Source organism: Papio anubis, chromosome 10 (assembly GCF_008728515.1).
Source record: "Papio anubis isolate 15944 chromosome 10, Panubis1.0, whole genome shotgun sequence".
Lineage (NCBI taxonomy): Eukaryota > Metazoa > Chordata > Mammalia > Primates > Cercopithecidae > Papio > Papio anubis.
Genome location: NC_044985.1, coordinates 87,738,492 through 87,810,580, shown reverse-complemented (window position 1 = coordinate 87,810,580; position 72,089 = coordinate 87,738,492). Strand labels below are relative to the sequence as shown.

Genomic DNA, 72,089 nt, shown 5'->3' with positions numbered 1-72,089 from the left:
ACAAATTAGATTACCCACGATATGGGCTGAATCCTGTCCCCCTCAAAATTCCTATGTTGAAATTACAAGTCCCAGTACCTCAGAATGTGACTGTATTTGGAGATAAGGCCTTTAAAGAGATAAAGAAGGTAAAATGTGATCATATGGATGGGATCTAATCCAATATGACTGGTGTCCTTATAAGAAAAAATTAGTATGCACACACACACACACACACACACACAGAGACCATGTGAAGAACACAGAGAGAAGATGACCATGTACAGCCAAGAAGAGAGGCCTAGAACAAATCTTTCCCTCCTGACCCTCAGAAAATCCAACCTGACAACACGTTGATCTTCAACTTCTAGGCTCCAGCATTGTGAGAACTTTCTGTTGTTTAAGCCACCCAGTCTGTAATACTTTGTTGTGGCAGCCTAACAAATTAATACACCCACTCCCAAAGTTCCCAAGATAAAGACTTACTCAAAGAGAAAGAAAAAGCTGAATTTCTCCGCCAGACCAAGAAAACCAAAGCAATTCACTGTGTCAGCATCCTGAAGCTGCAACTTGTGTATATCAACCTAAGGCGAAGTCATGGCCACTTTCTTTACCCATCCATCAATAGATGCCATCAGATGCATCTTTTGGGACAGCAAAATAATTAGCACATTTATTTGTCAGCCATATGGGGGAACTGACGTATGGTTGGACCACTGACTCTTCTACCAACTATTAGGACAAAGCTTCGTTTATAAGCAAGAACTTGGCATTTTAGAACTCAATATGTCATCTCATCTTGCACAATGATACTGTATTAAGGTCTACTTACTGGGTAAAGAGGTACGGAAAGTCACTAATAAACTCAACTGATTGTAAAAGAATAAGAACTCAAATTACAACATGAGGTAAGACAAGATCCCTGAATCACAGAGGTCAGTTCCTTACCTGACCACTAGGTATTACTATGCCAACAAAAGTTATTGATAGATCCTTACTGGAGACAGCTGGGTCTCTTTGAAGCCGTAGCCTGACCTAACCCAACCACTTTAATTTGCAGGATCTGCCCACTAAGGTTTAGCCTATTCAGTTTGTTGTTGGTCACTGCCCTATAGGAACAGGGGAAGTTTAAAAAGTAGTGGAGAGCAAAGCAAAGAAAGAGCCCCAAACAATCATATTTATTATTTTTCTCTCCATAGGAATAAATACTATCCAGATATCCCCTGTTTCCGTTGCAATTACTAAAAGGTAGTGGAATCTTTTGTGAAATTTGTGCTTGGGAACCCACTGCCTTAGAATAAAAGCATCGAGTAGGCTTGGGAGTAAATCTAAAAAATAAACTTAAGAAGGAAAATCAGGCTGGGTGCAGTGGCTCATGCCCATAATTCCAAAACTTTGGGAGGCTGAGGCGGCCGGATCACCTGAGGTCAGGAGTTGGAGACCAACCTGGTCAACATGGTGAAACCCCGTCTCTACTAAAAATGCAAAACTTAGCCAGGCGTGGTGACGGGCACCTGTGTCCCAGCTACTCGGGAGGCTGAGGCAGGAGAACTGCTTGAACCCAAGAGGCGGAAGTTTCAGTGGCCAGGATCGTGCCACTGCACTCCAGCCTGGGTGACAGAGCAAGACTCAGTCTCAAAAAAAAAAAAAAAAAAATCAAAACCAAAATTGCTGAAGTTCTAGAGATCTCAGACTCAACAATAAAAAGTCCTGGGTAATAAAAGCCCTGTTAATGGAGTCATTTGTTTTATATTGTCTCATTTTAGTTTCAAGTTCCAAAGATGTTCATTTTTACTTAACTCACTGAGGAACTGTGTTCCTAACCATTATGGATACAAAGGAGTTTTTCCTTCAAATATATAAACTGAGAAGTTTTCCTGCATCCTTACATGTGATTTTTATTAGACCCAGTGCCCAGGAATTCTTCCAGTGAAATCCAACTTGATTTCAAAATAGAAAAACTGGATTCCCTTCACAGACTCTTGCTTGGCTACAAACTGTTGAAGCAACTGTGCTTCCTTCAGAAAGGCCGGGTGTCCAGTGCAGAGATGAAGAGCTGGCTGCAGAGACAGGCCTTTCAGGTTTGAATCAGGCTTTGCAGTCTCTCGAGCTGCAGGTTCGTGGGCAAGTGAGGGAACCGCTCGGGGTTCAACGTTCTCATCTGTAAAATGAAGATCATGACAGTACCTATCTCCTGTTAGTCTGTTGTGAGAACTGTGTTAAATAAGTTAACATAGTAAAGCATTTCAACTAATGTGCTAACATAAACCTAGTATGACATAAAACCTAATGTTTTATTTTCTCAATAAGTACTAGCTGCTGCTGCTGCTGCTGCTGCTGTTGTTGTAATAGAAAAATAACACCTAACTTCTCGCCTCTTATCCAGCAAAGATGCCTCAGCTCTGTTGTCTACGCCATTCAGACAAACAATGGACTTGTAATCAAAGTGTGAATCAAAGGGTGGCCTGTGTGGTTAGCTGGTAAACAGCTTGAGCTGTCTGTCAGGGTCCCCGAGCTGGGGCTGTGGTGGTAGTGAGGTTTTGTGGCACAAGTTTTCTCAGTGGGTTTTGCTCTGAAGATGCAGAGGTTGTTTACCTTTAAAAAAAAAAAAAAATCTTTTTCTTGCTCTCCTTGTAAGATTTAGTAAAAACTTGAAACTATTTGTGACTTTGTGTGCTCCAAAAGCTAAATATAGAAAGAAGACAACTAATATGAAATGTGAGGACGGAGAAGAGGTGTGATGAAGCTTAATGCAGAACGTGCCATTATTTTCAGGTTTGAGGTCAAAAAAGTTTGCTTACATTACCTCCTAGTGAGATAAACTCCCCTAAACCTTTCCTTCCTATCAAACTCCATCCATAACGATGGTGGGAGAGAAGGAAACCGAGTAATTACTTTCCCTCAAATCGTTTCCAAATTGCTGTGTTGGACATATTTATTTAGAGTTTCAGTGGCAGTGTTTTTCCTAAATGCCCTCAGAATTTAATGCAATAATATCAGCCTTTCAAAGGCATAAATTACTCAAGCCAGATTTTGGAAGTTTCATTTACTGCCTCATCAGTGCATAAAATAGCGAGAACCGTATGCACCTGGAAACTCCCCCATCTGGTCCAAGGGAGTCAAGGGTAGAATGACATGGGAAAGTTTCCTTCAATAGAGAATAGTACCCTCCAATTGCCCAGAATTTTACCCAAAAATTGTTAAAGAAACCGTGAAGGGATTCCAAAATATCCAGGCAAATGTCCTGTGTGTACACGGGTCCTGTGAAAACAGCCGCAAGCACAGGTGTCAGATGCTGCACTCTGATTGGTCAGACGCAGAACGCCCAAAGTTAGAGGCCAGCAGTGATTGGTGAGTGAGGAGAGCCGAATGTTGGCCAGAGGTAGTGAGGTGAAAGAGGAAATAGTGAAAGGGAGCAGAGAAAGGACAAGAGGGACAAAAATAAAGGAGAAGAGAGAGAAAGGAAGGAGAAGGAGTAGGAGAAGAAGGAAGGACTGTGAGAAGAAATGCAGTCTTACTAGGGAGAGATTTAACGAGGGGGAATAGGTTTATTGAGAACACCCAGGCTTGTTTTCTTAGCGGCTTCTATAAGGCGACATTTCTGAAACTGAGAAGTGATCTCCCCAAGTTGCAAACACTGTCATAGTCCCTGAATGATTTTAGTTTCTTTGCTTTTTGGTGTTAATTATTTGTTTTTGCTATTTTCCAGTGCCACTTGGACTATGATTATCTTAATAATTGTATTTTTAATAAATGTGTCCTTATATTTATATTTTATTTTAAATAAATTTTAAAACTTTCATATCAGTAATTGAATGGAAAGCCAATATTATTTGCCATGAATAAAAGGTGATGACAACAATAAATTAGAAACAAACAATACCTTAAATTCCAGATCCTAATAACAGACAGAGAAGAGACAGATATATATCTATATATAGATATATAACCTAGTGTGTTAGGGAGGCATTAAATGAGTATTGGTCTTTAATATAATCAAAAGAAAAAAAGAGAATCTACATGAGAAAAAAATATTTTCACTTGGTAAGTGAATGTTATTTAATGCCCTATCCAAGTAACACCTGAAGTCATTTTTCCTTAGGCCTCCAAAAACAGGTGTTATCCATTTCACATTTTAGAAACTGTTGGGTTTGTGAGCATTTTATTTCATAGAAAACACCATGCTCTTAATAAATTAAGCCATTTTTTTCATAGACTAGTCACCAGTGTTACTGGAATTTAGTTAATCTGAGCACCCCCTCCAAGAGGATAATCCCCTCTGGGCATACTAAGGCTTTATTCGGGGAGGACCAGAACCAGAGCCAGGAAAGGAGTCAACCCAGAAAAATGCTGTCAAAGAGTCACTGGGTCCCTGGATGAGGTCCTCACCACTGCATCTGCCCCTGGGACACACGTGGCTTCTGGGCACTTGCGAGTGGCCAGTTCAAACTGAGATGCACAATGTAAAATATGCATCAGATTTTTGAAAACAGTACAAAACTTTTAAATCTCTTATTAATAATTTATGCTATTTTATATTAAAACAATTTTTAGATATATTGCATTAAATAAAATATTAAAATTAAATTCACATTTTTTTTTACCTTTTAAATTATTTTATTTTGAACCAATTTTCAACTTAAAGAAAAAATGCAAAATTGTATAAGTTCCCATATAGTCTTCACCTAGCTTCCCCTTAAGTTAATATCTTACATAACCACAGTACAATGACCAAAACCAGTAAATTAACATTGATACATTAGTATAAACTACAAAGTGTACTCAAATTTCAACAATTTTTCCACTGATGTCCTTTTTTCCCCAGGATCCAACCCAAGATACCACGTTGTATGTAGTTGTCATGTCCCCTTAGTTTTTTCCGATCTATGATGGTTCCTCGGTCTTTCCTTGCATTCATGACCTTGACACTTTTGAAGAGCACTGATCTGTTATCTTGTAACATGTCCCTCAGTTTAGGTTTGTGTAGTGTTTTCTCATGATTCTCATTTCTCATGAATGAGTGTGTGTGTTTTTGGCAATAGAAATCACAGACAGAAGTGCCCTTCTCAGTGCATTCTAGCAAAGGGCTCATGATGTCAATGTGTCTTGTTACTAGTGATTTTTACTTTTATTTAATGTGGCTACTACAAAACTTTTAATTACATGTGTGCCTCACATTGTAATTCAATTGGACAGTGTTGGTTGACACCATACACAGGTAAAATAATAAGTATGTGACTTAAAAGAACATATTCATAACAAAATATATGGGTTTAATCATCAATATTTTCCAGACCCTTTTCATGTATTTCAAAACCTTTTAATACTAATGACACCAAATGTTTACTGAGAACTTACTCTATGTCAGACTCTTGTCTAAACACTTTGCATGTGCTGAGTCATTTAATCCTCACACAACCTGATAAAGTAGATGGTCCTATCATCCCTGCTTTGCAGCGGGGGAACCTGAGATGGTAAAGAGGGTTTAAGTGGTGTAAGGCCCTCACACAGCTTGCTAAATGGCAGATCTAGAATTTAAACACAGGAGGACAATTCCAGAGCCCAGGCTTACAACCACTACATTTTTAAAAGGTACAGCATCAGTTAATTCAGGGGACCCCAACTCCAGGTACCAGTCTGAGACCTATTAGGAACCGGGCACACAGCAGGAGGTGAGCAGCCTTGCGCTCTGCCTGCTGTCAGATCAGCGACAGCATTAGATTCTCATAAGAGAAGCAACCCTATTGGGAACTGCACATGCAAGGAATCTAGGTTGTGCGCTCCTTGTGAGAATCCAGTGCTTGATGATCTGAGGCAGAACAGTTTCTTCCTAAAACTGTCCCTCCCCCAACCCCTTACATTCGTGGAAAATTTGTCTTCCATGAAAACTGGTCCCTGGTGCCAAAAAGGTTGGGGACTGCTGAGTTAATTCAAATTCCACAGCTCAAGCTTCGTAACTCAAATTCCGCAACTCAAGCTTTGTAATTCGAATTCCACCACTCAAGCTTTGTCAACTGTAAACTCTCTGTTTCAACTTTTCTCTCTTTTCCTGCATTACACTGTGTGGGAGAACTGATGTTTATTAAGTAAGCTTCTATACACTGTACTAAGAATTTAACATACATCATCTCATTTAATCCTCATAGCAGTTCCATTTTACAGATAAGAAATCTAAGGCTTAACAAGTAGCAAGTGGCAGAGGCTGAAATCCATTTATTTGACTCCCTAGTTTTCCATTATATGCACGTGTTCTCCAATTGTCCCAACTTCATAAGTGTTTTTAATGTTTACTAATTTTGAAAAATCAGTGCTCTGCTCTGGGGATTCCATTAATCAGCAACACTTCAGCCCATTATAGAAAAACATTATCAATTTTCCTAAAAAAAATTGATAATGACCCTGATGTGCCTTTTCAGACACCAAAGGAAGAAAACTATATCACCTTAGTACAAATTACAAAATTGGTTAGGTTCCAGGTATGGGAAGCCCGGTCATTTATGTAAGGGATATAAGATAACACTTAATTACTCAGAATATCTGATAGAGAAAACAGAGCATTTGACCTCCTTGAAGTTAGCCAACTTAATTCCTTTCACACGTACTACAAATGCTTAGTATCCATAGCCTGGAAAAACTGCCTGTGGTTGAACGCAGAACCAGTTCTGTTAATCGATACTCACTCCAGTCGATGAACGACAGAATCTTCTTCAATAAAAGAGTAGAACTGGGCACCACTTCCTGGAATTGTGCCACCTAAATGGAGACAGGCAGAAGTGTGCCCCGGATGGAATATTCCAATGACTCCGGAGACCATGCACAGAAATGCAGATGTTTATTTGTTCACTTGGGTTGCCAAAATTGTTTTTAAAAAGTAATGGGATGATTACAATTTATTGAAATATGGAGAAATGTTCCATGAAACTAAACATCTTTGAATAAGGTAGGAGTGAGATATCTCATATTATTATGGATTACAAAGAAAAGAAACCAATTATTTCTCAGGGTTTCCTGCTCTGAAATCCCCATTCCTTCGCCTCAGAACTTTCTACAGTTCCCAAATACGCCAGCAGAGGGTGCTGCTGAATCATACTTCATTCCCCAAACCCACAGCTGTACAAATGCTTTTGCCGCTTCTCTGAAAAAATAAAAATAAATCATGAACTGGCCCCATAGGCATGCGTGCAATGCACTGTAAGGGACAAGGTTTTTTTAAATTCTTTTTTTTAACAGTTTTTTGCACAGGCTCAGAGCAAACGTAGTAAATTACTGTATTGCCAACAGTAGCAAGTAAGTCTCAGCAAGAAGAGATGGACAAATTGTCTGATGTGATGATGTCTGCCCCATGAATTGTTCTCTTGAGACAATTTTGTGTTTGCATTGAAGGAGGTGCCTGTCTGGAAAGCTGCATTTTTATTTTTTAGCGTGCATGTGTGTGTGTAGCTTTGCTTTAGAAGGAAGGAAGTGAGAGAGTTTCCATGCAGAGATTTGAAAAGGAAACCGATGTCCTTGGAGGATTGCGATATCCTGGAGAGGGCAAGAAAGTCAGCTGGAATTGATATACATCATCTCATCTTGGTCCCATTCCCACTTCCTCTAACTGTAAACACACATCACAGTCATCCTACAAAGCCTACTGAACTAGCAATAGATCCATGCCCCGGGAGCAAGATGAGTAACTTTTAAATAAAATATCCATTCCCCTTTACAGGAAAGAAACAAAATGAGGTGGCAATGGCTGTTGACAGCAAAGCATGACCCCAGCACCTGAAGAGAATGGACAGACAAGATGCAGGTATGTTCCAATTCACAGTGAACTTGGGTTCTGAACGTTTGTTGGCAGGCCCATGTTTGGAATCGAGAGAATTATGAAGGCTGGGTACAGTCCTAGGACAGCCAAGCACATTCAGTCCATTGGCTGGACTATAACCCTGGCAGGGAAGCAGCCTGCTCTGAGCACCACCCTCATTCACTCTCAAAGGAGTGCTTGAAAGTGGAGATTAGCCCCATTTCACCCATGAAGACTGGGATCTAGTCAGCTTGTGGGATGTTGGTGCAAAAGTAGTTGCAGTTTTTGCAATTACTTTTGATGGCAATAATAACTTGCTCAAAGTCCAACAGCCAGCAAATGGTGGCACTCAGTCAATTGATTTCAAAACTTGTGCCCTGTCACTTCACTCACTTAAACTCACTGAGGGCTTTCAGTGTATCAGGCACTGCTCCAAGTGTGTCACATGCATCATTTCATTACACCCACAATAGGAGTAACAGACAGGTACTCTTACCCCCATTTTACAGATGAGGAAGCAGAAGCACAGAGAGGTTTAGAAAGTTGTCCGTGCTAGGAAGGGATGACGCATGGTTTAAAAACCAGGTCATGTGGCTCCAAAACTGTTGCTCTGAACCAAACCAACACCCAGGGGATCCTCCCAGACCCTCCACAGGTGCTCACGCATTTACAGAGTTACAAATCTTCAGCCCAGAGGCCATAACTGCCAAAGGGGAAAGAACAAAGGGGTGCCCTCCCTGTACTGGACATGAGATTGGGTAACACTTTCTTAGAGCCTACGATTTGCCAGGTTCCATGTTTAGTGCTTTATATATATGACATCATTTGGTTCTCACAGTAGTCCTGGGAGAAAGGAATAGTTGGCCTCATGTTTAAGTAGAGAAACTTGTGCCAGAAGTTACTTAACCTACCCAAGGACATGCAGTTAATAAATAGCAGGGTGGGACTAAAATGTAACATCTGTTTAACTTGGAGGTATTTCCATGAAATATTATTAAAGGAGAAAAGCAAAATGCAAAAATGTGCATACAATATACATATATAAAGAAATACATTATTATCAGAAAGGTACAGAAGGATACATTTAAGGCTGTTAATCAGGGATATGGGAGAAGGTGGGGTAAGGATGTAAAAAGTACATACATCACACATTTAACATCTGTGAAAATATGCATGTGTGTAAGTATATGTACATATAAAAAGTTACGAAATTTATGCAAAAGTTATAATAAATAGAAATAAATTAATTTTGACTAATTAATAGACATTTGATGAAATTCAATAGCCATTTCTAATAAAAGTGCTTAGTATACTTTATTGTTATGGGTGTGTTGTTCTAATCCTGGATGATTAACAGAAATCAAAACTAAGCATTGTATTTAACATTAAAACTCTGGGCATGTTCACCTTAAAATCAGGAACAAGGCTAGGAATCCAACTATCATTCTCTGTAATTCAACATTACTGTAGAAGTTCTGGTTCATACAATACAAGAAAAGGAAGTATGAGGTGAAAACTTTAGAAAGGAAGACACAAAATTACCCATGCAAATAATAATGTTATTAAAAACACATCTATACACACACTTACATATATCAACACAGCGCTACTTTCATACAACATAGGACCAACCATGGGTGTGTCAGTTAGGGTTCCCTGGAGAAACAAAACCAATAGGATATATGTAGATATACAAAAGGAGATTTATAATAGGAATGGGCTCACACAATTATGAAGGCTGCAAAATCTCAGTATGCCATCTGCAAGCTGGAAAACCAGGAGAGCTGGTGATATATTTCCAGTTCAAACCTGGAGGCCTGAGGGCCAGGGGAACCAGTGGTATAAGTCCCAGTCTAAGTACACAAAGGCCGAAGAACCAGGAGCACTGATGTCTAAGGGCAGAAGAACATAGATGCCCCAGCTCAGAGAGAGCAAATTTGCCTTTCCTTGTTCTCCTCCTGCCCTCAATGAATTGAATGACACCTATCTGCACTGGTGAGGGTGACCTTTCCTATTCAGTCTACCAATCCAAATGCTAATCTCTTCTAGAAACATCCTACAGAGACACCTAGAAATAATGGTTTACCAACTATGTGGCCATCCCTTAACCCAGTCAAGTAGACACGTAAAATTAACCAGTACACTTGGATATCATTTTTAAACTGGCAAAAATTATTGGTACCGTTTTACCTTCCTTACTATCTACAACCTACTAGTTTCTACCTCCCCAAGTTTAGTGCTATTACATTCCCCCAAACACTGAAATTACCATATTCCTCTTTTTTCTATCCATAATCAAAGCTATTTTCCCTCTAGGTAAAGAAAAAATGGCCCGCCCAAACTTTTGCACAAGAAAGTGTGAATAGCCATTAAGATCTTCTTACTTTCCTAAATGTTACTGTATATTTGGTTTTTTATTAATAATAAATTTTATTTTTAGAGCAGTTTTAGGTTCACAGTAATATTGAGTGAAAAGTACAGACAGTGGCCAAATACCCCTGTCCCCACACATATACAACCTACCCTACTATCAAGATTCCCCACCAAAGTGGTACATTTGTTACAATCAATGCACCTTTATTTGACACATCATTATCACTCAGAGTTCATGGTTCCCATTAGGGTTCACTTGGTGTACATTCTAAGGGTTGGGACAAGTGTATAATGACATATCTCTACCACTGCAGTTTTATACAGAATAGTTTAACCGCCCTAAAAATTATCTATGCTCTCCCTATTCATCTCTCCCTCCTCCAACCCCTGGAGACTACTCATCTTTTCACTGTCTCTATAAGTTTACCTTTTCCAGGATGTCATGTAGTTGGAAGCACACAGTAGGTAGACTTTTCATATTGTCTTCTTCCATTTAGTCATATGCATTAACTTTTCCACCCTGTCTTTTCATAGCTTGATAGTTCATTTGTTGTTAGCACTGAATAATATTCTACTGTCTGTTTCCCAACAAGAGCAAAAAAATAAAAACATTTCATTGTCTGGATGTACTATAGTTTATTTATCCATTCACGTAAAGAAAATCTGGTTGCTTCCGAGTTTTGGCAATTATGAAGTAAGCTGCTATAAACATTCATGTGCATGTTTTTGTGTGAACGTAAGTTTTCAATTCATTTGGTAAATACTAAGGAGCATGATTGCTGGATCATATGGTGAAAATGTGTGTAGTTTTGTAAGAAACCTCCAAAATGTCTTCCAAAGTGGCTGTACGCATTTTGCATTCCTACCATCAATGAATGAGAATTCCTGGTGTTCTACATTCTCACAGCATTTGATGTTAGCAATGTTTTGGATTTTGGCCATTCTAATAGGGATGTCATGGTACCTCACTGTTGTTTTAATTTGCTGCTTCCTAACAACAGATAATGTTAAATATCTTTTCACATGCTTACTTACCATCCATGTACGGTCTTTTGTGAGATACTGTTCAAGTATTTCATACAATTTTAATTGGGTTGTTTATTTTCTCATTGTCAAATTTTAAGAGCTCTTTTGGATAACAGTCCTTTATCAGATGTGTCTTTTGTCAATATTTCTCCCAGTCTATGGCTTGTCTTCTCATGCTCGTAACATTTTTTTTTCCACAGATAAGTTTTGAATTTTAATGAAGTTCAGCTTTTCAATTATTTCTTTCATAGATTGTGCCTTTGGTGTTGTATCTAAAAAGCCATAGTCACACCCAAGGTTGTCTAAATTTTCTCCAGTGTTATCTTCTAAAGGTTTTATAGTTTGTGTTTTGCATTTAGGTCTATTATCCATTTGAAGTTAATTTTTGTGATGGGGGAGACCTGTGTCTGGCTTCAGTTTTTGGTTTTTGGTTCTTGTTTTTTGCATGTGGATGTCCAGTCTTTCCAGCACTATTTATTGAGAAGACCATCTTTGATTTGTTAGATTATCTTTGCTCCTGTTAAAAGAAGAACTTTGACAAATTAAAGTTAACAGAGTTAATCGGGCAAAGGATGATTTGTGAACAAGAGAAAAAAAGAACACTTCAGACTCTATAAAACTTTTACCGGCTTGCCTGATGAATGTTTACCAGCTTTGATCATTATGAACAAGATAATCATGCAGTAAGTGAAGTCAACAGAGCATTGAAAATAAACACTTGTCCAAACTCATAGAATATATAACACCAAAAGTGAATTACCTTAATATAAACTATGAACTTTGGGAGTTAATGATATATCAATGTAGGTTCATCAATGGTAACAAATGTACCCCTCTGGTGGGGGATATGGATTGTGGGTGGGAGAGCGTATGCATAGGAACAAGGGGAATATGGAAACTCTCTGTACTTCCCACTCCATTTTTCTGTGAACATAAACTGCTCTAAAAAATACAGTTTATTAGGAATAATTTTTTTTTTTTAGACAGAGTCTCACACTGTCTCCCAGGCTGGAGTGCAGTGGCACAATCTCGGCTCACTGCAACCTCTGCCTCCCAGGTTCAAGCAATTCTCCTGCCTCAGCCTCCAGAGTAGCTGGGACTACTGGTGCCTGCCACCACACCCAGCTAATTTTTTGTATTTTTAGTAGAGATGGGGTTTCACCATGTTAGCCAGGATGGTCTCAATCTCCTGACCTCATGATCTCCCCACCTCAGCCTCCCAAAGTGCTGGGACTACAGGCGTGAGCCCCCACTCCCGGCCAGGAATAATATTTTAAAGTGGCACATAGAAGGAACAGTAAAAAAAATAATAATAATTTTTTAAATGAAGTTGTTTAAACTATGAGCATTGTTCTTTCTTGTCATGTTTTTGCTGGTTGAAGCACATTTTTCAGGCCTATGGGTCAGTACTGATTTATAGACTTTACTTGATAACTTGGAACATTTAAGAGCACACACACAGTGATGTAAAAATCACATGAGACTTGTGGGTAGGTCATCAAAATGTTTTGTAATCAGATAGCTGGAATGACTACACAAAGGTTACCAGGTCCAGCCTCAAAACTTGGGCAGATGTGCGTTGACATGGCCAGCATTCTATGGGGATGGAAACTCCAAGCTGGATCTGGGTAGACTGTTCCAAGGTTAATAACTGCTCCATTTTATGAATTCTTTATTGTTGCTCAACCAAATGCTCAGCAGCTATAACCCAATTCTTTCTATTTTGATCACTAAAAGTATTTATGGTTCATGCTCTTCACATTACGACCTCTCGATTTTTGAGGAATGATATTAGGGCTCCAAGTAAAGCAATCCAAATCATGCAAACTATTTTCTAGTTCTTCCTCTCCACAACATTTTTCTAGTTCGTAACAAATAAAAGAGTTAAGGACACAAGCTGAAAAGAAAAAGAGAAAAAGGAAGATAAGACTAGGAAGTAGTAAAGATATAGGTAAGGTGACTCTGCAGAGCCCTAAAGGTATAGTAAACACAGCTAACATAGCTTCTACTTGTACTTCCTAGACTCTTGAATTTCACAAAGTAAACTTTCAAAAATAAATAAATCCATCAGTAGACATCTTTGTTAGCTTTTCACTTTACCAAGTAATGGCATTAAAATAAGTAAATTTTTAAAAATAACAGAGATCTTAATATAAACTACCATGATAAATTTATAGAAAGAAGGAACATGTTTAATATCAAAAAGTAGGATGAATCTATTCTCAAAAGAATGATAGTTCTTTACATTGAATTAAAAGGGCACTACATCCACTTTCATCACTACATGAAAATGTTTTTCTCATTTTACTACAGATGAATGAAACACTGTCAAAGAAAAGCACTTCTCCTCCAGGGTCTGGCATTTAAATGCCCCTAGGCTACTCCATTACAAGCATGAAATGAAACAGAAAAGCCCAAGGTGTTACAAGCAGAAGATGGTTTCATAATGCTATGCAGGAAACATTCTGGCATGTGTAGCTCTACACAGTGAGCAGACTCTTCTTCATTTAAACTCCCATCAGAAAGTCAAACTACCAACCTTCGCCAAGCTTGAGTAGATACAACTGATTTTTGTATATTGATCTTGTATCCTGCAACCTTGCAAAACTCATCTGTTAGTGCTAACAGTTTTGTGTGTGGATTCTTTTTTTTTTTTTTAAAGACAGAGTCTTGCTCTTGTCTCCCAGGCTGGAGAGCAATGGAATGATCTTTGCTTCCTGCAACCTCAGCCTCCCGAGTAGCTGGGATTACAGGCATCTGCCACCACATCCAGCCAATTTTTGTATTTTTTTAGTAGAGACGGGTTTTCACCATGTCAGCCAGGCTGGCCTTGAACTCCTGACCTCATGATCCACCCCGTCTCAGCCCCCTAAGTGTGTGTGGATTCTTTTGGGTTCTCTGTATATACTATCATGTCCTCTGCAAATAGAAAGTTTTATTTCTTCCTTTCTAATCTGGATGCCTTTATTTCTTTTTCTTGCCCTGGCTAAAACCTTCAGTACAATGTTGATTAGAAATGGCAAAAAGACCTATCCTTGTATTGTTCCTATTCTTAGAGGAAAAGCTTTTATACTTTCACAATTATTAGCTATAAGTTTTTTATATATGACCTTCATCATATTGAGAAAGTTCCATTCTATTCCTAGTTTGTTGAGTGTTTTTTATAATGAAAAATGTTAAATTTTATCAAATTTTTTTTCTGCACCTATTGAGATGATCTTTTATTTTATTAATATGGTGCATTACATTGATTGACTTTTGTACATTGAACCAACCTTGCATTCCTGGGATAAATCTCATTTGGTCCTGTATAATCCTTCTTAATGTGTATAATCCTTCTTATATGTTGCTGGATTTAGTTTAGTATTTTATTGAAGATTTTTGCACCTATATTCACAGGGGATATTGACTTGTAGTTTTCTTTTCTTGTGATATTTTTGTCTGCTTTTGGTGTAAGGTAATACTGGCCTAATAGAATGAGTTAGAAAGTATTCTTTGGGGAGAAACCACAGCACAAAACAGTGAATAAACAACAGAAAGCTCTCAAAATGAGTCAGAAAAATCAAGAGAAGTTGTGTCTTGTTTAAAAAGTAACTGCATCAGGCATTTTGTAGGCTATATTGTAAACAAATGCATTTGCAGGCAATAAGAATTTTACTCAATTGTCAGATACAAGATATAAGCTAGACACGAGGAAATGACCATAGTAACACAGAAAATGACCAGTATGGCCCTAAAGCTAATTCCTAATGGGGAAGACTGAAGTTCAATTTAAAAACCTCACTGTAGATTATTCATTATTTGTTTAATATAATTATCCTTGGAGTAAAGCATAATTATAAAAATGTATAACATTTTTATTTCATAGTCACAGTTTAGTTGTTCTCAAAGAAACTTTGTGACAGAAATTGTGAACTGCTTCTCCATTATCTCCTCTCTTTTTCTTCTTTAGTAATAGGAAGACTTAGCTGAGCACGTAACTATTCAGTCAAAGACTACATTTCTCAGTCACCCTTGCAGATAGGTGTGAGTAGGTTCTGGCCAGTAGGAAGTGGGAAAACATGATGTGCAACTTTCAGGTCATGTCCTTAAAAGACAGGAATTTGCTCTTCCCTCTTCCCAGCCCCTGCTTGTGAGAATGTGGAAGTCATAGTGGAAGTTAGAGCAGCCATCTTAGATCACAAGATGGAAGCCACATGTTGAGCATGGCAGAGCAAAAAGGATCCAAACCCCCAACTTCACTGGTCTCCTTCAATCCTTTCACTCAAGTAGTCACTAAGTAAGAGAGAAATAAATTTCCATCTTGTTGACTGCCAATTTGGCCTTTGTTACAGCAGCAAAATTATTAATAGCATCATAACTAACACAACCTCTGTCTAAAATTGCAGGTTAAAAAAATAAAACCTGGAGATACTGTTGAAGTCTAATATTTTTTATATAACAGGCTGTAGCTTTCAACTATAGTCACAATTTTGTACTGTAAAACAAATGAGCAAAAACATTAGATAATTAATATCCTTTTTCTGTAATTTATTTTTCTCTTCTCAATCTTTCTTGAACATACTTTAGTCAAGTCTATTCTTCACAGCCATCCACCAAAATTACTCTTGTCAGGATCAACAGTGACCTCCAAATTATGAAATTCAATGATTAACTCTCAACCCAGTTTATATTTGACCTGTCAGCATGGACACATGTGTATTCTCTCCTCTTTGAAACACTTAATTTTGTTTGCAGAGCACCTTGCTTTCCTGGACTCCCTCCATCCTCACTAACTGTTCCTTTTCAGCCTCTTCCTCATCCCTGCTTCTGCACAGAGTGCTTCTCAGCTCCTAGAACTCTCTTTCCTATCTGCATTCACTTCCTTGGTGATCATATATAGTCTCATATCTTTAAATATCATACAGACTGTGCAACTCCGAAACTTTATGTTCCACCTACTACAGTGTAAACCCTCTGAGGACAGGGATCCTTGTCTGCTTCTTCCCAGAGATAGTTTGTATCTTCAGTGCCTAGAACTGGGCCTGCCACAGACAGGTGCAGCAAGTAAGCTAACTGTGGAATGAATGAATAAGTAACTAGAATCTGTTTTGCTTCCTAACTAATCTCTTTAAAGTGCTTAATATTTACTTTCCCCCCTTGAAAGTTTTACTAGAGGGCAAGGAAAACCCATATCCTTGCTTGGCATATTGAACATATGCAGCATAAATTTCAACTCTGAATTCCTGGGGGCACAGACAAGCTGTGTATCACTCTCACTGCTCTTGCCAGCTATGTAGAGAGGGTGATGATGATGTTCTGTGTTGGTTTGAAGAATTTATAGCACTGCAGAATATGGAAAGATATGCCAAAGTCAATAACAGGCTTAAAGAAAATGAGTGCTTATTAGTATTCAGTTCTTCACGTCTGTGAATTCTAATCCTCAATACAGATTCTTTTAGGATCATAAACAATCCTCAAAGACGAGCACTTTCAAAGGGCGTTTACAGGGTCTGCTTTGTTTCTGGGTGTAGTTTACCACCAATTATACTCAGTGAGATACTAGGGCACTCAGAAAAGAGCACATGTGTCTAATTAGAAGTATTATCAGTTAAATGCAGGCTCAGTTAGTCCCAGTACAACCTGTGCTTACCCAAAACTGAGCCCAGGGACTGCAACAAGCTCTTCCCTTTAAAAGCCATGCTAATAGCATGCACAAGTTTAATCTCTTGGATTCTGAGGGGTCTCTGAGTGAGCAACTTGGTGTAGGTGTCTCTCCGTCTATGTGTCAGTGTGCTTATTTGTGTATTTAAGTCTGTGCCCAAGAAAGTATGTCTGTGTCTATGTTCTGAAAATATTCTGCTCAGATCTCCTGGGTAAAAAGAAGAGCTATTAGCTGAAAATCTGTCTGTGAATAGATAAAGCAGAATGCTCAGGACAAAAAAAATATCTCCCTCTAAGAACCTAGATTCTCAGAAAAGGTATCCTCAAGCTTATACTTGACAGATCATTGCCAATGTTTCATTTTGGCAAAGCAGACCTACCTCCCATATCTTAGAGAAATGGAGAAGGTAAGAAGAGGTAGTGTTGTGTGCCATGGTGGTTTGCTGCACCTGTCAACCCATCACCTAGGTATTAAGCTCCACATGCATTAGCTATTTCTCCTGATACTCTCCCTCCCCTGCCCCACCAACAGACCCCAGTGTGTGTTGTTCCTCTCCATGTGTCCATGTGTTCTCATTGTTCAGCTCTCACTTGTAAGTGAGAACATGCAGTGTTTGGTTTTCTGTTCCTGTGTTAGTTTGCTGAGGATAATGGCTTCCAGCTCCATCCATGTCCCTGCAAAGGACATGATCTCATTCCTACTTAAAAAATTTAAATCCCTAGGATTTTAGAAGTGCAAAAAACCACTGGGGATAATCCACTGTGATCCTTTCATAGGGATGAGAAAATGGAGCACAGAGAGGGGAAGTAATTTGTCCCTAATCACACAGCCACCTGGTAACAGAAATGGAATTAGAAACTGGGTCTCAGGTTCGAGTCTATACACTAGACCACGTGATCCAAAAAGATCTATAGATGAAGATTCATGGTCTCCCAAAGTGCTTATTATGAAAACATGGAAATCAAGATCTCCCTTTCAACATCAAGAGATTTTGTGATGTTCAAGTGTAAACTTATTATATCCATGTATTAGGATTCTTTGGGGAAACAGAACCGAGAGAGAGGGAGTAAGAGAGACAGAGATTTATTATACAGAATTGGCTCATGCACTTATAGAGGCTGAAAAGTTCCCAGATCTGCAGTTGACAAACTGCAGACCCAGGAAAGTCAATGGTATAATTCTAATCTTAGAGTCCGAAGGCCTGAGAATCAGGAGAGCCAACGGTGTAATTTCTGTCTGAAGACCGGCAGGCTGAAGACACAGGAAGAGGTGATGTTTCCGTTTGAATCCAGAAGCAGGAAAACAGAAACAAAAACAAAAACCTATCCCCAATTCGAAGACAGTGAGCCTTTGAATTGAAAGAGTCCCCTTTGACTCATTGAAAGGGCAGTGTTTTTGTTCTATTCAGGCCTTTAACTGATGGGTTGAGGTCCACCCAAGTTTAGAGAGGGCCATCCGCTTTCTTCAGTCTACTGATTTAAATGTTAATCTCATCCAGAACCTCACAGACACACTTAGAATAATGTTTGACCAAATATCTGTGCACCTTATGGCCCAAAATGACACATAAAACTAACCATCACAAATTGTTATCATGAGATTCCTGGGTCTCGGTAACATCAGAGAAGCAGAGTTGCACACACAGCCTCCAACATAATCTTTGATAATCACTCTGCCCAGCCACTAGGGAAGATTGTGACCCTGGGGAAAAAGAGGTATCAAGATCTCCTTGCCGAGCCTGTTCTTTTGGAGTTGGGCAAGAAGGCAGATAAATTAGAGCTACATATGATAACCTCATTGATAGTAGTATTTGAAATGTAAATCCTGATATTTTAGAATGAAATGGAAAAAATAATAAAAAGGTAACAGATAGCTTAGCCATTTTTACTCTTAAACTATAATGAAGATTTTGAAAAGACAGAAAGGTTTATGAGAATGGCACTATCTCTTGAGGTTTCTCTAGAAAGCAGGGGTCCTCAAGTTTTGGTGACAAGCAGCCACTTTTCATTCCCCCAAAGCTTTATGCTCACAAATGTAGTAGAGCAAGGAGGGAAAAGACCACAATAAAAACAGTGTGGAGGGGGTTACTCTTCCTTATAATTGGAATTTTGGCAAATCACAGAGCTCTTCGTTGGTAGTTACAAAGATCTTGGAGCCCCACCGTGAAAAGATTAAAGACTATAGTTGGGGTTCATCGTCATTGACAGCTAACACCCTGTAAATGTTCAAAAGTAAAAATAACAGGAAGAAAAAATAAGAAGGAGCTCTATAAAAGTCACATAGAGTAATAAGATTACAGAAAATCAGAATGTCAGCACTTTCTAATGGGAAGTGAAAGACAGATAAGGAACTCACTATTTCAAGAAATTTTTAAAAAAAGAAAAAGAAAGAAATTAAGAGAGTCCGCATGAAAATGACGGCTCTATTCATTGACTTAAATAACATTTTCTCTGGACCTTTGAGGGGACAAAACATAATTAGTTTTACATAAAGCACGTTTTGCAATTTCATTGCCCTGGCTGCATATTTAGTACATTTTCAGGCCATCACCTGGATTACAGAGCCTAGAAAGTCCAATCAGAGGCAGGAAGGAGGTTTAGCTACTATTTGAGAATGTGATTCTATGGCTCATGCCAGCACCAATATCAGGGAGAATACCCCAAAATACCACAGGTGTAACATATCTGAGCAACAATACCCTGTTTTTTAAAAAAATTGAAGTCAGTTAATCACCATCATTCTTGGTAGATCAAATCTGGTTACATCCATCTAGGCTGGCAATCCTGTTCCTACTACCTGGAAACCTTCCTACAGCGTGCATATGACCCCCATCCTACCTGAGAATTTATCCCGTCACCTTCTGCCAGGTTAAAGAAAGGGGAACCAGGATCTGATTCTCAAGGTCACAAAAATGGCATCTTTTTTTTGACCCCCTTCAGAACTGGGACAAGGAGTAGAAAGATTGAAAGCAAAATATTTGGAATTGGGCTATAAATCAAATGAAAGAGACAAAAATTCTAAAATGTTCAATATCTGCTTACTGTCCAGGCCATCATCAAGAAACTGAATTATGATCAGCTCAGCAGGCTTCCTCTCTCAAGCTCCTTCCTCTGGAGTACCTTCTCTCCACCTCCATAACTGCACACGCCTCTAGGGACCACCAGGAACAAGCCATAGGCCCTAAGGAAAGGAGATAAAGGAAAGGGAGATCAGGAAGCTTGGCTGATGGTTTTCCAAGCCAGGTTATTACATGAAACTAGATATACTATAGATTTTAACCTCAGAGAATAAGATTTTTGTTTTGGGAGTTTGGGTGGTTATTTTTTTTCCAAGAAGAATTAAATGTTACAGAATTTGGAGGTATGATTATACAGATACTATATGACGAAAAAAATCTTTTGTGCCACAACTGCTTAAAATTCTTTAAATTGCTAAGCCCAAAGATACTGAAACCTCACAGCAACATTGAGTGACAGATACACTAATCTTCTTTCTATCCTTTTTATAAGAAAAGAAGGTGGGACTCACAGAAATAAAACAGAGTGGGTGACAGCAATTTAGAAGGCTGGCTGGGAGGTATGCCTGTCCTTCTGACTTCAGAATGTTTGTCTTTTTTTTTTTTTTTTTTTTTAACTTTAAGTTCTGGGATACACGTGCAGAAAGTTCTGGGACACATGTGCAGAATGTGCAGGTTTGTTACATAGATATACATGTGCCATGGTGGTTTGCTGCACCTATCAACCCATCATCTAGGTTTTAAGCCCCGCATGCATTAGGTGTTTGTCCTGTTGCTCTCCCTCCCCTTGTCCCCCTGACAGGTCCTGGTGTGTGATGTTCCCCTCCCTGTGTCCATGTGTTCTCATTGTTCAACTTCCACTTATGAGTGAGAACATGCAATGTTTGGTTTTCTGTTCCTGTGTTAGTTTGCTGACAATGATGGACTCCAGCTTCATCCATGTCCCTGCAAAGGACATGAACTCATTCTTTTTTTATGGCTGCATAGTATTCCGTGGTGTATATGTGCCACATTTCCTTTATCTAGCCTATCATTGAAGGGCATTTGGGTTGGTTCCAAGTCTTCACTATTGTAAATAGTGCTGCAATAAACATACGTGTGCGTATGTCAAAATGTTTGTTTTTTCCAGTGACCATAATACTTTCCTTCAGCATTCAGAAAGGGGAGAAGAGAGAGAGAAGAAAAGATAGAAAAACATAAAAAGCCTTTTTATTCTTTTTTCTGTTTTTTCTCTCTCTCTCTTTTTTTTTTTTTTTTTTTTTTTTCTGAATCACCTTGAAGCACCTGAGTACCTGAGTACCTGAGTTTTCTTTCCTGGCTCACTGTCATCAGACTTCCCCTAACCAACAAATTTTTTTCTTGGGTTTCCCCTGAATCCAAGTGTTCATTCCTTATTCTCTGCATCCCTCTTTTGATAGGTCCCATTTGTAAAGCCTAGGAAACTGGAACTGTAATGCCCCACTCCACCAGATCACATCATAATAGAATACCTAAAGAAGTCCTTGTGCCCAGAGTTCCTAGTACTCGGAAGGTCATAATGAGATTATTATCTTCTTTTATTATTATCAGTTTTTTAGAGACAGAGTCTCATTCTGTCACCCAGGCTGTAGTGCAGTGGCACAATTATAGCTCACTGTAGCCTCGAACTCCTGGGCTCAAGCAATCCACCTGCCTCAGCCTCCCAAGTAGCTGGGACTACAGGCACATGTCACTACAACCAGCTCATTTTTTGTTTTAAAATTCACCAAGTTCATCGGCCAGAACCAACAGGTCAAAGAAAAACCACTTGCCAAGTTGAAATTCTAAATTCTAATGAATTACCTTAAGAGGGATTCTTGAAACATGAAGGGGGGAAACAGAAGTGTTTCCCTTTCCTAGTTTTATCCCAGTTGGCAATGACGAGAAGGGTTCAATTGTACATAAAACTTGTTCTGATGTAGCACTTTATCTGCAATTGGTAACTCTGGCTGCACATTAGAATCACCTGGGAGTTTTTTAAAAATAAAGTCTATGTCCCAGCACTGGTGGTTCTAATTCAATTGGTCCTTGTTGGGACCCAAGCAGCAGTTTTTTGTGTTGTTGTTGCAGGTGTGTGTGTGTGTGTGTGTGTGTGTGTGTGGAGACAGGGTCTCACTCTGTCACCCAGACAAGAGTGCAGTGATGCAATTATAGCTCATTGCACCCTCGAACTCCCAGGCTCAAGCAATCCTCCTGACTCAGACTCCTGAGTAGCTGGGACTACAGGTGCACACCACTACACCCAGCTAATTTTTAACTTTTTTGTACAGACAGGTCTCACTTTCTTGCCCAGGCTAGTCTTGAACTCCTGGGCTCAAGCAGTCCTCTGCTTCAGACTCTCAAAGTGCTGGAATTACAGGTGTGAGCCCCCGTACCCACCCCTAAGCAAGGGTATTTTTAAGAAGATTCCCCAGGTAGTTGTAATGAACACTTCAGGTGGGGAACCACTGCTAACTTCATAAATAGGGCCTCCCTGTATCCATTTGTAACATTAGAATCCTGCGCTCATCTCCGAGGAAAGTGGCTCAGAGGTGTTTCCTGCTCTTGCATGTCATGTACATATTCTTCGTAGTTAACTTAGAATGGTCCAATGACTCATTTCACAAGTCAAAAAGCCCAAATTCCATTTTAGGTAGATCTGAACAATGACAATTGTCAGCCCCTTGCATTTGAAAAGTGCATTATATCTCACAGACCATTTTGCTGATGAAGTATCTCATTTGATCCTTACCACAGCCCTGCAACAAGCAAGTCAGATATTTTTCCCATTTTAAAGATGAAGAAATCAGTGCTTCAAGACGGGGAGTGATTTCCCAGGGTCACACAAACGGAAGTGGTAGAATTGGGTCTAGAACCCAGGTCTCCTATCTCAGTCTGGTCTTCTTGGCATCACCCAATGCTGGCCACCACTGAGTTTTCCTTCCAATCCTATTGGCCCAGTCCAATGCCCTGTCATGGTGTGCTTTCCACTCTGCTTCTCCACTGTAAGGTGCATGTGAATCGCCCAGGGATCTTGTTAAAATGCAGAAGCTGAGTCACTGGGGTTGAAGTGGGTCCCAAGATTCTACATTTCTAACCTGCTGTGAGTGACGCCGATGCCGCTGGTACACAAATCACGCTTGGAGTAGCAAAGGCATAAAAAAATCATGAAATATATTCTTCAAATGATACTGAAGAAAAAAATTAAACTGAGCTTCATCCATCTTCTGGATGCTCACGAGACAATCCACATGTATGGAAGCAAACCATCATCAGATCCTTGGCAGTTCTCCCTGGCTAGAATATGTGTTATTCTTTTGGCAGCCAGATCATCATTGTGCTTATGTCTGGAATAGGATCAACAGCTGGAGTTGCAGCAGCCACTGGCTATAATTTCTCTCTCTCTCTCTCTCACTGCTTTGCTTCTCTTTCTCTCAAGCCAGAAGGATAGGGTCTGTGGGGCCACTGGGCCATCTGGCCATGCAGCTGCCCTGAGCTTCTGAGTCTGAGAACACAATGGTGATTCACTTTGTGCAATCCAAGTCCTTAGATGACATCTCCAGTTCCTGGAAATAAACTGCCAGGGAATAGTTACATAGACAAAGGGTATTTGTCTTTGAAACCTGTTAAAATTTATCAGTGAGCCAGGCACGGTGGCTTATGCCTGTAATCCCAGTACTTTGGGAGGCGGAGGCGGGCAGATCACTTGAGGCCAGGAGTTCAAGACCAGCCTGGCCAATATGGCAAAACCCCGTCTCTACTAAAAATACAAAAATTAGCTACATGTGGTGGTGCACTCCTGTAATTCCAGCTACTGAGGAGGCTGAGGCATGAGAATCATTTGAACCCAGAAGGCAGAGGTTACAGTGAGCCTAGATCGTGCCACTGTACTCCAGACTGGGCAACAGAGCATAGACTTTGTCGCAGAAACAACAAAAAAAAATGTTAATGTATTACCATCAATAAAGATGATCTTTTTCAGTTTGTTTTTATTCTTAAAATAATCAAATTGCTGAATATGTTTGCAGTATACAGAACATCCTAGAGAGCACAAGGGACAGGGACCCCCAAAATGGGTTTAGCTCCACTCTCACCATGGACTAGACAATCTGAGGCAAAGCATTTCATCTTTCTGTCCTTTAGAAAATGAGATGGGCCAGGCGCGGTAGTTCATGCCTGTAATCCCAGCAGTTTGGGAGACCGAGGCAGGTGGATCACCTGAGGTCAAGAGTTTGAGACCAGCCTGGCCAGAATGGTGAAACCCCATCTCTACTAAAAATACAAAAATTAGCCGGGTGTGGTGGTGCATGCCTGTAATCCCAGCTACTCAGGAGGCTGAGGCAGGAGAATCACTTGAGCCCGGGAGGTGGAGGTTGCAGTGAGCTGAGATTGTGCCATTGTACTCCAGGCTGGGAGTCAAGAGAGAAACTCATCTCATATGAAAAAAAAAAAAAAGGTTGTGGGACTCTATGCTCTGACAATCTTTCCTAAAACCAATATCCAGAGTCAGTGGTTCTATCTTTACAAAGTAGAAGAAATTCTTGCGGAGAAACTTTATCTCTTTCTTCTAATACCCCTTCCCCCCAATCACGAATAGTCCACATTCCAACTGCTCCACAGGACATATGATCATTGCCCACTCTACCCTGGGGCCATTCAATCCCAGCCAGTCATTTATGAGAGCTGCCCACTTGTATGCCATCCAATCTTCAGGAGGCACCATTGAGAATGCACAGCTATGTCCTGACACACCAGAGACCCTCTCAGTCCCATATGAGTCAGATTCACCCTTCCTTCTATTCCCTTGACCCTCTCCCCCTTGCTGCCATTTTGATGAGCACATACGTTTATATCCATTACAGTTGCTGAGGGTTAATATTTTGAAATAGTTATTTGAAATAGTTTATTTCCTAGTATTACCTCTTTTCACTTCTCTGTCACCATCCCTCCCATGTTCTCATAACTTGCCTCTATTCTTCATTGGCTCAGGGGAAGAATGTGTCAAAGAAAATGGTTCAACTACCCCCACTAGTTTTTCAGCCATTTGTTTAATGAAAGTCTTCAGGATAAGGAAGGATTTCAAAGAAACCTGAACAGAGAATAATTTCCCTCGGGCCCTAAAGAGACTCCCCCTGAGGTCAGAGGGAGAGAGAGGTAAGTCAAGGAGCAGAGAGGACCTATATCTCGATCCCTAGGGTCACCACCTGGAAGACAGCAATTCAGAGAAAGAAGTGAATTGGCTATAGGGTGCACACAGATCAACAGGACCAGAGACACCTCACCCAAGATCTCCTGGCCCCAAGTAGAACACAGGAATAGCTGAGAGTCACCATTCCTGAAGAGTGACAAAGAGAGAATGTAAGTAGACAGGCATGAGAGGACCTGACCAGCACCCTACCCCAGTGTCTTGACATTGCACAAGATCCAGAGTGTGACACAATCCCGGGGAGACATGGGGAAACCCCAGAAAGAACTGAGGTTAAGATTTCTTTCCACTAACCTAGCAGAATGAAGCCTGCAGTCAGAAATTCAAACCTCAAGTTGAGTTACCAAAATGAAGAAAATTGTTAAATGCATAATTCCTCCCTAAGACTCATGTCTGCTCTACATCCATAGGTGTTGTATTGGCATCACTCTGCATGAGCAATTCCAGTTGGACTTTACTTCAAAATATGAGGGAATCCAGTGGTTGTTCATTAAGTATTCCTTGCAAGCTGAGTATCCATGAAGCACCTAGAGCAATGCATGGCATATAGCAGCCTCTTGAACACTGCTGGCTGGTTGGCTGGCTGGTTGGTTGCTGAATGACCAATATACTTGATGAAGCACTAAAACAACTCCCTTCCTTTATTTTACTGTGCTAGTTTGAATACAGAAAGATAGAAACTACTCAAATCAGTAAAATGTGAACTAAGAGTGAGCCCTTAATAATAACTTCTTCCAGATCTATCTCCTTGGATCACTCCAAATATATAGCCTGAAAACGTTCAATCCTCTTCACCAGAGAGTTTACGCTGGAAGGCAGACAGCTGCTATATGTGATTTTACAAGGACTGTGAAGGTGTGAACAGCCTTGAAGCCCTAGGACCACTGTGAAATCTAGGATGCTATGTTTTGAAGCAAGAAGTTTGTCTTGGCAACTGTGCTGTGATCGGGCATGCCTGGGTGTTAACTGAAATTGAAAAGAGCCTTTCAACAGCCCTAGGTCCTCAATTACTTTTTCATATTATAGTTCAGGTTGCTAAAAATATTCCTAAACCTCTGCCTTTTGATAATTCAGAAGGGAAGGTCTTACATGGAGAAATAGCTGAATAATAACCACCTCCTACTAGAAGTTCAGGATAAATCTAGAGAAGGCATTGGCCTCCATCAGAGAAGCAGCCATATTGGATCCTGTCTGTTGCTGCAAGGTCTCTCCCCTCCCTGCTAAGACACACTTCAAATAAAAGCTTCTACATCTCTTCTTGTGTGAAAGTGAGATAATTTCACATTTCAGATTGTTAGCAGTCACTGCTTAAAAGTACTAAGTCACTACCCACCAACAAATCCTGTTTTATCGCTTTCTCTTAAAAAATATTTTTAATGGGGCTTAAGATTTGGGATATAAAGCAAGAACACAGGAAAGAGATATGATTTCAGTACTCAATTACAAATGGCAGAATTTTGATACTGGAGCTTACTTCAGTGTCAATCCTCATGTCTTATGGGAATTCCTTCCTTTCTGATGTTTCAAATTCTATCTATATTTAGTGAACTGAATAGATAACTTTACTGGTTACTATATACATTAAACACAAAGCAAAAAGAATAAAGGAGCGGGAGATCAATTTTTACTATGCACTCCTAGTAGAATGCCAAGGGCTCTGCAGACATTAAGTGACTAATAAGAATCTCATGTTTCTATTTTTCAAAGACAGCAACTAGAAAAGGAGGAACTGTGAACCCAAGGTTTTCTAACAAGTTAGAAACATGCAGACATATTATGGGGCAAGGATAGAAATGCTGTCAGCCTACCCAACCTAGATACTCTTCCACAAGCTTAGTTAAGTCACTTGAAATTAAATTGTCTTGTCTCTGAAATACTCCCTTTTCCCAGAATGGTTAGAGAGTCACACAAGTCTTAGCTGCCTGTGTGAGACCTATCCCCAATTCTGAACTTGATGTGAAAAAAAAAAAAAAATCCTTCCATACCTTTTTGTCTTGCCCAATATGTTTATCCGACTATCCCTAGAATCACTTCTACCATAGAACCAGCCTACCTAGTTGTTCTTCTTCTTAGCCAGTTGGCAGTTCCTATGGTTTGAATGTGATCATGTGTTGGAAACTTAATATGCAGCAGTATTAGAGGTAGGACCTTTAAGACATGATTAGGTCATGAGGGCTGTGTCATTAGAACAGGAGTGGGTGTGTTATCACAAGAGTGGGTTTGGTATAAAAGTGGGTTTGGGCTTTTCTTGCTCTCTCTTGCCCTATCTTTGTCCTTCCACCATGAGAGGACATAGTAAGAAGATGCTCACCAGATACCAGTTCTTCCATCTTGGACTTCTTAGTCTTCCAAATTGTGAGCCAATAGATTTCTGTTCATTATAAATTACTCAGTCTCAAATATTCTGCTACACCAGCATAAAACAGACTAAGACAATAATGGGCGAATTATTTAATCATTCTGTTCCTTAATTTTTTCATCTTACGACTGAAGGTAATCGTTTCTACCTCAATATTCTTATGAAGACAGATTAAAATTCTATTTTAAGGGTTTAAGACAGTTTGAGGGCATATCAAGCACTAAATGTTTGTAATTATTATTCCTGGAGACTCTGAAGCTCTTTTCTTATGCACACACACACACACACACACACACACACACACACACACATATCCCTTGCCAAATTGTAGAAATACCCCCTTTTTTTTGAGATAGGGTCTTTCTGTGTCACCAGGCTAATGTGCAGTGGCTCAAACATGGCTCAGAGAAGTCTTGACTTCCTGGGGTTATGCCATCCTCCCACCTCAGCTTCCCAAGTAGCTGGGACTACAGGCATGTGCCACCATTACCATTCCCAGCTACTTTTTCTCTTTTTTTTTTTCATAGCAATGGTGTTTCACTATGTTGCACAGGCTGTGCTCAAACTTCTGGCCTCCAGCTGTCCTCCCATCTTGAGCTCCCAAAGTGCTGAGAGTATAGGCATGAGCCACTGTGCTCAGCCAGAAATGTAATTTTTTAATGGATATATCGTGACTATTCTAGAGCCAGTAGGCTAATTACATGTATTTTGTCCATGACTTCTCTTAGTCTGGTGAGCCCACCATCATTTTCCCCTGAATTCCTTGGACAGGGCAAATTCTGTGAGCCATCCACCTCACTTACAGTTTCAGAAAAGTTCACCTTCTAGCTCTGGCCTGGCACTAAATATAGTCCTTCAGGGCTGTAATCATTTGCTTTATTCTGACCTCTTGTTGAACAGCCACAAATTACCAAGTGATCTCCCCTTGCTTATTCCTTTCAACATTCCTCACCTAACTAGCCCCTGTCTTGGTTCTTCTCTTCCTCATCACAACATCTCATGCCTTTGCTTTTTCTCTGTGCTTCCCAGTCCCAAACTTGCCATTACTTGATGGCTATATGGAGGTAGATGATCAGATTCTGTGCAAGCTTCTTCAGGGGAAGATGTTACCAAGAATATGGTTGTGCAACACGTTATTATTAAGCATATTGAAGTGCTTGCTCTGTTGGTACTGTGCTACATTCTGTAGGAAATACAGCAGAATATAAGGTAGAGACTTGACCTCAGGGAGTTTATAATTATTAATAATTATCTCTAATGTACAAGCAGCACCCACTCCACCATGTTCTAAAAAAGTAGTTAGGAAATCCCAGGCAAGGAGAATAATATTATGTGTACTATGGTGGTAAGAAGTGGATGATAACTAAATTTTCAATTTTCTCAACCCCAGTCTAGCAAAAGCCTTAAGTATCTCCAATAATAAGTGGGTCTTCGCATGAGAAAAGCCATGAAATCATATGACAGGATCATCAAATGCATGTATATACATAAATCAGTTAGTGACTATTCTCTAAATCATGAATCTAAGTCCTTTTGCAAATTCATGATAAATGGACCACATTCAGGCTATGTGTTTTTAAACAACTTACATCTGTTTCTTATAATTCATTAAGTGGCAAAATGCCATTCTACCAGTTCTATGCACCTATTGTTTAACTTGGCTCTGTTTTCAGCAGTCTGAATAGTGTTCTTTCAGCTGGACAATGTGTTTATTCATGTAGCTGTAGCTATTCTGTTACTAGGAGTGTGTGTTTGAAACAGACATAATGTCTGGAAGGAAAGAAAACACACAAAAGAAAAAAAATAAATACATATCATTTTTTTCTCAATGACCTTTGCCCCCTCACATATATTAAACACATCGTACTCCTCAAAACATCTTTATAGAAGAAGACATCTATAGAGATTTTACAGAAGAAGACTTCAAAGAGTAGAAGACTATCTCAAGGTTAAATGTAAGTGGATGAGCTTCAACTCTACATTGCTCAAACACTGATAGACCTCCATGAGATGCCTCTTCCCTTATGGAAGACAGAGTAATACCTCTGTCCATCTTACAATGCTAAAAATGACTAAATAAACCCTGTCACTTAAATGGAGCTTCTTGGCTATAATTTTTAGTACAACATCTTCTGATTCAAGGCATCATTTTGTAGTGTGGGGAGCCTATGATTTTGAATGGCAGCATAGAATAAAATTGAGAAGAATCTTTTGTAAAATATTTCAACAGAGATGAAGAGAAGGGTTCTTGGGCCTACCTGATGAGGGTTCAACATGGGGAAACTGAATGGCTGCTCTTGGGAAAGGGGACTCTTTGAGTCCCAACAAGCTCTAGTGTTGAATGATTTCATACTAATAATGTGACTGTGTTTTTTAAAAAGTATTGTGGTGACCAGATTTGCCAAGGAGATAGGAAATCTGAGTAATGAGTGAAGCTGCCTGTCAATCATAAGGTAATTCAATAGGTGAAACAGAAAGAGATCTCTTGAGAAATGGTTGGCCACAGGGCGCGACACCTCATGAAATTTCTTGCTGGTGAAACTCTCTTCCTTTGCTGAGAAGGTCTCATTTGCTGAGCTTTCACAGATGTAGAAATATGGACTCAGCAGGTTGCAAAGCCAATTGACAGTTTCAATCGTGTCACTTACAAGAAGAATTTGATAACCAATTCAGAAATGAATTGTGCTCCTTTCCTCTTTTGATTAGCATACCTCACCAAACCCATTCTGACTGTTCCAAGTGTGCATCTCAAGTCTTACTTGTTGTGGAGCTTATATATTGAGTTCTTTCCAGAGAGCAAGGCTCTGCGGTTTGTGTGGAGTGGGGAAGGAAGGGCATCTATTACGAAATCAAATGACTTGCCTTTCATTCACTAATAAAAATTAACATTCTAGCAAGAAAGACCTAGGAACACAGGCTGTGTTGAATAATTTTACTTGCTCATTTCAAAACTTACAAGTCAATAATTCTATTAACATTTATGTTCCTTACTAAATATATCACAGAGATACTATCACAATAAAATGAAGCTGAAAATAGACTGAGGGAGTAAAAAATCCTAATACAACTCTATTTCTTAACGAAGTTAATTAACATCCCTAAGCCCTGACCCTCTTATCTATAAATCCTGATCAGCCTGGCACTCCATAGTTCCAGAACAGTTATGATGGCCAAAGGAACCATCATTTCCTTTTACTACTACATTTCAGCACTACATATGAACATGCTTTTAAAAGAGAAATGTGTTCCTCAAATGGAAGATAGTGAGAAAATTCAAACCCAGGGAATTAAGTGACTTGCATGAAACTGGCAATTAATTGGTGATGGGACTGGGACACAGAGCTAGCCATTTTTATTTGCTAGCTAGATGTATTTCTTCTCCAGACCTTGTTACTTTTACCATTTCTTCTTGTGAAACCAACATAGCCACTTTAAAAGGCATGCTTTAGAAATAAGCACCGTACCTAAGCTTTTATGACCTAAAAGCAATCGAAAGAGTTTAACATCAAAAAGGGGAACAGCTATTCAAATGGCCATCTTTTAACTAATCAGGTACTCTTTCCACTAGAGATATTCAGTGAAAACCAGTTCTATGTCAGTCACTCCTCAATGTCTAAGCCATCACAGTGGAAAAAATGGGCAAAGTGAAAAGAAAATATTTTCAAGACCTTTCAATACTACCAGTGACAAACCCATTAACAACACACAAATTACTGATCATTGTAACTTATGTCCACAATTACACATATGATTAACTAAGATGCAACCTGCTCAACATAGTTCATTTCCAAGACACAGGGACTTGAGATGTTCCTTCATATGAATGAGGACTGCTTAATTCTGTTTCAGGCTCTTAACGAAAGGAGAGGAGAAAAGAAAGAAGAAATTGATCTTTCCAATTCCAATCTAACTTTATGTTTCTTTTCTCACCTTTTAAGTTACTGAACTGAATCAAATCGCAGCATCCAGGCCTGGTGTGCACAGTCATAAGCATTTCCAGGGGATTGCCTTGCACTTTCTACAGATCACATCTTGCTTAGTATACCCAGATGTACCCACTCCAAGCAACATCACGCACTGCTTATTCATCCCTGGGTCTTTTGCTGATGTACTTGCACACAGCCAGGCATTTATCACCTGGTATTTCTGTAATTTGCTTTTCTTCACAAATAGCACTTCTCTATACTTGTTCTTGATTGGAATTCACCTTGTTCATAACTGAAAACCTCTGCAGTTTATCATAAAGTCACTCTAAATTCTAATGATAGCCCAGTAGCCTCTCAGGCCTAGAAAAAACCTTGCAGACAGTGATTCTGACCAACCCCCTTCTGCTCTAGAGGAAGAAATGGAGACCCAGAGGCATAAAAGGACATTTCCAGGAATATGGAACGTCTCGGTTAAGATTTTGGCACAAAATGGAATTCGTCTCAGATGATTTGACTGAAGAAATGTGAATTTAAAAAAAAAAAAAAAACTACTTATAGAGGAGTGGACAGGATTAAGGCAAAACAGTGGATACTGAGACCCACCCCCAACCCCCAACAACCTGCACCAGCAGAAACTCCTACTTCTACAAAGTCTAAGATGAAATGGGGAAATAGCCACCAAATCCCAGTGAGGGCAGGAAGATAGGAGGGGCCGCCAGACCACTCGAGGTGTAATCAAGGAAGGACACAACTATTGTCCTGGATGCTGTGTCAAAGCAGGGATGAATGGAAGAAATATCCCAAGCACTCTTCTGCCCACTCTCCCATCTCCTGCTGTGTCTTCTGGGGCTGGATTTCCATAGGGCAGGGCTGGCAGGGGACGTGGCCCATTCAGGTCAGCTCCCCCAGGCATAGAACTGAGCAGGGATAGAATAGAGAATCAATTTGGAGGAGCAAAGGGAGAACAACCAACAGATATAGTGAATTCAACCACCCAACCTCCATTTTCACCAGGATCCATCTCATTACAAAGGCTCTTATTTGCCTAACAAATATTTACTGAAGGGAAAATAAAGAAAAGGTAAAAGAAACGCAGACAAGTAGGAAAAACGTAGAACAACCCTATGCCAGGCACTGAACCAAATACTACGAGGGGTCAAAAAGAAATAATGAAAGTATACTATAGTAATATACTTACCACATGTATCAACTTAATATAGCATTTACCCTGTGTCAGGCCCATTCTGAGCACTTCATATATAGTAACTCATTTAACCTGCAACCTCATTTAACAGATGAGGAAACTGAGGCATAGTGCGTTGAGAAGGATAGGCCCTAATCCTTTTGCTGAAAGGTCATTCTTTCACCACTACTCTACACTGCCTCTCTAAAGTAAAAAAGTCCCTTGGGGAATTCATTAGATATTTAGGGAGATAGCACCGTTAATGTACAAAAACTTAATTGTCAGAATTAAACAATCACAATTTGCATCATTATAAGACAGCATGCGAATAAGTCCAGAGTGGGGAGTTCAGCTTGGACTGGAGCAATCCGGGAAGAGACCAAGGTGATTATTAAAGAGCACCTAACCCAGAAACAGCTCCAGGCAATGGCAGACCTGCTGGGGCAGAGCCAAGAACAGAACCCAGGACTCCTAGTTCTCCAGGGAAGGATTACTAGTTCCCTTGCCCTTGACAATTGTCTTTGCAGGGCTTCACAGAAGTGTTCTCAGGGACAGAGTTCTAATTCACAGATCTGGCACCTCATCCAACAGGATCCCAGAGGGTCACCTTGCCCAGCCTCCTTCCCTCAGCCCAGGAAATATTATATGCTCTTTTGTCAAATGAAGCTCTTGTCAAACTCTTCTGCTTTCATTTTCTAGGCTCTGCGGGAAGGCCAGTGACCAGCGATTTTTAAATAACTAAACATAAGCTGGGCATGGTGGCTCACACCTGTAATCCCAGCACTTTGGGAGTTTGAGGCAGGCAGATCACTTGAGGTCAGTGATCAGTTTGAGACCAACCTTGCCAACATGGTGAAAACCTGTCTCTACCAAAAATACAAAAATTATCCTGGTGTGGTGGCACACTCTTGTAATCCCAGCTACTTGGGAGGTGAGGCAAGAGAATCACTTGAACCCAGGAAGTGGAGGTTGCACTCCAGCCTGGGTGACAGAGCAAGACTCTGTCTCAAAAACAAACAAACAAACAAAAAAACATAGACTTGTAAATCTATGCACAGGAAAACATTCAAACAGCAGAATACAAGCAAAGTAAGACTAACCTTGTATGCTGAACATTTGTCCTTATTACAATCACTCTTGAATATAATTTAGACTCTGAGACAGATGCTTACATTTACTTTCTTAACTATCTCCCTCTTAGAAATTTGCAGTATTTAATAAAAATATTAATGGAGGTATTTTTGTTTAAGGACCAAAGTAATTGTCTTCATGTGTGTATGCATTTTGATGCTGAAAGGAATAGACATCGCATTTGGTTTTATGATGTTGCTATGTGGTTTTCAATTAGGTTTCTGTTACGTTCTACAAACACAAAAACCAGCCTGTATCTAATTTAATACCTATAAATTTCCACAGATGACTGCAGAATACTGTAGGCTAGTGGATAAAGATTTTGCCGCATGTTTTCCAATTAGTAACTTAAAATTCTGTTTCTACCACATTCTTTTTTATTAAAATTTTCCATTTACTATTTTTTTTCCAGAGTGTGATTATAAAATAATTCTCTCAGTTTCACTAGACAAAAAAGACATCTGATTTGAAACAGTTTGTAGGTTAGGCAGCCAAGTTAGACAGAAATAGTTCAGCTGCAACTGAATAAAGCCAATAGTGTTAGGATGGCTGTCAAAAGTCAGATTCATCAAGACCAGTTTGATCCCAGTGTACATAATGCACCACAGAAGATAGAATTTTTTTATTTTTTTGAGACAGGGTCTCACTCTGTCACCCAGAGTGGAGTGCAGTAGCACAATCATGGCTCACTGCAGCCCCAACCTCCTGGGCTCCCAAGTTGCTGGCACACACCCCCACACCTGGCTAGTTTTTGTATTTTTCATGGAGACAGGGTTTTGCCATGTTGTCCAGGTTGGTCTCGATGTCCTGAGCTCAAGTGATCTTCCTGCCTCGGTCTCCCAAAGTGCTGGGATTACAGGCATGAGCCACTATACGCAGCCTAGAAGATGGAAATTTCTGAGGGTATAGCAGGAGAATTTTACTTCTAGAGCAGCCATGAAATTCCTTACATGTCTGTCTATGCTCAAAAATGCAGCTTTGTTCTCCTGCCACCTGAGCTCATGCCAATGTGCTGAAGGGTACAAGGTTGAGTGCAAGATTTAAGGAAAAGAGCACAGAGTTTCAAATCAGACTGACTTGAATTCAAATCCGTCTCTACCACTTACTATGATGAGATCTGGGGAAAATTATTTGACAAAAATAGAAATAATATCTTCCTCTTTAAAAGTTTAGGTAGACAAATATGGTAAGCACTCTCTCATTGCCCACCATGAGCTCAATCTTGAGAAGAGACAAGGTCATAAACAAAGGTTGATACTGCAGAGTGGTAAGAGCCAAAAAATTAAAGGACCAAATGAAGTGAGAGCAACCATGTGTGAGGGTTTAGGAAGGCATTACAGAAGAGGGACATGTGAGCTGGGTCTTAGAAAAGGCAGGAAGTAGCTTAAAATCTCTGGAGTTCTCAATGACATCTTGACTGCCAACTGTGATGATGATCCATGGTTCCCTAGAGAACTGCGCTGAAAAGAATTTTTAGGACGCAACCAGGATCAGTGACCCAGCCTATGGCAGTATCTCCAGGCAAAGTCTCTGTATTAGTATTCTCTGGAGGGACAGAACGAATGGAATAGATAGATAGATAGATGACAGATGATTGATAGATAGATAGATAGATAGATAGATAGATAGATAGATAGATAGATAGATAGATATAAAGGGGAGTTTATTAAGTATTAGCCCACACGATCAAAACATCCCACGATAGGCCATCTGCAGGCTGAGGAGCAAAGAGAGCCAGCCTGAGTTCCAAAACTGAAGAACTTCAGGTCCAGTCGAGGGTAGGAAGCATCCACATGGGAAAAAGATGTAGGCTGGGAGGCTAGGCCAGTCTCTCTTTTCACATTTTTCTGCCACACTGGCAGCTGATCAGATGGTGCCCACCCAGATCGAGGGTGGGTCAGCCTTTCCCAGTCCACTGACTCAAATGTGAATCTCCTTTGGCAACACCCTCACAGACAAGCCCAGGATCAATACTTTGTATCCTTCAATCCAATCAAGTTGACACTCAGTATTAACCATCTCAGTCTCCAAAAGGTAGTACTCCCCAGTTTATGGGGTTTAACTAGTTGTTGGTCTCAGTTTACTGGCCCAGCATTCCAATTCTCCATGATACCCTGCCTAGCCTCACCTTAAGTGTGGGATCCTATTCTCAGTACTTCCAAATGTTGGCAGGTATCCTAATGTGAACTGATTGACCCACCGGAAGGTCAACAGCTATCTGACTTTGGGCATTTCCTACCACGTCCTTTCCTGCCGTGGCACCTTCCTGCTAAGGTAGATCTCTGTGGACAGTGACGCCTGCCTGAATGGAGCCTGAACCCATAACAAGTCTCAGATGCAAGTAGTAGGAGGAGCTAGGCCAGCAGGAGCTAGTCATTCAAGCAGGTCCACTTCCCCAGCCCCCTGCCCAACTAGGTCCTCTGATGCCTCTCTTTACCCACCAGCTGCTGTTAGTGAGGATCCAACAGGCCTGCCCCGGCCAGTCTGCAGTACGACAGCGTCCAGTGCACTCTCTCTGACTCTGAATCCAAGTCTAATACAGGAAGAAAAATAATGCCAACCCCCTCTTTGGTCATGTGCTTCTGTGGAACACCAGCACTGAGTGCTCCAGGAAGCCCACAAAGAAAATCTAATCTCTCATTCATGTGACAGCCTTTCTTTCACACCTTACACACAGCTTTCATGCCATCCTTGAGTCATGTCTTCTCAGGCACAAATTACAAACACTATCAACACTCCAACTAGCACAAGTGCAGTCTGTGCTACTCAGCTCCACCTAGGTTTAAAGTACTCAGGGGTTCCTTCGTGATGTTTCCTGACGCCGCTCCTCCATAATCAGCTTTCACCCCTGATTAGTGCCACCTGCCTCCACCCCCAGTGATCCAGAGTGGAATAATTACTTTTAACTCCCATTCCTGGCAGGGAAAGTATTTTTCTGCTTTGACCCCAGATATTCCTACACTTCGACTTCTGGTAGAAATTACTTCTGCATAGCTACCTCCATCACAGTCTTGGCTGACTAGCTCCCTGCTTCTGCCTAGAGTGTCGCAATCTTCTATGTGGCCTTTGGCATTGGACCCAGCTCTATAACTTTATTCATCATATACCAGTTCACTTAATTTGCCATTTGGGGGCATCTTCAGGCCCTGGAGTCTGCTTTTGCCCTCTATTTTTTTTTTCCTCAAAGGGATGCAGTGTCTTTTCCCAGCATCCCTCAACCTCAACTCAGAGACCCTCCCTCCTCTTCACCCTCAACACCCCACCCTCAGCTTCTGCTCCAGGCTGGTTATTACCCTTTTAGAAACTAGCCCCATTCCAAGGTTCACAGATATGAATGCAAGGTAACTCCCACTGACTTCCATGTTCATTACGTCCTGTGTCTCTAGCCTGTTTCAAATGGAGAATCACCCTCCTTGCCAGGAGCGTGCTACAGGTGTCATGAAGATCAGAGCTTCTCACTGGCTGTGTTAATGATTTCCATTTTCCCCCATCTCTGAGCCAAGCATCAGTGTGAGAGAACCTATGACACCTTAGGGCCAGAAAGGCATGCAAGCCAGCGATATTGCAGCACTGACTTCAGCGCCAGGAAATGGGAAAGCAGCTAGTTACTGCTAAAACTGTGAATTGGAGCCAGTGGTCCGTCTTAACTTCCTGTTTTCCTCTCTGGTTACAGGAGAGAGCTGCTGCTGGTGACAATCTCAAAATAAGCACCTTCAGAAAGCTTTTTAAAACGTTCGTCCAAAAGAATATTGGCTGATATCAACACCCATTTGTAACCCCTGTAATACATGCATTACTTCTCCAATACTTCAATCCCCTTTCACCTTCCAGTTTGCTCTTTTCCTTTTGCCAGTAACCCCCAGAAGTCAGATTTGGTCGTTCGAAAAGAACGTGGGCTTTGGAATTAAACATGTATCCTAATCCTGATTCTGCCACTTACTAGCTGTATGGCTTTGGGCAAGTAATTAAACCTTTCTGAACTTTCCTCATTTGTAAAATGGAGATGATGGCAGAACCTCTTCCACAGGGTTACTGTGGGAATTGCTTTAGCTAATGTACATCCATTTGTGCAGTATTTGAGGCTTCGTAAGTTGGTTTCCTTTCCCTGTTCATTCAGGACAAGGAATTCACGAACTATATCTTAGTGAATCAGCTTCCTCAATAGGAAAGGAATACAGGGCTAGTCTTCATTTACAAATCCATGTTTCCTGTCCTTAACATACTGCTATGGTTTACCATAATGAAAAGGTGCTCACAGGAGATTAGAGACTATGTTTGAGTTTCAAGCTAACTACAAAGAAGAAAAGAAAAACTCTTTCTTTTTTTTTTTTTTTGAGATAGAGTCTCACTCTGTCACCCAGGCTGGAGTGCAGTGGCATGATCTTGGCTCACCGTAACCCCTGCCTCCCAGGTTCAAGAGATTCTCCTGCCTCAGCCTCCCACGTAGCTGGGATTACAGGAGCACACCACCATGCTCAGGTCTTTTTTTTTTTTTTTTTAGTAGAGACAGGATTTCGCCATGTTGGCCAGGCTGGTCTCGAACTCCTGACCTCAAGAGATATGCCTGCCTCGGCCTCCCAAAGTGCTGGGATTACAGGCATGAGCCACCGTACCTGGCCAGAAAAACTCATTTTCAACAAGGTGAAGAAAAAAGCTACCAGTGGGATGCATGCTGCATGGCTAACATGAAAAGGTGGAAGCAGGAAGAAAATGACAAGCAAGAAGAAAAAGGTGATGATGTCCTTCAGGAAAGTGCTGCTCATGAGAAGTCATCTGTGTTATCTTCTAAAATTTGCAATCGTACCCTGAAATATATACATATAGATAGATATAGATATAGATATAGATATAGATATAGATTTTTTTTTAGGCGGAGTTTCACTCTTGTTGCCCAGGCTGGAGTGCAATGGCACGATCTTGGCTCACCGCAACCTCCACCTCCCAGGTTCAAGAAATTCTCCTGCCTCAGCCTCCGTAGTAGCTGGGATTATAGGCATGTGCCACCAGGCCCAGCTAATTTTGTGTTTTTAGTAGAGACGGGGTTTCTCCATGTTGGTCAGGCTGGTCTCGAACTCCCGACCTCAGGTGATCCACCCGTCTCGGCCTCCCAAAGTGCTGGGATTACAGGCGTGAGCCACTGCGCCCGGCGAAATCTATTTTTTACAATTCCTCTCAGAGAAACCTTCTTCTTTTTGTTCAAATAGATAGTATTACTTTGTGTGACTAATAATCATGTTTCTGAAACAGTGTTGGTTGCTATGGTAACTTTACTGTGTGTGATTAAAAGAGCATGTATCATCTCAACGGGTTGTTCCACGACTTCCAGCGGCAATAGGAGCTTTCTCGGTGTACTGCAGGCTTTGCTGACAGACTGTTTATTGGCAGTGTTTTGCTTTGTGTTGTCCCCCTGCAGCATTCTTCTGTAGGATTGCTAAGAACAGGCTGGGTCACCTGAGATGCTTTTCCTAAGTCCCCTGGAAGGTTACAGAAGAAAGAGAAAAGATGGAGCCAACATTGGAGCAGCAACAGTGGTGATAATCACACCAAGGTGTAACAGGAGCACTTGGGATGGAGGTGGATGGAAAAGCGGGTTTTCTGTGGGTAGCCTGGAGTGGTAGCAGGGAGGTCTCAGAAGCAGCCTGGAAAGGACAGCTCCTGGCCAGAAAGGTACACAGTGCCACCCACTGCAGAGTCCTGATGTGAAAACCTGGAGATCTGACTTCTTAGCCTAGTTCAAATCTTGCCTCGCCCTAGAACCTTGGACAAGGTCCCTAATGTCTTCGAGCCTTATGTTCTTCTAAAATCTGAGGATCATTTCCAATATCCTTTCCTAATCATCTGTGATGGTAGAATCCTGAGTTAAACCAGGGCTTCTGAAAGTATGGCCTAAAGGCTGTCTGAAGAATTAAAATCCCCAAACCCTGCCTCAGACCTTATAAGTGAGAAGTTCTGGGTTGGAGGCACCTCAATCTGCACTTTTTCCAAATGCTTCAGGTGATTATTGTATGAAATAAATGTAAGCACATAGAGTGCGCCCATGAAGGCAGATTTCCAAGAAGGGTCTGAATGTCAGGTTCCTTGCAATATGCACCAAGATGGATTAACTTCCTCCAAGAAAATTGCTTAGAAGAGAAATAGCTACCTCTTCTGCAGGTCTCATTAGCTTCCAGTGACACAGCATCAATCCCAGATGCGCCTGGGAGTGAGAACAGGAGATTGTGTTACAATTGGAACAGTGGTCGCAGTCTCAGGTTGTTCTTGCACAGAAACTTCTGAAGAGGGGTCTCTAGTACACTTTTCTTTTAGGGGGCGGCGGGGACGGAGCCTCACTCTGTCGCCCAGGCTGGAGTGCAGTGGTGTGATCTTTCTCACTGCAACCTCTGCCTCCCGGTTCAAGCGATTCTCCTGCCTCAGCCTCCCAAGTAGCTGGGACTACAGGCACCTGCCACTGTATCTGGTTAATTTTTGTATTTTTAGTAGAGACAGGGTTTCACCATGTTGGCCAGGCTGGTCTTGAACTCCTGACCTCAAGTGATTTGCCCACCTCAGCTCCTAAAGTGCTGGGATTACAGGTGTGAGCCACTGTACCCAGTCTCCAGTACACTTTTTATTCACACTGCATTAGAAGCATAAGCTTTCCTGCTGATAGCGTTGTCAGATAAAATACAGGGCAGACTGTTTACTTGTTTTTGTGGGGTTTTTTGGTTGAATCTGGCAAACTTACTTCGAGCCCCTATCCCAGCATGTAGCCAAGGAAACATGAAAGAGGAAAGAATAAACTTTTCCTCCCTTTTTACCAATAGGGCGTGTCATGTTTCTGGACTGAACAGAAAAAATTGACCTGAGATGAGAAAATATATATATATATATGAAATAAAACAAAGTCTCTACAGAGCCTGAGTCATGGCTCTAACCAGGTGCAAACAACAAGTGAGGCAATGGGAATAACTTTCCAGAGAAAGCCATGTTCTCCTTTGCTTTGAGACCTCCCAAAACAATAACTTAATTTATAAAGTCTTGAACTTCTCAACTGGCTTTGCTCCAGTTAACAACACAGGAACATCAACATTTCACAAGCTCAGTCCCAACTACGTTGAACAAACTCTCTATTAACTGTGGATATGGAAGAAGGCTCAGACTGGGTATAAAAATATAGTCAATTTTGGCAACAACCAACAATTCAAAAGAGAAAAAGAATAAAAATAAGAATTCACCAAAGAAAGAAAAAGATTGGAAGTAAGACTGGATTAAGACAAAAGTAGAATGAATGAGACACAGTAGGCAGCTGTAGCTCACAGTCCAGAGTCTTTAAGGTTTAAGACAAAAGATGAGTAGACCTGCACAAAGTTCTGCTGATCAAATGGGATAGAGATTAAGCTGGGACTGCCTAAGAAAACACTGATGGGTTCTGTATGGAAAACGGTCCTGGAGGTCTTAGTTCTCCAACTCATCAATCCATTTATTTGAGCATCTACTGTGTGCCTAAAGCTGTGATTATCCCTGTCTTGGAGAAGTTCCTGATCTAACTAGGCAGAAAAGACATACATGCTTGAAATTATTAGAGATGAAATCAAGTATAGTTATGAAACAAAAGGGGAGAAATCCACATGAGCTTAAAATGTCAGCAAATCTGATGGTGGAGGCAAAATTTGGGATTAGTCTTGATGGGTGTGAGAATGAAGGATTATAATATTTGGAGGTGAGAAATGAGGAAATGGGAAGCAGCAGGAACATGCTGAAGAAAGAGACATGAGCAGAGGCATCTGCTAGGAGCCATGTGGGAGGAGGAACTGACCCTGTAGCCCGTGGGCACTCTATCCGGCTCCCTTGTCATCCACATTCCTGCCAGGGACAAGTGGTTCCAAGGAGGAGGGTTGCAGTGCCCAGGCTTCCCCTGCATGGTAGGCCAAGCCCCTTTTAAGTTCATGGATTATTTGGGCTTGGAGCTGCCCCAGGAGGACCCTGATCCCAGAAATGGAGATGGTGATGAAGGTTGGAATCCCACGTGATGGTTGGTCCTCTGATTTGGGGACAGTTCACCTCTCGAGTACTGCAGACATAGGATCTTCTCTCATAAATGACATGGGGATTAGAAGAGGCTTTCATTTGGTGCCCAGATGCACTCCCTTACCCTCGTATTTGTTTTCTCCCCTTTCAGCGGGAGAAAGTCTTTCAGCAGGTCATAGTCTTTCTTGTACAATTCTTCTGCCATAGGGGAAGCTTTTTTGAGCTACAGGGTATTTGATTTTTATAAGATTGAGACTGAACGAAGGGGGCAAGGCTTACCTCAGTTAACAACAAATGGTAGAATTTTAGGCAATAGCAGAGGAAATATTAAGCTTAAATAAAGTAGTCCATTATCTAAGGGTGTCTGAAAGGTACCTGGAGGGCATGACTTGCGTAAGGCACTCTCTGTCACTTAGATCTGCCTATCAACTATGAAAAAGGGTAATCTCTCTAAAGATGTTTAGAGGAGTAGAAATGATATACTATCCACTGAGGCTCCTGATTGGTGTTTTTCTTCATGGCTACCATCCAAAGGCCTAGAGAGCAAGAAGCACAGTGTTCCACAGAAAAGGAGCTCATTCTAGGTAATAATCATTACCTTACTTTGAAAGACCTATTCATTTTTATTTAACAACCCCTTATGAAATGCTTACCGTGTGCTGTCTTGTGTGTTCGTTAGTACTTGCTGGGGAAAGAAAGAGAGAGAGAGAAAGAGAGCAAGAGCAAGCAAGAGAATGAGCAAGGGAGAGAGACAGAGGAAGAGACACAGACAGAGTTGCCTAAGCAGTGATTCTCAAAACTTGATGGGTATAAGAAGCACTGGGAAGATTTTTGGAAATACAAACTCCTGGCCCCACCACTCAAAGATTCTGATTCAACGCATCTGGGAATAAGTGTGAATTGGTATTTTTAGTAAGTGATCCAGTGGATTCGGTTACAGGTGGTCCCTGACCACATTGAGAATCATTGCAAAAGACAATAACAGGATATGGAGGTCAAAAATAGGAAACCTTAAGTGGAAACCAAACGTGCTGAGACTATACATTGGTTAAGCAAGAATCACAGAGGGCTTAGTGTGCCAGGCCCAGGTGTGCCAGCTGACAGCAACATAGGACCACAGGTGTGTGTTTTCCCCACATTTGCAAAATAGTTCATTTGGAAGCCACAGGGAAAAGTTCTATTTGTCAGGAAGGCAGATCAAAATGGCTGCCGGGGACTTGGTTGCCAACATTGGAGTTGCCATGACAACTGTAATGCCTGTGAGAGTTGAGCTGAGAAAGCAAGGGGTAAGAAAGAGGAGGTGAAGAATCTGTGTTAAACAGCATGCTGATTGATTTATAAAGGACTGCTACGTCTGTGTTAACCCACATTATATCCCAAATAGTGGTGAAGAAATCAAAAGGAAAGAGGATGGATACCTTTCAAGAATTACTTGCAGGTAGTGGGCTGGTGCAAAGCTGACTCATGAAGCATTATTTGTCCTTCTGTGATTTTTCAATTTGTTTTCAGTATTTCACATATTGGAGACTCCACCAACTACTGAATGAATGAATCAAAAATTTAAACACAATACTCAAATGCAAGTATGATAAAGACAACTCCGGAAAATGACCACCACAGATTTTTATTTAATTAAAAATATTATACATGTTGTTGCATTTTCATGGAAAATATTGAGTTAAAAACACCAGCAGTGTTAATTTTTAGAAACCTTCATGTACCCCATTTTGCCACCTGCTGCCTTCTTTTGTCCATGGCATTAACCACATATTTGTAAGAATTGGACCCATCGAACTGGAACTTCTTAGAAGGTCATACCTATGGGTTTCCTGGAGTAAGCCATTGTCTTCAAGACAGTGTTCTGTCAAGTCAACTCAGATACCACCAGCTGTGGCTTCCTTGCAAACTATTAAAAAGAACTGGTGTAAAAGCCCCAAAGCACATGTCAAACCCAACTCAGCACAATTCCACACAATCAAGCACTGCTATGACCTTATCCAGTTTCCAAGCCAGTTAGCAAATGACCTTGTGTTCTACCTGGTGTATTAGTGTCCTGAGCTCATCCACAAAACTTCCCTGGGACCCATGGTGGAAAGACACTGCCATATAGTGTTTATATTCAAACCATAAACAAATACACAAAAACATATGTGGCTCCTTGCACAATACTATCAAATTAAAATATATATATGCAATACAACCTTTAGCATCACTGGCTAAAACATAGCCATGTGAGTATTTTTGAAGCCTTGATGTAATTATACATTTGTTTCAGAAATAAAAGGCATAAAATTTAACTTGAAAAGATCATTTCGGCTATAAACGTCTCATACATAAATATAAGATGTGTACAATATAGTCCTTTCTCTCTCTCCCTGCCTTTTCTTTCTTTGGACTGTGCCAGTCCTTAATTCCTTGACCCACATCATAATGCTGCATCCCCATATTATTCCCAAGTGATGCTTTCACTAAAAATGGAGCTGATGTGACAGGAACATCCCAGCTCTGTCTTTCTGCTCCTTTGCTTTAAATTGTAGTACACGTAATTTGGGTTCTGCATCCAACTTTATATTAAAGAGAGATGAATTCCCCCCAAATGCACAAACAAATAAAAATAGCTGGATAGCAAAAAAGTTAGAATTGCCTCAGCTCTTGGAAATTGAAATATGGACTTTCTTCTTCATAATGGTTTCTCAATTGATGGGAATAAAATAAGGCTGAAATTGCTTTTCACATTCTGGCTCTGTTGGGGGCATTTTCACGTAGACCCCTGTTGTGAGAGGGCTTCTTTTCTTTAGCTGTCAAACACAAAAAGAAACAGTAATTACTACTGAGGAATACAGAAGCCACGTCTAACCATAATAGAACTCAACACATATTGGGTCTCTACCCAGTTAAAAATGAATGTTCACAGCATACAGAATTATAAACCTCAGGAGATTTTCTTGATTCAACTATTAAAATTTATTTTAGATAAATAACTGTGATTTTGATGTTAAATGGCAATCATTTGCCTTGAATGGAAGATAGGAGAAAGAGACTTTGAGAAAGCTTCACAAAGAACACCCAGAAAGCCCATGATAATTGATCGATCTTGTCTGCAAGGGAACAAGCTTGATAAGGTAATAAGCTTTAGTTATCCTGTTTGAGAGCTGTATTTCTCATCTCCACTGCTGAACCTACAGCAAAGGACATCTCTGTCAGGTTGGGTGGAGGATGTTGGAATAGAGTGTATCTTTGTGTATGTGTATATGAGAAAGAGAGAGAGAGAGAGAGAAAAAGGGAGAGAAGACGGCAGAGGAAGAGAAGAAGGGAGGGAGGGAGAAGGGTGAGTTTGTAATGGCAAAGCCAGCCTTAGGCAGAGGTGTCTGAGAGGGACTGTCAAAAAGAAATCCTGACAGGAGGCCTGATTCCATACTTCTACCTCTTCTACCACTAACACCTGTAATAAATAAAAACTGGGACTTTCATTTCCCAGTAAAGCAAACCGGATAATAGGGATAGGTATTATGTGAGCAGCTACAGCTTGGACAAGGAAGGTACCAGAGTGGCACAAAGAGGTGAATTCCAGGTGATGAAGAGGGCCATGGAGGAGAATAAAGACCATCCAGATGGTCCTTTCTAGCAGCATTCTGCCTAGCCTAATCTCATGTTTTCAGGGCTGTTAGCTTAAGTACAACTGTCATGAAGACAAAGAGCAAAACAGCTGCCCCATGTTATTGCAACGGTTACTCAAATTGAAACCCTGCTCAGAAGCACACGAACATTCAATATCAAACAAATTCATCTAAAATATTAGTCATTCTGAAACCTCAAATGCCAATGCATACGGTTCTAGTGTGTTCTTTACCACTGTCCTTCTTTCTCTTCATTTATTGCCTCATCTCAAGAACACTAAACTCAACACCATCTTTTGGTCAGTAGATACCACTAAAGGTATCCCCATCAGACATGGTGCACCATCAGCACCACACTCACCATTTTGCTCAAAGAAACAGCTGTGAGGAGAAAGCTATAAAAAAACAACCCCGAACTAACTGCTGCAAGGATCCAGAGGAGGAAGTCAGAATCTGGGCACGGTTCTGGATCTGCAACAGAAAACAAAGCAGAGCCTCCCTGAGACAGTTTTAAACTCTAGGGCTCTACTCTCCAACATTGGTGGAAAAAGGACATTAGAGCTTCCAGGCCTTGAGGTCCACCCCTAAATTGCATGGATATCCCACCAATAGGTTTGGCTATTTGGGACTACTTCCCCAGGAACATCATATCGTATCAAAAGCATGGGTCAAGCGTCATGATGATTAGCACTCCAGAGCAAGTGCCCCAACTTCCCCCAATAATTTTATTTTATAGTCGGAATGCTATTAAGGTTGCTACCTATCATAAGCAAGGCTACCATGTGGTAGAGAACTCTTAAAGAGAATTTCCACAGTCCTAAAAATAAACAACCTGAAATTAAGGAACAAAACTGTTTTTACGCATAGAAGACCACAATGCAACAGGTGTCAACTCAGTGAAATGGCTTTGCTCACCAATTACATAAATCTGGGTTCCATTGCCTATGCCCATGTAGTATGGTGGTGGGTACATGAGCTCCACCTTGCAGATGTAGAGTCCTGTGTCCATAGCCCTCAGTCCTTGGATAGTGAGGTTCACTTGATTTCCACTGGAGGTGCCCGTGCAGATGGAATCATCTAGGAAGGTCAACTCATTCCCCATCATGTACGTTGCCGCACAGACTTCAGTCACCTGGCTGTCGGCCTGCCGAAGCACTGTCACCCGGACCTCAGTGGCTTTGCCTGGAGATGCATACTCACACACAAAGCTGGCGATCCCTCGGCTGTTGGCCAGCACCACAGCAGGCTGGGCCACGTGCATTGCTATCATGGAAAAGTCAAAGGGAACTCAGTGAACTCATGCTCCTTCATGACCAAGCCCAGGCAAGCCCTTCTGCCTTCTAGCTTCATCCCCATGGCCTTCTCTCCCCCATCAACAAATCCATCACTTACCCCTTCCCCTCTCCACACCCCCAGCCTCCCCTCCATCTCTCAACTGTTTTCCAGCTACTCTCCATATAGATGTTTTCTTACTGAGAAATAGATTCTTCAAGATGGTTGTGGCAGGAAGAACACTGATATGACAAACAGAAGACCTGGCTCTCCCATGAAATATGTGATTTGGAGCAAGTCACACTTCCCCCATGTCCTTCATTTTTCTCATGTATAGTAAGAGAGAATTAGATGAGATGATATCTTCTCTGGTATTCTAAGGTTATGGTAGAACAATAGGAGCTATATAGTTCCGGAACTATAATGAGTGGTAGGGGAAATTCTGAAGGTTGAGGTACAGAATCTTGCTTTATCTCTCAAAGCCTATGTCAAAAACCTCTGCCTACTTATTGAGCTGGCCCTGAACCTCTATCACCCAGCAGTAGCTGTGTCTTGATGCACTGTACCAGCCTCCGCCTTCGCTGGCATTTTTGTAGAGTGGAAGATGTTGTTAGATGAAGGAAGCCACAGAGCCGAGGGCACCGGGTCGTTTCCTCTCTAGGTTGAGGCAACCCTCCTGTTAACTCCTGTGGGCTTCCCCTGACACCACGCCGCCTCTCTGCCCTTTCTTTCTCCTTGTCTTGAACACTCCCGTGCTCCTTTGTTTTCTCTTTCCCCACAGGATAAAGGAGATAAAGCTCTCCATACAGAGAGGCTTGTGTCAACTCAAAAATAGTGGCTGCATGCCAAATTACCTTCCTGTAACTAACCTGGCCCCTCTCCAGTCAGTCTGACAAGTGAAACCCAAAACTTGTGTTGCATGATGTCACTCATCTGCTCAATCCCTTTGACGCTTTACTAACACCGATTGCAAAAACAAATAAAATAAATAACATTCAATGAGTCCCCCATGATCCAATTCCAATCTATCACTCCAGTCTGAATTTCTAGGACACACTTTCCTGCTTATAAATCACCCTATATTAGAGACACTAGTCCCTTCCGCCAAGCCACCTGTACTGGACATCTGTCCTCAGAAGAGAAAACAGTTTGGCAGCAGCCACGGTCATGTCTATTCCAGCAGCCCTAGCTAGCTAGACTATAGTTTCCTTCCCTAACCCTCGCCTCTGCCTATCAGAGATGCCCTCTGAGCATCCTTAGCACTGTGATAACTCCATTGCAGCACTTCATTACATTCTGCCCTGTATTAAAGTTATTCGTGAGTTAATCACATCTCTCCACTTTTTTACTTGTGGTTCATGAACTCCTGTGAGCAGTGATTATATGCCGCCCAAGTGAGCACTCAATAATCTTTATTGTATTGACTCTAAGCTTAAGAAATCCTAAATGTCCTGCCCTCTCCCCAGGCAAGCTCCCACTTATCACCACTAAATGTGGTCACACTCAACTTTCCAGTATCTGTCATGGGACAGTCCTGCCTGGTTACTGGTTGAGATAAATTTACTTTAGGAAATTTAAATACTTCTAAGAGCATTTATTTAATCTTTACATATTTAAAACATGTAAAAATAAGAAAATATATGTGAATATTTCTTCTCCAGTAAAAATTAAACCATCAAATAACTTTTGAGCACCTACTTCATACAAACTACATGGTTTCTTAACCAAGAAGGTCTAGAGAGAGATAAGGTTGAGATTCAATGGAAATACTCATCATTTTAAGCCGTGTAACAAACCTAGTGTCAGCCTCTGAAGAGATGAAAACTGAGGATCTGCATCTGAAACCCACATGTAGATCAGGCAACAATTAAGTATTGTATGCCAAACAGACTGGTGGCTTGCTTTCTTTCCTTTTTCGTGTGTGTGTGTGTGTGTGTGTGTGTGTGTGTGTGTGTTGCAATTTCAAGCTTTTATTTTTATATAATTGGCTAATTAGTTTGTAGAATTGATTAAGAGAACCTTAAAACCTTGAATTAAGTAAAGAAGGCATTCTTCCCATGATTTCCCTACATTTTAAACAGGCTGGCTAATTCGTTTATAAAGCATATGAATCCGAGGACCTTAAAACCTTGAACTGTATGGCAAAGAAACTCTTCCCAGGATTTGCTTAAATCAATTAAAAAAAAAAAAAAAAAAAAAAAAGGAACTTGTGAGCTCATCCTGAAACCCAGCACAAATGTATTCAGGACTATGGATATCCTTTCCCTCTTAAATTACTTCCGGTCTCATAGAAGGGTCTGAAATTGCCTGTGTCTCTCTCCTAAACCAACTCACATGCATTCATGCCTACTAAATACCTGGCACTCTGTTCTGAGGTATCTCTTTGCTTATTTGCTGCCGCCCAACTGTTCCCTGCTGACCCTGGAATACAGAGCCAGCCAAGCCAGACTGGAGTTTTACCTTTAACTTCTGGCTTTGCTATAAATCACTGCCCTTGACTGCTGAAAGAAATGAAACCCAGGTGGGAGAAACACCTCCTCCATCTTCATGCTCCAAAAGTCTCACTTACCTTTGGAGAAGACAGGGATGAAGAGAAGAGAAAACAGGAGAGTGTAGGGCCGGGTCCTGGTAGCCAGGTTGAGCTGAGCCTTGTGCCGCTGAAATCCAAGGCAAGCCATGGCTTTATGGGAGCAGTGTTCAGGTCTTCAGGAAGTAGAGCGAAACCTTTCAGGATCCTGAAGCTTTGAAATGTGTTTGAACCCACACAGAATCAAGGACTTTATATAGATAGCTTTGATCCCAGGTATGTATTACACATGTGCACACACAGAAGGCACTTGAATAGAAAGCCTTTTTGTTTTGGTTTTACGAGAAAGGAAGCCGTGGGTTTAGCTGTTACGTCGAAAAGACAACCTCAAGCACTCAACTGAACAAAACAAGCCAATCCATGGATGGAAAATGTATTCAATTTGAAACTGAAGCTTCATGTTCACTTTGAGGATCTGGATAACTAAGTGGAGATTTGGAGAATTTCCTGGAGTACAAGGGTCCTCCTAATTTTATTCAATCTCTTGGGCATCCTTAACCATCCAATCCAATTCATTTCATTGACATCTCCAAACCTGCTAGGCTGCTAACTTTCTGATCCCTTGGGCTAATGGCAGGATTCGTCTGTAGGCATCATTCATAAAAAACTGTACTCTATCTGTGAAGCACCATCCTTCTAATCGTCCCTTGACATGCTTTACAAATAAGTTTATTTCTCCTAATTCCATTTAGCATTTGGTTAAGAGAAAATACCAAAATCACAAGAAATAAACTGAAAACAGGCAGAAAAAAAGCTGCCTCTGGTTTTGCAGAAGGAAAGAATTCAGATGTTCTTAAAAGCCTTAACTCAACAGAGACAAAACAGTTAAAGAAGGTCCAAAGAAAAGCCAATCCACATGATTCGAGAGATTAGAGCCTTCCATAAAAGGATAGACTTTTTTTTTCTAATACAAGTTTTTCAAGCAGAAAATTCAAAAGTGAAGGTTAAATATAACCAGAGTCCTTAAATTTGTGACAGCTGTAGAGAGGACCAATGATTTAACAAAAAGAATTTGAAACACTGAGGACCTTCCTTAAATCTGGAGAATTTTCACATTTTAATAAAGAAAGAAACATTTATATAGGGAGCCTGTAATATGCCAGGAGTTGTGTGCACTTAGGATTGAATGATGACAAAACAAAAACATAGTTGATACCTTAAGGGGCTTCTAGAAGGCTGACATGCAAACAGACAGTTGCAACAGGGAATATGGCATTTGCCTACTCCAGTCTGTCCATGGTTTCCCATTGTCCACACCTCAGTACAGCAGAGGAGGCTCTGCAGAATACTTACCACATGCTTCCCTCTTTGACCTGTCCCCCAGCATTCCCTCCCATTCCCCTTTCCTGCATTTGTCTTTCCTTCCACATGCCTCTTTCAGGCCTCATCACTTTTACCCATGCTGTTCCTACTGCCTTTTTTCTCCTATTATCTTATTTTATACTCCTTCTCATCTTCCAGGACTTAGCTCAGCTGTCACCTCCTCCAGGAAGCCCCTTCTGACCTGCCTGTTTTCTATACTCCACTACACCTTATAGAAATCTTCAAGCCACAGCTCAAATATCAACTAGCAATAGCAACCTAATGGGCTCTTACTAATGCCAGACTGGGCACCGGAGGTTTTCTAAAAAGTGAAAAACAAATGTTCCTGCCCTCAAGAGGAACACACAGCAGTGGCAAGGACAGATAGCTAAACCCATGATCATGATAGAGTGAGATCAATGCTGGAATTGAAGTATTATGTAGAGGAGCAGAAGCCAGTGGTTCAGCCTGTGGAAGTCAGAAAGGGCTTCTCAGAGGAAGAAAAGCCTGAACTTATTATTGAGAACAGGGAAAAGGGTGGATATTCAGACAAGAAGAACAGCATGGGCTAAAGTTGGAAATGGTATGAAGAGCTCATTATGGTCAGAGGACAAAGCTTGTCTGGGGATGAGCAGAAGGTGTAAGCTGATCCTCTTAGCAGCAAGGACCAATGAAACATATGGAGCAAATTGGTATGACTGAGTTCACATTTGGGGGAAATTTTAGGGTTGGGGAGGATGGGTTCAGGGAGAAATGTAACCAGGAAAACTGGGAGGAAGACTATTGGAATACGCCAGGCAGCAGGATTTGGAAAGCTTTCTGTAGGAGACAAAATAGTAAATATATTATGATTTGCCGACCATATGGTCTCTGTTGCCACTACTCAACTATGTCATTTTAGAATGAAAGAAGCCATATATTACATGTAAACAAATGAGTGTGTGTACATTCCAATAAAACTTTATTTACAAAAATAGGTAAAGTCTGGATTTGGCCTGTGGGCCACGGTTTGCCAACCCCTGGTCTAAACTAAGGTAATGACAGCTGTGAAGACAAGGTCCCTACGGGATTAGTCCACAATCGGTGAGTGCAGGGAGAAGTTTAGAATGAATGACACCAAAATTATAGTTTGAGAAGTACTGTGGTGCTGCAGAAATTGTTCAAATGTCAAGTTTTCTTTCTTTCTTTTTTTGGGGGGACAGAGTTTCGCTCTTGTTGCCCAGGCTGGAGTGCAATGGCGCAATCTTGGCTCACTGCAAGGTCTGCCTCCTGGGTTCAAGCGATTCTCCTGCCTCAGCCTCCCAAGTAGCTGGGATTACAGGCACCCGCCACCACGCCCAGCTAATTTTTTGTATTATTTTAGTAGAGACAGGGTTTTACCATGTTGACCAGGCTAGTCTCGAATTCCTGACCTCAGGTTATCTACCCGCCTCGGCCTCCCAAAGTGCTGGGATTACAGGCGTGAGCCACCGCGCCCAGCAAGTTTTGTTTCTTTCAAGTCTCATAACAACCCTACAAGACAAGAGTTATCATTTTTCCCATTTCATAAAGAAGGAAACCAAGGCATTGAAAGTTAAGGTGACTTATCCAATCACCCGTAGGAAGTGGCAGAGACAGGATTTGAAGCCAGTGATACTCTTTATCACTATGCTAAAGCAAAGATTTTGAAGTCCAAGATAACTGGATTTGCCTCCTAGCATGAGGACTTGCTTACTGTTTACCTGGGGCTCAAAGCCCAATGTCCTCCAGATAATGGCATCTTCTTCTCAAGATTATTGAAAGGATTAAATGAGATAATGCATGTAGCATGTATAAAAGGCCTATTGTAACAGAATGCCACTCAATAAATAGTCCTTTCTAATTATATAGGGTCACTGAGAAGACAGAGGTGCAATTTACTGGAATAAATAACAGGAAGAGCAGGTAAGAAAGTGAAATGACAGCTTTCATTTGGGTATGTTGAGTTTATGGCATCCATGGAAAGCAGTTGCCAATAGGATTCTGGAGCACAGGAAGAGACATTAGTTTAGGCAACCATGAAGCCACTGATGAAAATGTCACAGGCCAAGTCACAAAAGGAGCATTCTCTAAACATTTGTTAAATGAGTGGTAAATGAATGAAAGCAGTTTAACATAAGAAGAGATGAGGGTTGTAATTAGAACCTTCAAAGACGTCTTACTAGATACCTTAATTATGCTTTTATGAAACTAATTCTGTCATAGCAAGAAAATTCAAATGGTTGTTAAAAAAAAAAAAAAGCCGGGTAAAAGAATCTTGGTGAGAAGATATATTCACATATACCACCCCACAGATTACTTGATAATTATAATAGGGAAAAGATAATTGATAAATCTAGCAGATACTGCCTTAACCAAGTGATCCCAACTGAAGATTACCGTGATGGAGTGTTCTGACATAGGGTACCTCCAGATACAATACACTGAGAAGGACACAACAACTTTGTGTAGTTATTGCCAAAATTGTTTTAACTGAATCTAAGCATGAAGAAATAATCAGACAAATCCATATTCTGCAAAATAACTGGCCTAGATTCTTCAAAAATGTTAATATCACAAAAGATTAAAAAGAGAAAAGCCTGGAAAACCACTCTAGATTGAAGGAGAAAATAGAGACATGACAACAGAATTTAATGTGTGATTCTTGCTTGAAAAAAATAATACAAAGCAGATTACTGAGACACTGGGGGAAATTTGAATATAGCCTATATTTCATAATAGCATTGCCTTAATGTTAAATTTCCTGAATGTGATCATTGTACTGGGGTTATGTAGGGAACCATCCTTGTTTATAGATAATACTCAGGTATTCGAGGTTTAAGTGTCAGAATGTCAGCAAGTACTCTCAGATGGTTCAGCAAAAATATGCATCTATGTTAGCAGAGAAAGGTAAAAAGAATTAAACAACAGTGATGAAATGTTAACAATTGGTGAATCTAGGTGAAGAATATGTGTGTGTTCATGGTACTATTCTTACAAATTCTTTGTAAATTTGAAGTTTTTCAAAAAAATGGAAGTAAAAATTATAAGGCCAACTATTTATATTATTAATAATATGGTAGGCAATAAACAATAGATGAGCAAACTGAAATGTAGAGAGGAAAAGTGACTTGCTGAAGGTGATTCTCCTCCTGCTTTCCTCAGATCCAAGCTCCACCTGGGACAGACCCCTGTAGACAACGTCTCTCCTTAGTTCCCTGTCAGGGTGTCTTCTGAGGGCTTAACATTGGAAGTTCCCAGCAGATCAGAAAGTACAAGGTGGAAGTCCAGGTCTTTCTTCTCTGCCCTCTTCCAGATTCAGGGCCATGTATCTGGTAGTAACAGTACCTCTCCACAAGTACAGCTCTTGTTTGGTGGCCCCTGTTCTATGATGCCAGTTCTCACTCTTACCTCCCCTGGTCCTTTCCATCCTAGGGGTGCTATCAGCTTCCACTGTTGTTAGTGTTTGGGTGCATTACCAACCTCCACTCCTAATGCTTTTTAATATTTCTCAAAGTAGTTCTTTCATTGAATCTCTTATTTGAACCCCCTATTTCCTGTTGAGACCCTCCTCAATCCAGTGTTACATTTGGTATGTGGCAAAAACTGGATTGAAATCTTCGTCTTCTCATTCCCATTCAGTACTTATTTTTCCCCAGTTATCTTATGTACAGTAATAACATGTTGTATCATATAGGTTTGTATTTATTATAGTCAATCATGTGCAATTCTGTCTTCCTCCAAATTCTATTTCCACAGCACTTACATCCTCAACACACACAAAGCACCTAATCAAGGCCTCCTTTGTACCTAATAGATAATAGAGAATTTCTGCATTTCAGTTTAGATCTCAAGTGTTTTTATTTCTCCAGCATCTCGTTTCCAGCTCTGGGGAAAGTGCTAATCAATAAGCACACAATCATAGGCCTGATAGGCACTAATGAGCCCAGCAGAGTGATTAAAAGCATGGCTGGAGTCAGACAGACATGAGTTCAAGTCCTGGCTCTGCTGCTTCTGGATATGTGATCTTGGATGACATTTTTTAACTTCTCTGATCCTCAGCTTCCTCATCTGTAAAACATGGGTAATTTACAGGAACTATCTTATATCATTATTGTGATGATTCATTGAGCCTATACCAAGAAGTTATTGAACACTGTGCCTATAATATACTATGTTCTCAGGAAAAATTAGCTTACATATTAAACACAGAGAAAGCTATGGAATTTAAATTTCAGCTGTTATACAAATCCTCTTTCATTATCATTTCTGCTGAATAGATGGTATTTTAGATTACAATCAGATACTAATTATTCTAATACTCACATATTTAATTTCTGCCCTGTCAGTATTTCCATGAGTATCTGGAACCAAACAGCTTATTATTTTTTACCTGATTGAGTCTAAAACTCACAAGTCTACACATAATCTAAGAATTATGTATTATAAGCTCTCAATTATTCAGTGGCCGAATATTCAAATGTCTAAGGGTAGACATCCTTGGATATTTTCATTTCAGGTTAGGAAGGGGAAAGTCAATTTGCTAATTATTTTTACCACTCCAATTATAAAAGAAAAAAAGGTGGGGGGGTTGGTGGTAAAGGAAATGAAAATAATCGGCTAAAATTAGGACTTGGGGATTCACTGTGATTTCATTTATACTCACTATCTTCTTATATCCTAATAGCTTGAGTAAACCCCAGACTGGTTTTGTAGTACTCTTAGTGGTTACTGGGTTTGAAAGATCTCTCAAGATTTGCATAATTCACAGTGGTGCCTATGGTGAAGTATCTTCAGAATTCCAAATGAGGTAGAGTTTGAAGAGTAACTGGGTTGTTTACTTAATTGTAAAATTCCTCAGTTTGTACAGCTCATTCTGAACTTAATTCAACTTTTCAGATTTTTGAACCTTTTTTTCCCTAAACCTCCTCCAATTATCCTTTACCCAACTAGTACACCAAAAAAAAAAAAAAAAATCAACTTTTTATTGAAAGATTTGCACCTGGCATCGACTGTGGTACCTACTGCAAAACATCCTTTGCTTGACGGTTTCGGATGTAATGGGAAGAATGAAAAGTCTAATATTTGCATAGTGTGCAGTTTCAGGACATCCCATTACGTTGAACCTATAATCATGCCTAATTAAGGTTATATACTCTGTGTGTTTGTGCTAATTAGCTCATCACACAGAGCTCCTTTCAAAATCGACTTCAAAGGAAAAAGAAAATCATCTACCAAAGTAAGTGACTGCTGAAGAAGAATCTATCAATCATCTCACTTGAAAGAGAATTAAAGAGAAAGGAAATGATATGCAAAGTGACTGGAAAGAAATTTTAGCTTCATTACCATTAAAGGGTGAAAATATGGGCTGGGCAAGAACCCACTTAAATAAATGTGGTAGATTAATTTTCAGTCCCTAGGAAACTATAATCCATTTCATAAAATTAGGTAAAAAATGGATGCTTCTGAGCTGTGGACTTTGTCAGTCCTTTTGTGGGGAAACAGAGTAGGTTCCTGCTGGTTTTTCAGTTTACATTGTGAACAGGGTTGTCAGGGAAGCAACGTTTTATTTGCTGATTTGGATGACAATGAAATGCAGAGCCTGCTTCAGTTGAAGGGCAATCTTCGCCTGTCACAGATTTAATTATATAGAAATGAAAACAAATATTTTTGAATGAATAAATTTTTTTTATTATTATTTTTTTGAGACAGAGTCTCGCTCTGTCGCCCAAGCTGGAGTGCAGTGGCGCAATCTCGGCTCACTGCAAGCTCTGCCTCCCGGGTTCACACCATTCTCCTGACTCAACCTCCTGAGTAGCTGGGACTACAGGTACCTGCCACCATGCATGGCTAATTTTCTTTTTTTTTTTTTTTTTTTTTGTATTTTTAGTAGAGACAGGATTTCACCGTGTTAGCCAGGATGGTCTCAATCTCCTGACCTCATGATCCACTTGCCTCGGCCTCCCAAAGTGCTGGGATTACAGGCGTAAGCCACCGCGCCCTGCCTGAATGAATAAATAATAAGTCCGCTGGGCATGGTGGCTCATGCCTGTAATCCCAACACTTTGGGAGGCTGAGGCGGGTGGATCACTTGAGGTCCGGAGTTTGAGACCAGCCTGCCCAACACGGTGAAACCTCATCACTACTAAAACTACAAAAATTAGCTGGGCATGGTGGTGCGTGGCTGTAGTCCTAGCTACTCAGGAGGCTGAGGCATGAGAATTGCTGAACCCAGGAGGCAGAGGTTGCAGTGAGCTGAGATCATACCACTGCACTCCAGCCTGGGCAACAGAGCGAGACTGTCTCAAAAAATAATATTAATAATATGTTAACTGTGGTCACAAAGCAATTTGTACAGGGAATCTGTGTTCTAATTGCCTAAGCTCCTTACTTTATATGATTACATCTTTTGAATATCTTATCTCCACTCATTATTATATTTTGAATTTTAGACATTATCATCTCTGATTGTCTGTCAATGCCCTTAGCGTCTCACTCCTTAAAGTAAAATTAAAGTTGGATGTTGTCTTTTTTCTTAATCTCTCAGCCTTGTTGCAACACAGCCAGCCATAAATAAATTTAGGTAAGTGACTTTATCAAAAGCCAAAAATAGATGTTTTCAAAAATAGGTAACCTTCTTATTTTACAGATCAGGAAACTGATATTGAGAAGGTAATTGACTTGCCCAGGGTCACATATTCAGATCTTATTCTTTCATTGTCAAGTAGAAATAAACAGAAAGGGAAGGGTAAATAGTCCCATATTTGACCCACGACACCCTCCCCGCAACGTACCTCACCTGAATGGTACATTCAGGAGTGTACCTGATTTCTGTTTAGAACAAGCTGAGATTACCCAGTACCATTTCCATTTTACAAAAGAAGAAACTTCACAAATCACTAATGTTTTTTTGCCTTAGTGCAAGGAGAGGGAAATCTTGGACTTGGACTACAAATCGTCTTTAATGCTGAATGAACCACCCACCTACACCCCAAAAGTTGCTAGTTATCTATAAATAGTAACATTGGAAGTACCAAACATTTGATGGAACCCATTTCTTGCATGATATTTGTGGGTGATAAAATCTCAACCTCGAGCACTTATTTCAGTTTCTTGGTTACAGAGACATTGCTTTCATATTTTGAGTTGTGTTATTTTGGGCCCTGCTGCGACTGCCACATTTCAATGACGCCAGGCCTTGACCCTCTTCATACTTCCAGTTCATAGGAAATGGTTATGCCCAAACCTCAAGTACAGAAAATATAGAAAAAGAGTACCTATACTGTTTACAGCGTGAGTGACAGCAGCTGTGATGGTGGAAAAGGGTGTGTTAGGTGACAAAAAATACAGGGTGTTTGCACAGCCTGTGGCAGGCATTGACTCCTAGAGCTAGAAGAAATGTTAGTGAGTTCTGCTGTCTCATTTTAAAGAGAGAACATGAAGGCCCAGGAAGGTGAAATGATTTACCCAAATCACTCACACAGCCTGCTGGTGGCGGAACCAAGATGAGAATCCAAGGGCTCTTGACGCTAGTGTGATTTTCTTCTCACCGCCTTTACCATCATTCATCATCTTCCCCAGAACCTCTTGAACTGACATGGCTTCTGGCTCTAGTTTTCTGCCCAGTTTGCAAATTCAAACCCAGCCCCACCAAACTTCCTGCTAGGTCTTGGGTACCCACAAACACAAATCAGCAAATCATTTAAGTAAAAAAACATACACATATGGTCTCATAGCAGCATTAATCACAACAGCCAAAGTGGAAACATCCCAAGTGTCCATCAACTGATGAATGGATAAACAAAATGTGCTCTATCTACACCACGGAATATTATTCAGCCGTAAAAAGGAATGAAGGTGCATGCTACAACGTAGGTAAACTTTGAAAACCTTATGCTGAGTGAAAGAAGCCAGACACAAAAGGACACGTATTGTACGATTCCACTTATATGAAATATCCAGAATAAGCAAGTCTGTAGAGCCAGAAAACAGATTACTGATTGCTAGGGGATGTGAGAAGGGAGAATGGGGAATGACTGCTTGATGGTGTGAGATTTTCTTTTTGGGTAATGAAAACACTCTGGAGCAGCACGGTGGTAACTGTTACATGATGTCGTGAATATAGTAAATGCCACTGAATTGTACACTTTGAAATGGTTAAAACAGTAAATTTTATGTTATGTGCACTTTACCACACACACACAAAAATACAGTCATATCGACAGATTCTATAGGCATTCACCATCTCAGAAAGCACACCATTGGTCTTACAGTATTATTGGCCATATGTTTTGTTCTTCTCTGAATGCAATCTGGCCAAATCTGAAGCCACCTTCCACTTCTTTCCAAGTGTCAAAAGAATGAACTGATGGACACATCCTTCATGAGGCAAGGAGAAAAGATTCTGTTTATTTCTCATTATCTGCAATTCTGATCCCACATCACACTGAACCATTATCAACCAGAATCTGAGACGTGGATCACTGGCTCTGCCCTCTCCTGGGCACAATTTTCTAACAGGTTACTCAGCTGTGGACTATCTAAATGAGATGGAGGGAAGCCATGTTAGAAAACGTTGGCCCAATGAACTGTATTATTCTGGTGTGCTTTAGGAGAATATGATTTGGAAGGAGCTGGTTACATTAAGCAGCTTTCCTTAGCAGGCCCCATTTCATAGATTATGTTCTAAGAGGAAAATCTCTGGCCCAACACTTCAGCCATGAGGAAGAAACTAAATAATTACATTTACATGGTCACATCAGGACCTGTTGAGGGCAATAAGAATAATGCACTGTAATTAAAACCAAAGCTCTTTGGTTTTTGTCTGGCACATGCATAGAGCTCAGTTTCTGTATGCACCTGATAGGACCATGTCATGGCAATGACATTGTCTGCTTAGAAATCCATTGCTTATATTTTTGTTATTTCTCAACATTATTTAGATTCAGTCTGATCACATAAAGTTCTTGCCACATGCAAAGTTTGAACCTTGTAGTTCTGGACATTTCTGTCCATTCTGCTGACAAGTAGAAAACGCTAGAAACATGTGTTTCCTGTGCTCTTAAAATATAAGCAGATCAAGAAGCTTCCATCAAATGCATCTCCTGCATTTCATCCTTTGGATAAGATAGACAGTTGTGAGCATAAGAACAAGTAAGTTTATCTGGAATTTTAAGCTAACAAAAAAAAAAGAGCTAAAGGAAGTTATGATATTTAAAAATTAAATGTTTGTCACTGGAATTTATTATCCAGATTCATAGGATAAATTCGGTAAGCAAGTTCATGATCATGTTTCCAAATAAATGCAGTTCTTTTTCTCATCATTTGTAATCACTATTTCCATTTGAGAAAATAGATCACTTCCAAATTATCTGAATCTCTCTCCAAATAACCAGGCTTTTTTTTTTTTTTTTTACTTTAACAACATAAAATGTCTATGTCAGTGAATGCCATTTGTACAATCTGAATATACTCACTGACTTCAGTATCTCCTGTAGCAAAGAAAAACTGAAAAAAAATAAATGATATCCTTAAGATTTTTATTCTGGGCACCCACAAACACAATGGGAATAAAGAATGGGAATAAAGAGGAAAATGAGAAGAATAAGAGAAATGAGAAACAAACGAAACAAAGGAAGAAAGACAAAACAGAAACTTTAAATGAAGGATAATTTGCATGTATTCAAAGAAGCATCGATTCTGACCCATCTGATAGAATTAATCAGCAATAAGAGAACGCTGGTTTTTATTGTGGGTGGAACTTTCCTAAAATTCCAAAAACCTCTTGATATCACAAAACCCAAAAAATTGCTCTGCTAGATGTTTTTATACAAAGAATGTACAGATAATGTCATTCTAGTACTAAATTTAGCAAACAAAATTGATTGTGATTGATAAGACTCATTGACTCTTTTTTAGAGCCTTTAACTCAAATTTCTTCAGCATAAATGGTTTTTTGAAGTCACAAACCTAAAAGGAAATTCTTACTTAGATTTAATCATGTTTCTGTTGACACTGAGTTAGATAACAACATTTTAGAGATTTACGGCAGTTTGAGATGTTACTGAGATTCAATGCCTCAAATCCTGTTGTTCCTGCAGAGAGATCTCAATTTGAAACTTTAAAGTTTGAAAACCCGTCACAAAATGTACAAATTATTTCTATAAAATATTTTCAGTAAATTCTGTGTTAATTGATCCTACCGACTGTTTTCCAGCAAACGTTTAGCCAAGCTAAAGGACATAAGAGGAAGATAAGAATCCCGTGCTCTCTAATACCAATTAATCACTCTAGATTTAGTTATAGCATATGAAAAGTAAGAAAGGACACTTGTAAAATGCATAAAGTAGTTACCCAAGATTTAAGAGGTTTTAGTTATAGGCCTGGCTCTGATGCTGCCTAAATGTGAATTATTTTAGTTATACAATTGCATCAGAGTTTTTCTCACCTGAGAGATAAGGAGGCACTATTAGGAAGGGTCTCTTACTTTCAACTCTCAACAATTTTTAATTAAAAGTGTATTTTCCCTTCATGATATATAAATTTTAAATTCAGATTATAAAATCATATTTAGAGTATGATCTGCTTTGTAAAATTAAAGCAAAAATACATGCAGAATTATATATAGTAACATGTTAGTGATGCTTACATAATTTTTACATAAAATTTTTATTTTTGTATTTTGCCTATCTGTATTTTCCATTTTTATGAATGTATATGTGTTATTCTGTGGTTAGAAAAAAAGGATATTGCAAATAACAAAAATTAAGTCCTTTTAATGTTTATATAACACTAAGTATACGTCAGGTCATCAGAACTTTGGCATTCCGGTTTTTGGAGAAGTTGAAAGGAGGTAAGATATGGATTTAGCTTCTTCTCTTTCATGCAGAGCTTTAAAATCCAAGATTAGTCTATATGAGAACTCCAGTTTCTAGAATATACACCAAAGAAGGAATTTCTCTAGCACAATGTATTACACCATCGGCTTCTCCAGTTTGTTACTCCATCATCATCACAATAAGCTTAAAGCACTTCTTGTGTTAACTTTCCTGAAATGCTATAAAAGATACTGTACACATTAAGAAACGCATTCTTTTCCCCAAAGATAAATTACATTATTAGATATGGTCCATTGGACATGCAAATAAGTGGATTATGTGACCTATATAAGAGTGAGACTTTAGTGGAGCAAAATTTTTTTAGCTTTTGAAACCACAACCAAGGTATTAAAGATATCCATCATAGTGGGGCAAATTTTAGAAGGAGGTAAATTTGTTTAATATAGTCTGAGCTACCTAGGCCCAAACTCATTGAGACCTTGAATATGGGAATCAGAACTTTAAGGTTTATCTCTTTTTGGTTGTGACAAGGAAAAGCTGACCCTCAAAGGCAGAAGGCTAAGCCTGGCTCCACATCAACTGCTGACTTTGCATTGTCTGAGTGCATGTCCTCATTTTCTAACCTTACAGAAATCATACAAGATACACCAAGCAGGTCAGGCAGATTACCTTCAGTTTAAGGTGGATTCAGATGTCAAGGGTTAGTCAGAATCAGGTATCAGATAATTCCCAGATATTCCACATTCAGTATAATAAAATAGACATGACCTTCAGCATACCATGGACAGAAAATTGAGGGACCAATCTTATGCAATTTTAGAATAATTCTCTGGCTGATTCCTCTCTGTCAGAATAATATTCCTACTTAAAGATACTTTTCTGTCTGAGCTATAGGAGTATAGTCCAAGACTCCCGACCATGTCAGCCTCTTCTCTGGCAGAAGGAGGCAAAAGAAGGAAAAGAGGGTCATCTTTCTTTAGCATGTGGAGCCCTTTGATTTACCTAAGTTTAAGACAATAGTATAATATTTAAGGAGACATCCCCACCAGTAACAAGGAGAATCCCAGGGAAATGTAAGGATGGCTGGCTCCCCACAGCTCATCATAGCTTTAAGAAACTCTCAGTAATGAAAGGTCAATTGTTTTATCTTTACAGGAAGGTTAATATAAAACTGCAAATCCAAGTGACTGTAATCCTTCAAATATGTCAGTTCAGAAGGCTATAATTTTCCAGCAATGCTGTCCTTGTTCAGAACATCTCTGGGATAACTCTTGGAATTATTCTCACGTTTATGGGGGAGAAAAAAATGCAGTGTGTTATTACTTTGTGATCATGTCTTGGTTTTGCTACAAAGTGGAAAACACCTGGTTTGATCACCAACTATCCTTAGTTAATGAGAAAATTGTTGGGGGAAAAATCAAATTCACATTCAAACAATAAATGAGTGCTGCCTTTGAAGATATTGCAAAGATTGTGCTACAGGTCTTTGAATACCAGAAACATTTTCAGTTATGGCAGTGTACCACTAGAAAAAGAAATAAACTATTACATTATGATAATTGAGGAGAGGCATGTTCCTGCCTCACAACCATTCAAGGCAAGTAGAGATGGAGAGGAAGGAGATTTCCTCCTTACCTACCACTTGTGCAGGACTGCAGTGGAGTACCAGGCCCCTCTGGGGGATCAGAGCAGGTGTGATGACAAACTTTCACCAGGCATAATTTGAGTAACTGCACTAGAACCTAAAGAAAAGATATCGCATGCAGGCAGGTATGTAGAGCACAAGGAGGAAACCAGGCAGGCAGTAGCCGAATATGTCTTCATTGGGAAGGTGGGCCCACAGATGGGTGAGCCCCAGCTCCTAGGATAGAAAGATAGAGTTCAGGACAGGGCTTCTGGCCCCAGGGAAAAGAACTGTTTAGAGCAAGGCAGCCAAGAGAGCCCAAGCAGAAACTCAGTCCTCTCAGATCCAAGCAAAAGGGACCGGGGAAAAGCTGGGCCTTACCTGACTATGGAGGCAGTCCAGTGGCCATTTCCAAGACCAGGAGCCACGTGAGAGCTCAGCGATGTGAAATTCACTGAACCCAAGTCTTAGATAATTACTAGGGCTAAGGCTCTTTCAATGAAGTACTGAGACGTAAAACCTTTATAACTTCAATTAGGACTGAGGTGAAACAGAGCCCAGAGTGAGGTGAGACGGATGGGGGAGCTGAGATATTAGGAACACAGATGAAAGAAATTGATCAAGAAAGAGATAAAAGACATAAATAAAGTCAGCTTAGATGCCCAAGCATCTAAGGAGCATCGGAGGGAGGCCCAAGGTTTCTCTCCAAAGAGACAAAAACTAATTTAAATTCTGATAAGATTGTTTTACTCTACTGGAAAACCTTACATGAAAAATTCTGTGTTTCCTTTCCCTTCTGAGTTTATTGTCCTTCAAAAGATGCTATTGTATTCCATGGATTGCTGGGATTTGCCGCTTACTTTTTTTCTTTTTTTTAATTCAACTATCCAAGGTTAGTAGGGTTGAAACTAGACCGTGGTTTTCAAACATAAGACGACTATTGAGTCTTATTCTGAATGCTTCTCAGAAATATCATTTTTCTTGGTGTAACATCTGACATTTGGATCAATCCCAGAGACCTCTATCTCCAGCGAATCACAAAATATGGAATCAATACTGATATCCAATTTCCACTGTCATCATTTCTCTAAGCCAAAATTTCCTAACCTCAGAACTGTTTACTTTTTGGACCAAAGTTGGATTAAACAAGCACGAATTTTGTTAGAGGAATGTCTCTAAAAAAATATGGGGAGGGAGATGAGAAAATCTGGAAGAACCATCAGATCATGATGCAAATTTGACCCCTAAGTGAAGGATAGAAGGAAGAGAAGTTGGGTGGAATGGGTCTAGAACCTAGTGAAATCTAAATGGCTCCTGACAAGACTGTCAGGGCATCTTGATCTGAGGTGAGCATCTGGAACAGGCTTGCTTTAGCATTCCCGCCCTGCTCAGTCACTGACTGGAAGCAGTTCATAGGAAGCAAGATCTCAGCAAAAACAGAGCACCATAGACTGAATGTTTCTGTCCCACAAATTTCAGATTTTAAATCCTAATCAATTGGATAGTATTTGGAGGTGGGGTCTTTGGGTGGTGATTAGATCATGAGAGCAAAGCTCTCATGAATGGGATTAGTGCCTTCATAACAGAGACCCCAGAGAATTCCCTCTCTCTTTCTCCCACCATGTGAACACAAAGAGAGAAGATAGCTGTTATGAACCAGGAAGTTATCTTCTCTCGTCAGACACCAAATTGACCATTGCCTTGCTCTTGAACTTCCCAGGCTCTAGAAATACAAGAAATGAATTGTAGTTTATAAACCACTCTGTTTATGGTATTGTTATAACAGCCTGAATGGACTAAGACAAAGGGCAATGGATGCCAGAGTGCAGTGGCTTGGGCTATTGGTCCGTTACACTACTTACAGGAGAGAGTCTGTAAGTCTATAAGACTTAGGGCATAGTCCATCCCTTATGCCATGTTGATCCGCTTGTCCACAAAGGTTCAAGCAGCTCTTCTTTAGTGATTTCTGTGAGCCTTTCTTCTTCAAAAAAACTCAGAAGAGGGAGATTAATGGGATGAACAACTCTCATCACTGCAATTGATCAAGGCCACAACTGGTCCTCCTCTCTCCCTCCTCCCCAAACCATTCTAGATGCCTTTCCCTCATTCTCAACTATCATCTCAGCAGGTCTTGGTGGTTTACCTGGTCTTGTGATCCAAGCCTTAATACCTGAGGAGTTTGAGCCTTAGAATCATACCCTTCACTGTTCGGAGTTGTCACACGTTTGTTCACAGTTATAGTGGGACAAGAATACCAGGAAACACCTAAGTGGATCACCTGTGTTTCACCTGTATTCTTCTCTGTCACCATTGTGTAGAACCAGCCTTGGTCTCCTTGATCAGGACCAATTATCCCTGCCTGTATGATGACTCTGATTCCTGCCTGTTTACCTTGGAAACGGGACTCCAAAGTGTCCTAGTGGTCTCTGTAACATGTAATTCAGTGGGACACTTGTGTCTTCAAGCAAGAATGTGCACCTTTGGGGGACCAAAGTAGCAAAGGCAGGAAGCACAAAATCCCCAAATGGGTTATTGGAAGCTATGGCAAATGGACCCACTCTGCTTTCACCTCTTCATTCCTGAACTCGAGTTCTCTTCTTACTGAGGATATGGTATTATATAGGAGTCTCTGATTTAATCAATGCATTGCATCCTTAAGGATAATAACCCATTCTTTCAAAGTGCTTCCTCCATACTAACATTTTAGCTACAACTTTTGAAGGCCATTGCAGAACCCTATGAGGCCAGCTGCCTCTTGGGTACAAAATGTGATATGACCAGTGGATCCCATGGACATGAGTCCATTTCAAACCTCCTTTGATGTAAAGTGGGTCCGCTGGTCAGATGCTATTGAGAGTGGAATTCTATGTACATGGACCAGGCATTCAATAAGTCCCAGAATAATAGTGTTGATATGATGCTCTGAAGGCAGAAAAAGCAAATCCATCCTCAAAATAGGTATTGTTCCCTGTGAAGATGAACAACTGGCCCTTTCAGAATGGAAAGGTCTCAATGTAATCAACTTGTCACCCAATTGTGCCATATGAGAAGCTTGGTGTTGCTAACAATTTGGACGCTCATTAAAAGAAGTCACTAAATCTACTTTAGTAAGTGAAAATTCATACTACTGAGACAAAATGTCATTTCCATCTCTTCTACTCTATTCACATGTCCAGCATATCAGTTCTGGGGTGACTAGTGATGAAGACTGGCTAATGCCAAATCATTTTGTTCATTTGGTTGTTCAGTGCCTTTTCCATGGTGGATGCTTTCTGGTGGGCATTAATGTAAGACACAAAATCTTTGCACTTTGTGCCTGCTTCCACATGTCTAGCCATAAGACTCCAAAGACCTCCTTTTCTCTGACCTTCCTTCCAGGTTCTTGACCAGATGGCCAGGCCATTGGTCACCTTCCAGGATCTATATTCTCATTTCAGGCCACTTCTCCTTCCACGCAAGTGGATGATCGGATACATGGCTCATGTCTATATTCATTGGGAAGACTTTTCCACCTGACTGCCTTCAGGGTCGCCCCTGAATGAGGCCATGATGCAGCTACTGTCAATATTCAGCTTGTACCCAAGTACCAAGTCAAGCCACTTGTAAACAAAACTCTGACTTTTTCCTCCTCTTTCAGTTGGTCAGCTGAAATCAATTATAATCCCAAATTTAGCCATAGGCGCAAGCTGAGGGAGGGGCCCTGGTGCAACTGTGGTGGGTGATGTGGGAGTCTGGGCCACCTGTTTGTTTAGCTTTCTCATATCCTCTCATTCTTCTTGGGATCCATCTCAGATTTAGTATTTCCATCTTATGATAGCCTGCTTCTGGGTCCATATGACATTATGGCTTGGTGAAGCCAACAAAATCCAGTTTATAATGAGAAGTCCCAGACACACAGTCACTTGGAGTCATACGGCCAAGGGTTCTACCTCTATCATGGTCCAGTAACAAATCAAGAGCTTTTTCTCCAAGGACATATTATTCCCTGTTGAAAAGGGCCTGGCTTCAGAATCCTAAAGGTCTGCATTAAGATTCTCCCGCTGGAGTTTACCATATACTCCACACTGCATCTTTTCTACCACTGATGCCTTTGACACAATAGGATCTGCTAGACCACATGACCCAGATAGTAGGGGATGCTGCACCACAGCCTGGACCTGCTGTGGCACTTTTTCCTGCTCTGAACAGTACTCAAAGCTGGCAGCTGGCAGCCTTCCATACCATCTGGTGCATGGGTGGAAGCAATATCCCTAGATGTGGGATGTGTTGCCTCCAGAACTCAAAGAGGTGTACCAGATGCTGTTTCATTTGTGATAGGGGATATAAGATGCAGCAATTTGTCTTTTGCTTTGGAGAGGATATCCCAGCATGCCCATGACTACCAAACCTCTAAAAGTCTTCACTGAAACTTCCCAACCATTAGAGCACATATTTTCCCAAGACACCTCACACTAGTCACTTCTTGTTCAACTTGTCCAATCATCATGATGTTGTCAATGTAATAGATCAGAGTGATGTTCTATGGGGTGTACAGGCAGTCCAGATCCTTCAGACTACACCATCACAGAGGGTGGCAGAAACACAGATCTGAGACAAAATTGTGAATGAATATTGTTGTCCCTCCCACATGAATACAAACTGTTTCTGATCCTCTTTTCTAATGGGAATGAAAAAGAACATATTAACCAAATCCGTGTCTTCATACCATGAACCTGAGGACTTAATAAAACGCTCTAGGAACAATACCACATCTGGGATAGCAAGTGCTGTTTGGGCTGATACTTGATTAAGTCTATGGCAGTGTAGAGGACTGCCAGAATCTGTTCAGTTTCTAAGGAACCAGATTGGTGAATTAAACAGAGATAAAGTAGGAACCACCACCCCTGCATCCTTTAAACCTTTAATGATGGCATTCATCTTCATCATCCTCTCACTCCAAAATATATGATATTTGGATTTATTATCTTGAATGAAGTGAGAAAGATGTTGGACAATTTGAAAAGTTTCAATTTGGCCTACTTTAATAGCTCATATTCTACAGACCAGGAAACCTATATGGGGAGTTACTGCAATTTCCAAATACATCAACTCCAATTGTACATTTAGGGACTGGGAAAACAACCACCTCTGGATGGGTTCTTAGGATTCTATCTATTACATGACACCCACAGGCTCTCATTCTAACAAGGGATACTATGGTGACACTTCAGGTCTCTAAGTACCGATGTCAGCTCAGACCGTGTGTCTATTAATTCCAAATAATGAGTGGTGGTTCCCCTCTTTCACATCCATGTAAGCAATCATAAGTCCCTTGGGGAAGGACTCAGGGAATTATCTCAGTACATTCTTGCCATAGTGCTGAAAGGTCTTTCCTCCTAGTACCAGGCCACCTCTTCAGTCAATGGGTTACAAATCTGAAAACTGGCTCAAGTTCAGGAACTGCACAAAGGATTGTGACTTTTTAATGGAGTAGTTGTTCTCTGCTCTTACCCGTATTTATTTATTTATTTATTTATTATTACTATTTTTTTTTTTTTTTTTTTTTTTTGCAGTCAGCCTCCTGGCTTCCCAGAGCTCCATCATCTTCATGGATGTCAACAAACTCAACTCTGTGACTACCTCTGTTGCCATAATCTCTTACATGCAAAGGAGGAAACAACTGTGGTGCTGGTGCCCCTCTCACCAGCATATTCCTTATAACCCTAGTGAATGATTTGTCCTCTGGTCCCTGTCATGGACCATCAACCTCCTCTGGTGGATCTTCTGGTCTCACATAATATATCCATTCCAGCGTGTCTACCTCTTCTGTCCCTTTATTCATCTACCATCTGCTACGGTAACTCAGGCGCTTCTACTTCATGACAGTAGGCTATTTTTTATCCAGCCTTCTAAGAGCCACCCAGCAATGAGTTTGCCCTATCACCTAACAACTTTTCTAGAGTGTTAAATATCAGGTCTCAAGAAAGTGCCCTTAGGTCCATGAATTCTTGCTTATCTAGTCTTACATTTTAGCTCCCTTGATCAAGCACCCTCAAAATCAAATCCTAGGAGTATTCCCCTGGCTTCTGCCAATTAATGCTGGCTAACTATTGCAATTCCTTAGGCATAGAGTCTCTTTCTTAACTTACCAGGCCCAGCATGACCTCAATCGTAGTTATTGGCTTGGCAGGCAAGAGAGGAGAGGGCAGATCCTGGATCCTGAAGGTGGCACCTGTTGCAGGGGTGAGATTTCTACAGCATTTTCCAGCACTGTAGAACTGCTAGCCTTTACTGTGGAAGGTGAGCCACCTCTGTAAGCCCAGAGGACCTGAGGGAGTTGAAGAATGAACATCCTCAGGGTACCATCCAGATGTCCCCATCCCATGTTGCAGGTCCCTGACCTTTGTATAATTTACCTGCTTTGGTTGAGAATTTAAACATCTCTGGAGCTCTGTGACTCTAACAATTGAGTCTTCAGTCTGCCCCTCAGCTACATCTGTCCTACTGCAGGGGATCTGGGCCACTTTGAGGGTGATCACAGAGGTTCTCTGGCTCACAAACTTAGCAATAAACTGCCTCCACTCCTTAGTCTGCCAACATCCTTTTTGTGGGGCATTAATGCAACTGTCTCTGTATGCATTATTCCCTCCATATTTTTTAATATCTTGGATCACTGCACCTTACTCACTACTACCCTCCACCTGAACATTTTCACAGGCCACCACTGGTGAAATCTTTAGCAGCTTGTGCCAGGGACAATCTGTAGTTGCCCTGACTGTGTCCTTTTCACCTGCTGTTTGGTGGAAAAGCCAGTCCCAAATTCCCAGTTTACAGCCTGGGAATTTGTGCCAAACTGGGAGGCTGAGGCAGGAGAATGGCATGAACCGGGAGGTGGAGCTTGCAGTGAGCCGAGATCGTGCCACTGCACTCCAGCCTGGGCGACAGAGCGAGACTCTGTCTCAAAAAAAAAAAAAAAAAAAAGTAGTCTTTATCTGGTAAAACACATAGTGCTCCAATAGAAGCACTATGGGAAAAACAAACAGGTGCCAAAATGGGATTAAACATGCAAGGATTGTAGTAGGGGAAATGTCTGTGAGATAAAATGAGGAGGGAGCTGAAAAAGGCTGGGAGAGAGCCGTCAGACCCTTGTGCGCTTCTACGCCTGATTGAGAGAGAGAAGGAAGGCTGGGTGGAACCACCCCCAACTGCTATATAGTCGAGGAAGGTTCAGAAAAGCCTCCAGAGAATTCTCATGCTAAAAACGGCTATCCACGGAGTCCTGCCTCTCCCAGGAAGCGGCTGCTTCAGTGTCCCTGCTGCATTCAGTCATTGACTGGGAACAGCCCATGGCAAGCTTGAAAGTTTTTAATTGCACCACAAATACAGGGATGGACGTCAGAACACAGCATCTGGGGGCTTTGGTCAGTTATGCTCCTTGTAGTTGGAGGTCCAGAAGCCTGGAAGCTTGTGACTTTTTTACTGTGAGCTCATCTTCACTGCAATTGTTTACTGTTGACATTCCAGGACATTCGGGTATGGAGATGTTCTTATCAGGCAGTTTCCAATTTGCTTCTGTCTATGTGTTTTACCAGATAAAGGCTACTTTTTTTTTTTTTTTTTTTTTGAGACGGAGTCCCACTCTGTCCCCCAGGCTGGAGTGCAGTGGCGGGATCTCGGCTCACTGCAACCTCCAACTCCCGGTTCACGCCATTCTCCTGCCTCAGCCTCCCGAATAGCTGGGACTACAGGCGCCCGCCACCAGGCCCAGCTAATTTTCTGTATTTTTAGTAGAGACAGGGTTTCACCATGTTAGCCAGGATGGTCTCGATCTCCTGACCTCGTGATCCACCCGCCTCAGCCTCCCAAAGTGCTGGGATTACAGGTGTGAGCCACTGCGCCCGGCCCATAGAGACTACTTTTAATGTGATTTTCTTGGTTTGGCTTACTTACTCCATGCAGGGAGTTCTAATTCAAATCCCATGAACTTTTGTAGTAGGCTTCCTTGCAGCTTCCCAAAACAAGAAGACAGAGTTTTTCTAATCTCTGCTTCATGGGTAGGTACCACAGTCATTCATGGTTCCTATGTGTGTGCAATAAATGAAATTTCATATTTCCAAATAACCAGAAGAGTGAAACTGGAATGTTCCTAACAAAAGAAATGATAAATTATTGAGGTAATGAGTATCCCAGTTACTCTGATTTGATCATTACATGTCATATGCTTCTATCAAAATATCACATGTACCCCTAACTATGTAAAACTAGTATGTATCCATCACAATTAAAAATTTTTTAATTGTTAAAAAGAATCTGGTCCCAGGTTTTATCTTAAAATTAATTTTCAGGCCAGCCTTGGTGGCTCATGTCTGTAATCTCAGTACTTTGGGAGGCCGAGGTGGGAGGATTCCTTGAGGCCTAGAGTTCGAGACCAGGCTGGGCAACAAAGCAAGACCCTGGCCGGGAGCAGTAGCTCACACCTGTAATCCCAGCTCTTTGGGAGGCTGAGGCGTGTGGATCACCTGAAATCGGGAGTTCAAGACCAGCCTGACCAACATGGAGAAACCCTGTCTCTACTAAAAATACAAAATTAGCCGGGCATGGTGGCACATGCCTATAATCCCAGCTACTCGGGAGGCTGACCAGGTGAATCGCTTGAACCCGGGAGGCAGAGATTGCTGTGAGCTGAGATCGCACCATTGCACTCAGCCCGGGCAACAAGAGTGAAACTCTGTCTCGAAAACAAAACAAAACAAAGCAAGATCCCATCTCTACTAAATAAATATTTAAAAGATTAATTTCCAGCAGTGGGACCATGAGTCAAAGAATTTTATGGCTTTTAATATATATGTAGAAAGTATTAGGCAAAATGCATCAGGTTGCATGCCCATTAGCAGCCTACAGATTTTGCAACTTTTCTAACATACCTATCTTTTTTTAAAAATCTGTTAATTCAATAAATGTGAAAGTTTTCTCATTATTGTATTCTGTTTTTATTCATTTATTTGGGGTCATAAAACTGAGCATTAACTGACCAAAGAGCAACAGCGACCTGAGGTGCTGACCTGAGAACTGTTTAATAATAGTCCACAGAATGGTCAGGATGAAGACCCAGTTTCTCTGGAGGTTGCTATCCGCCTCCTGAATCTTCCATCCACTTGCACCCTGCTCTTTGGCCAGACCAATCCTGTGAACCTACCAGGCTCTCTGAAACTTTGATTTTCTCCTTCTGCCTGAGCTACC

General features: G+C 40.7%; 1 protein-coding gene and 2 long non-coding RNA genes across 5 annotated transcripts; all 3 read right to left on the bottom strand.

The window, feature by feature from the left end:
• Positions 1-11,379: 11,379 nt before the first annotated feature.
• Positions 11,380-37,958, bottom strand: LOC108581392. The gene is made up of 3 exons (XR_001893533.3): positions 36,068-37,958; positions 19,850-19,988; positions 11,380-11,681 (listed from the first exon to the last, which is right to left on the bottom strand). It is a non-coding gene; the product is annotated as an uncharacterized LOC108581392 (long non-coding RNA).
• A 5,280-nt stretch (positions 37,959-43,238) lies between these two features.
• On the bottom strand, positions 43,239-49,851 carry CTLA4 (cytotoxic T-lymphocyte associated protein 4). 3 transcript variants are annotated; one of them, XM_021923384.2, is made up of 4 exons: positions 46,724-48,122; positions 46,166-46,513; positions 45,612-45,721; positions 43,239-44,431 (listed from the first exon to the last, which is right to left on the bottom strand). In XM_021923384.2, exons 2-4 carry the CDS (start codon positions 46,509-46,511, stop codon positions 44,327-44,329), a joined length of 561 nt encoding a protein of 186 aa, XP_021779076.1. In that variant the 5' UTR covers positions 46,512-46,513; positions 46,724-48,122; the 3' UTR covers positions 43,239-44,326.
• Positions 49,852-59,805: 9,954 nt separating this feature from the next.
• Positions 59,806-63,811, bottom strand: LOC110740928. The gene is made up of 2 exons (XR_002516243.2): positions 63,252-63,811; positions 59,806-63,107 (listed from the first exon to the last, which is right to left on the bottom strand). It is a non-coding gene; the product is annotated as an uncharacterized LOC110740928 (long non-coding RNA).
• Between the last annotated feature and the right edge of the window lie 8,278 nt (positions 63,812-72,089).

What these genes read in the sequence shown, in the direction of transcription:
- CTLA4 (XM_021923384.2), bottom strand. Translation starts at nt 46,511, where the DNA reads ATGCACGTGGCCCAGCCTGCTGTGGTGCTGGCCAACAGCCGAGGGATC. An exon ending in AACCCAGATTTATGTAATTG is followed by an intron (nt 45,722 to 46,165) that starts GTGAGCAAAGCC and finishes TTTCTGTTGCAG; the next exon opens with ATCCAGAACCGTGCCCAGAT. An exon ending in CTGTTTCTTTGAGCAAAATG is followed by an intron (nt 44,432 to 45,611) that starts GTGAGTGTGGTG and finishes TGTGTTTGACAG; the next exon opens with CTAAAGAAAAGAAGCCCTCT.